General features: G+C 48.7%; 2 protein-coding genes across 2 annotated transcripts in view; one reads left to right on the top strand and one right to left on the bottom strand.

Annotated features, from left to right (window-relative positions):
- Window positions 1-11770: 11770 nt before the first annotated feature.
- On the top strand, window positions 11771-66257 carry LOC140723609 (NACHT, LRR and PYD domains-containing protein 3-like). Its single transcript, XM_073038176.1, has 16 exons — window positions 11771-11984; window positions 13075-13236; window positions 22807-22899; window positions 23625-23779; window positions 24700-24871; window positions 24971-25021; window positions 28445-30212; window positions 51274-51360; window positions 56018-56188; window positions 56344-56514; window positions 56670-56837; window positions 57752-57805; window positions 59390-59585; window positions 59797-59898; window positions 61556-61768; window positions 66096-66257. The coding sequence occupies exons 1-16, from the start codon at window positions 11771-11773 to the stop codon at window positions 66255-66257; spliced, it is 3939 nt and encodes a 1312-aa protein (XP_072894277.1).
- Window positions 66258-69735: 3478 nt separating this feature from the next.
- The window catches only part of LOC140723603 (uncharacterized), a 5440-nt gene continuing 4777 nt past the window's right edge, over window positions 69736-70398 (bottom strand). The window contains exon 2 of the mRNA XM_073038170.1: window positions 69736-70398. This exon is cut by the window's right edge and continues 2068 nt beyond it. The gene's annotated coding sequence lies outside the window, so the exon portion shown is untranslated.

The raw sequence follows: 70398 nt of genomic DNA, 5'->3' as shown, positions 1-70398 counted from the left end.
CTCCCCAGTTCTTGCCCCATCCCCACCCCTCACCTCTTTTCTCTGACTATTTCCCGTCCACTCTCAGTCCAGAGGGAGGGTCTCGGCCTGAAGTGTTGACGGTCCATTTCCCTCCACAGATGCTGCCCGACGCACTGAGTTCCTCGGGCAGTTTGTTCTTTGGTCTGTGTAACCCGTGTTAGTATGGCGAGCGGGATTTTACACCATATTCCAGGTACAATCTCAACAAAACCCAAATAATTGTTACGGTATTTATCATACTTAAACAGTAGAAAGCTTGCAAAGGCTGGAAATCCAAGGCAACACACAGAGAATGCTGGAGGAACTCAGCACAACAAGCAGTATCTATGGAGAAGAGTAAATAGTCCACATTTTGGACCACGAGCCTTTTTCATTACTGAGGGATGGGGGGTGGAGAAGTGATCGGAATATAAAGGTCGGGGAAGGGAAAATGGCGAACTGGAAGCTGATAGGTGAAGTCAAGTCATGAGCGGGTCAAGGGCAGGAGATGAAAGAATTGGAGCATTGTCAATAGGACAAAGGGAAAGAGGAGACCCGGGGGGAAGTAATAGACTGGTGAGCAGAATTGAAAGTTCAGAGTGGGGAATAGAGAAGGGGGTGGGGGGGATTTGTTTAGTGGAAGGAGAACTCAATATCCATTCAATCAGGTTGGAGGGTACCCGGATGGAATATAAGGTGTTGCTCCTCTACCCTCTGGGTGGTCTCATCTTGGCACACGAGGAGGCCATTGATCGAGACGTCGGAATGGGAATCAGAATTGAAATGTTTGGCCACTGCGAAGTCCCCCTTGTGGCAGATGATAAGTAGATGCTCAACATAACGGTCTCCCAATTGATGGCGGGTCTCACCAATGTAAAGCAGGCCGCATCGGGAGCACCGGACACAATAGATGACCTCAGTAGATTCGCAGTGAAGTGTTGCCTCACCTGGAAGGACTGTTTTGTGTCTCTGAATGGAGGTGAGGGAGGTGAGGGAGGTACGGTTAGGTGTAGCACTTAGGCCGTATGCAGGGATAAGTATCTAGATAGATAGATAGATAGATAGATAGATACTTTATTCATCCCCGTGGGGAAATTCAACTTTTTTTTCCAATGTCCCATACACTTGTTGTAGCAAAACTAATTACATACAATACTTAACTCAGTAAAAAATATGATATGCATCTAAATCACTATCTCAAAAAGCATTAATAATAGCTTTTAAAAAGTTCTTAAGTCCTGGCGGTAGAATTGTAAAGCCTAATGGCATTGTGGAGTATTGACCTCTTCATCCTGTCTGAGGAGCATTGCATCGACAGTAACCTGTCGCTGAAACTGCTTCTCTGTCTCTGGATGGTGCTATGTAGAGGATGTTCAGAGTTATCCATAATTGACCGTAGCCTACTCAGCGCCCTTCGCTCAGCTACCGATGTTAAACTCTCCAGTACTTTGCCCACGACAGAGCCCGCCTTCCTTACCAGCTTATTAAGACGTGAGGCGTCCCTCTTCTTAATGCTTCCTCCCCAACACGCCACCACAAAGAAGAGGGCGCTCTCCACAACTGACCTATAGAACATCTTCAGCATCTCACTACAGACATTGAATGACGCCAACCTTCTTAAGAAGTACAGTCGACTCTGTGCCTTCCTGCACAAGGCATCTGTGTTGGCAGTCCAGTCTAGCTTCTCGTCTAACTGTACTCCCAGATACTTGTAGGTCTTAACCTGCTCCACACATTCTCCATTAATGATCACTGGCTCCATATGAGGCCTAGATCTCCTAAAGTCCACCACCATCTCCTTGGTCTTGGTGATATTGAGACGCAGGTAGTTTGAGTTGCACCATATCACAAAGTCCTGTATCAGTTTCCTATACTCCTCCATCTGGAGGAAAATTAGTGAGGAGGAATGAATGAACAAGGGGATTGTGGATGGAGTGATCCCTGTTGACCCCTGTTTCTGACATCCTAAAAAGATTTGCATAAATGCAATCCCTACATTCACTAGTTATCTCTTTATTGCAACATAAACATCATACAGTGAATGCTCCAGGCATCCGGGTCTCCACACCGGCTCCTGAGACAACTGAGGGGCGGTGACCAGAGAGCGATAAATATGTTCAACACTCTGGAGCTCTGCTGGGCTGTTACCCTGGTGATGGAGGAAGTGGCTCAGCAGAACTAACTGCAAATAGGAAATAAGGAACAACCTCACATACTTTGAGTTTCATTGTGACAAAGATGAATGCTGAGCTCTCAGCCATTTTGTAATTGGGAAACTACAATTCTAATGGCTGTTTTAAACCTGTCTCGAGGTGCCTCCATTAAATCTGTTAGTAGTTTAATCTCTACAGAACTTACAGCAGTGCCGAAGCTGTTACAAACTCAAAACACATTGTTGGATTCGAAATGTCTGTTCTAAATGTGAAATATAGGATATTTACAAAGGGCCTCACACAATGCATTGTGGTGATAACCATTAAGGGTCCTTATTCATTCAATTAAGTAGTTAAAATGCCATTATATTCTTGTGCCTGCAATTAACCTATAACTACGATCAACACTAGGCATTCATACAGGTGATATTCAGATCCTGTTACTGGACAGAAGTATGGAAGATAATGTCCCTATATACAACTGAATACATTGAGAGTGTGATCTTAGATCCTAGACTCCTCTCCTGTTTAAAACATCTTGTCCTATCACTATATCCAGCACTCAGGATTTCATTGACATTTCTGTTCCCAGAGTCACCACCCCTCCGTTGAGAACAGGCCCAGAGACACAAAATGCCCGTCATACATAAAACTTTTCATTCCATAATCACCCTTGTGAAATTTGTAAACAACAACTGTAATGAGCACATTTCCACGAATTGGTGGCAGGATAATTTATTGAGAGAAACTGTGCTTTCCTTACTGCCCTGTGAACGGTCACAAGATATCTCCCGATGTTCAGTGTGCCAATCTATGCATGGAGCCGAAAGAGATGGGAGAGATTTTCAACAAATTCTGTGTGCCTGTGTTTCCTTGGGAGACAGGAAGAGACAGTGGAAATGACGAAAGCCGGCCAGATCATGGATTGTGTACGGATTACACAACAGGTGCTTACTGTCTTGAGGTAAATTAGGATGGATAAATCCCCATGAATAGGGTAGAGGCTGCAGGAGCCCTGCCGGACACGGATGTTGCTGGTATTTAAGGAGTAGAGTTACAGGGGTCGGTTGAACAGGTTAGAAATTGATTCCCTGAAACACAGGAGAATGAGGGGAGATACTAGCAGGGGTTCCCAAATTTTTTGTTTGTCATGGATCCCTACCATTAACTGGAGGGTTTGTGGGCCCAAGGTTGGGAACCCCGGCTAGAGGTAAAGACAACTATGATGGTAGAAATAGGGTGAATGCAGGTAGGGTTTTGCCCCTCATGTTCAGTGTGGTCATGGGTTTGGGGCAAAAAGTGAAATATTAAACGGGAATCGGAGTAGGAACAATCTCACTCAGAGGGTGACATGAATCCGGATGCAGGTTTCAAATGCAAATAGGAGAAGTTTGTATGGGTGCATGGATGAGGGCGGTGTTCAGGGATATGGTCTGGGTGCATGTGGATGGGATCAGGCAGAGGAAGGCACAGTCTAGATGGGCCGAAAGCCCTGTTTCGGTGCTGTGAAATGGCGAATTTAAATTGAATGTCCGACACGTCTATTTACCAGGAGACTAAATCATTCCAACTTAATGTTCGAAAATCCTGCAAGCCCAAGGAACACTCTACAGATAAAGAATATCAGTGGAGAGGAACAAAGTTAATGCTCCAACCCCCTATGTCGGAATGGTTTCAAACGTTTTCTGATTTGATTTCAAATCAAATCAACTTGAATGTTTCTTTAATTTCCAGCTGCTCACAGACAGACGACAGTGAGTGGGGATTTCCAAACACGGAGAGAATACTGAACCCAGGGTAGATAAACAAGAATGCAAACACTGAACAGTTCGTTCCAGACACTCACTCGTTCTGTGTCTTGAGATTACCCCTCAGGTCTCTCTGGTCTCTCTGCTCCACTGTATCTGTGCCCTTTGGGTTTGGACTCCCCAACCCCGAGAAACAATCCTTGATATATATTGACTGGACATCAAAGGCAATACAGACTACGTTAGAAAAAAAAGCTTTGACTGTACCAGTGATACCACCTCCCCGGCCCCCCGTGCTTCGAGGAACCCAAGACAAACCAGCCACGAAAGCTACCCGCTCCTACGTTTGAATAGATTGCAATAGGTACACTTAATATCAAAGAAGTGTATAAAATATACATCCTGAAATTATCTTTCTTTGCAAACATCCATGAAAACAAAGGATTGCCCTGAAGAATGAATGACAGTTAAATGTTAGAACCCCAAATCCCACCCCCAAGCTCCCCCTCCCACGCATAAGCAGCAGCAAAGCAACAACCACTTCCCCCCGAGCAAAAAAAACATCGGCAACCCCCATCGAACAATCAAGCGCGCAGCAAAGCATCAGTAAAGACACAGACTTGCAGAACCCCAAAGACTACTCGTTCACCTAATAATTCGAAATACCACAGTGTGTGTGTGTCTCTCTCTCACCCTCGCTCTCACACTCTCTTCCCCTCTCTCCGCCTCTCTCTCTTTCTCTCTCTCCCTCTCTCTCTCTCGCACCCTGTCTCTCATAATTTCACAGGTGAGCAGCCACTCTCTGTAACAACAATGAACAGACTCTGCCGAGATCCAACCCCTGTGAGGCTGCCAGGGCAGAAACGTCCCAGGCCGAGTGCTCCGGCAGTGTGGGCACCAGCTCACTGATGACATCACGGCCATCGTCAGCACTTCACTTAAGCAGGCTTCACATCGGCCAGCATCGTCCCTGCACCAAAGAACTCTACAGATTCAGAATAAAACGACTACTGTCGGGTGGAACTGCCACCAATCATCACAAAGAGCGTGAAACGGCCGGTAATGACATAAATCAATAACTCCAATCCTGCCGCACTGGTTACTCACCAATATTCTTACTGACAGAACCGCTCTGTGACAAATTCCAACTCTACCATCTAAATAAACCACTGTGTAACTGGGTGTTGGACTACTGAACCATCCGGCTTCAGAAAGTCAGGATGTAGAACCGCTCCTCACTCCCAGTCATCCTCAACACGGGCTGTGTGCTGATCCCATTGCTGTACACTCTGTTCACACATGACGCACGGCCAAACACCCGGGGAATCACATTGTCAAGTTCGCCAAAGACACGACAGTTGTGGGGTCCATCACATATCAATGAGATGACATAGAGAGAGAAGTGCTCAAGGCCGGGTACACCCCAACCCACAAACTCACCCCACCACACCCTCATTACCACGAGTTTAACATTTCCTGGCACCCACCATATGTACAGATACTCCTGTGCCTAACGTCACTTTATGGACATATCACCAATGTTTTAAGCTATGACATGTTTTTATATAATTCTGATATTTATCTCTGCGATTTTTGTTCCTGCATGAGATCCACAGCAACAATGATTTATGTTCCCCTTTACAACAGTTCACTGGATTGACATTAAACAATGCTGTGTATTGAACCTTGGGGAAAATACCACGACCACCCACATTATCTGTACACCCTCCTGTTATAAACTCCGATAATGTTACCGCCATTCTCCTGTGGAATAAAGATCCAGCTCGGCCAACCACTCCATATAACTCGGCCCTCTAATCCAGGCAGCATCTTAAACAAACTCTTCTGCGCCCTGATAATGGCTTTCCTACGATAGTATGAAAAGAAAACACATATTTAATTTTCGGTATAGTCTTATCAACAATTTATATAACTACAATATAATGTCCATAATCGAGAACTCAATGCCTAACTGATGAAGGCCAGCATGATTAAAGCCTTCTTTTCCACCCTCTATACTTGCCCGTCCACTTTCAGTGAACTGTACACCTGTACTCCCAGATCTCTCTGATCCACAACACTCCATGACCTCCCATTCACTATACCAGTCCCACCCTGGTTTGACTGCCAAAAGTCACAATCTCTCACTTGTCCAAGTTGAAACCATTTGCCATTTCTCAGCCCATCTCTATAACTGACCCAAGGGCCCCTTGAAATTATTTGTAACCTGTTGCAATATGAAAAACAAACTTGCTAACGGTGCCAGGTATTCATGTCAAATCAATGGCATGAATAATGAAATACAGAGGTCCCAATACTGACACGCACATCCCACCCGTCACAGGCATCCATTCGCTAAATCCAATTTCAGTCATCTCCCTCTGCTTCCTGTCATTGAACCCGGTGTGAATCCACCTCGCAAGCTCCCCGTGAATCTCACGTGACCGAACCTTCCAGATGAGCTGCCACGCAGGATCTTGTTAGAGGCTTTACCAAAGTCCGCTTAGACAAAATCTCTGCCCTACGTCATCTATCTCCATCGTTACCTTTTCGGACATCTCCAGAATATTTGTGAGGTATGATGTCCCAAAATATCTGAGAGGTATGATGTCCCAAAATATTTGAGAGGTATAATGTCCCACTGGGAATTGCGGACGATGATTTCCCCATAACCAATGTCTAACCACCCGAGACCTCAGCTTCACTGCAGATTGAGGAAATTCCAACCCGAGCTGTAGAATTACCAGCCTGGATCGAAGTCCATATACAGTAGGTTGCATGTTCTTAGAGACTCCATCCCTACATTATAACCCAGTCACAGATGCTTTGTTGCTGGCCATTTGACGTTGTGTTCCTGCCATTTTCGGTTCACAAACTAAGGTCAGAGGGGACCCTCAGGATCTTCTGCCTGCGTTGTTGTTCAGGCTGGTTACCAGGCTGTAGATTGTGAGAGGATACGGATACACTTCGGCTTGTCTGCAGCAGCTAAACTATCTCTGATCACTGTCTTCTTGCACTGTGGGATCTTGCCCAGCACAGTTGGCTGCGATGTTTCCCTCAGGTTAGCAGAAACACAATGTAAAATTATAAAACAGAAAATTCTGGGAACTCAGTACATCAGAGTACATCCGTGAAGGAGAAATGGTGGAAGACCCAGTTTCAGAACTGGGACTCTCCGAGATACTGCCGATCTGCTGAATGTTTCCAGCATTCTCTCTTTTTACTTTAAATTTCCTGCAGTAGCAGTTTGTCTTATTTTTAATGCAAAGATATTAACTGATTGGAGGGTTGCGGATGTTGTTCCTTTATTCAATAAAGGCAGTAGAGATCGCCCAGGAAATTATACACCAACGAGCCTTGCTTCAGAGTTTGGTAAATTGATCGGGAAGATCCTGAGAGGCAGGATTTATGGACATTTGGAGAGGCATAATATGATAAGGAATAGTCCGCATGGGTTAGTCAAAGGCAGGTCGTGCCTTACGAGCCTGATTGAATTTTTTGAGGATGTGACTAAACGCATTGATGAAGGAAGAGTAGCAGATGTAATGTATATGCATTTCAGCAAGGCATTTGATAAGGTACACCATGCAAGGCTTATTAAGAAAGTAAGGAGGCACGAGGTCCGAGGGGTCATTGCTTTCTGGATCCAGAACTGGCTTGCCAATAGAAGGCAAAGTGTTGTTGTAGACGGGTCATATTCTGCATGGAGGTCAGTGACCAGTGCTGTGCCTCAAGGATCTGTTCTGGCACCATTTCTCTTCGTAATGTTTATAAATGACCTGGATGAGGAAGTGAAGGGATGGGTTAGTAAATCTGATGATGACACAAAGGTCGGGGGTGTTGTGGATAGTGTGGAGGGCTGTCAGAGGTTACAGCGGGACATTGATAGGATTCAAAACTGGGCTGAGAAGTGGCAGACGGAGGTCAACCCAGCTAAGTGTGAAGTGGTTCATTTGGTAGATCAAATATGACGGCAGAATATAGAATTAATTGCGACTCATGGCAGTGTGGAGGATCAGAGGGATCTTGGGATCCGAGTCCATAGGACACTCAAAGCTGCTGCGCAGGTTGACTCTGTGGTTCAGAAGGCATGTGGTGTGTTGAACTTCATCAATCGTGGGATTGAGTTCAAGACCCAAGAGGTAATGTTACAGCTATACAGCATCCAGGTCAGACCCCACTTGGAGTACTGTGCTGAGTTCTGGTCACCTCACTACAGAAAGGATGTGGAAAACATAGAAAGGGTGCAAAAGAGATTTACAAGGATTTTTCTGGATTGGGAGCAACCCTTATGGGAATAGGTTGGGTGAACTTGTTCTTTTCTTCTTGAAATGGAGGATGAGAGGTGACCTGATAGAGGTGTATTAGATGATGAGAGGCATTGATCCTGTGGATTGTCAGCGGCTTTTTCCCAGGGCACAGTTTTCAAATGCATGTAAGCAGGTACAGAGGCGATGTCAGGGCTAAGTTTCTTTTACGCAGACGGTGGTGAGTGCGAGGAATGGGCTGCCGGCAGCGGTGGTGGAGGCGGATACAGTATGGTCTTTTAAGAGACTTTTGGATAGGTATGTGAAGCTTAGAAGAAAAGAGGGCTGGTAACCCTAGGAAATCTCTAAAGTATGTTCATGTTTGGGACAGCACTGTTGACCGAAGGGTCTGTGCATTGTGCTGTAGGTTCTCTATGTTTCTATGCTTCTGTGTTCTCAGTTCATTCCATACAGCCAATGCTCACAGCATCCTTTCCTCACACTATCATGCTGCTGTATTTACTCCCGAGGCCACTCTCCCTACCCTGAGAGGCAGTGAACACAGAGCGATAAAAAATGTGCAACTGTTCTTGCAGCTCTAGTGGGCTGTTACCCTGGAAACAGAGGAAGTGGCTCACCAAAAATAACCGAAAAGGGAAATAACAAATTCAACATCGTATGCTGTGAGTTCAATTATGATAAAGTTTAACACTGCAGCCATTTTGATATGAAGAATCTAAAATTGTGAAGTCTGCTTTTGACGTGCAACTTTTAATTAATCGTCTACTAGCTCTGGCTAACAAAAATGATCAATACTTAGCGATCACTAATATATTAACCACTGCCGTGAATATACCCAGTGACAGCCTCAATAACCATCTGTTGCAACAAACTCCACAAATCGACAAATAAAGGGGAACATAAATCATTGTTGCTGTGGATCTCATGCAGGAACAAAAATCGCAGAGATAAATATCAGAATTATATAAAAACATGTCATAGCTTAAAACATTGGTGATACGTCCATAAAGTGACGTTAGGCACAGGAGTATCTGTACATATGGTGGGTGCCAGGAAATGTTAAACTCAGGGTAATGAGGGTGTGGTGGGGTGAGTTTGTGGGTTGGGGTGTACCCGGCCTTGAGCCCTTCTCTCTATATGTCATCTCATTGATATGTGATGGACCCCACAATTGTCGTGTCTTTGGCGAACTTGACAATGTGATTCCCCGGGTGTTCGGCCGTGCGGTCATGTGTGAACAGAGTGTACAGCAATGGGCTCAGCACACAGCCTGTGTTCAGGATGATTGGGAGTGAGGAGCAATTCTACATCCTGACTTTCTGAAACCGGTTGTTTCAGTAGTCCAACACCCAGTTGCACAGGGGTTTATTTAGATGGTACTGCAAATCTGTGTTTTTATTGATGCATTGCATCACGTTTGAGTGTTCGGTGGGGGTTCCAGATGTTTTTTGTTTGCAGGTGCGGGGGGGGATGTTGCTTTGCTGCTGCTTACGCATGGGAGAGGAGCTTGGGGTGGGATTTTTTGGGTTCTAACATTTAACTGTCATTCATTCTTTAGGGCACTCCTCTGTTTTCATGGATTTTTGCGAAGAAAAATAATTTCAGGATATATATCCTATACATTTCCCTGATACTAAATGTACCTATTACAATCGATTCAAACGTAGGATGGGGTAGCTTTCGTGGCTGGATTGTGCTGGGTGCCTCGAAGTATTGTTTAGAGTGCGTTACGTACCTAACGTAGTCTGTAATGCCGTTGATGCCCAGTCAAATATACGAAGGCTTGTTCCCCAGGGTTGGGGAGTCCGAAGCCAGAGGACACAGATACAATGGAGCGGAGAGATCAGAGAGACCTGCGATTTAATCTCAATACACAGAGTGAGTGAGTATCTTGAACGAGCTGTTCAGTGTTTGCATCGTTGGTTATCCACCTTGGGATCAGTATTCCCACCGTGTTTGGAAATTCCCGCTGCTGTCGCCTGTCTGTCAGCAGCTGGAAATTAAAGGAACGATCATATTGTTAGAGACCAGAAATCAGGTCAGAAATTGCTTGAAGCCATTCCGACACAGGGGGTTGGAGCTGAAGCATTAACTTTGTTCCTCTCCACAGATATTCTTTATCTCCAGAGTGTTTCTTGTATTTGCAGCGTTTTAGGACTTACGTTGAAATGATTTAGTCTCCTAGGAAATAGACTTATGTAGGACGTTCAATTTAAATTCGCTCTCTTACAGCACAGAAAAAGGGCTTTCAGCCCATCTAGTCTGTGCCTTCCTCTGCCTGGACCCATCCACTTGCACCCAGACCATATCCCTCAATACCTCCCTCATCCATGTAACCATACAAACTTCTCCTATATACCACATTTGACACCGGCATCCGCATTCGTGTCACCCTCTGAGTGAGATAGTTCCTAGTCCGATTCCCCTTAAATATTCCACTTTTTGCCCCAAACCCCATGAGCACACCGAACATTTGGGGCGAAACCTATTCACGCTATTTCTACCAACATAGTTTTGTTTACCTCTAGCAGAGGTTCCCAACCTGAGGTCCACAGTCCCGCCAGTCTGGTAGGGGTCCACGGTCTTAAAAAGTTTGGGAACTCCTGCTAGCTTCTCTCCTCATTCTCCTGTGCTTCGGGGAATCAGCTTCTCACCTTTTCAACCTACCCCTGTAACTCTACTCCTTAAATACCAGCATCATCCGTGTCCGGCAGGTCTCCTGCAGCCTCTACCCTGTTCCGGGGATTTATCCATCCTAATTCACCTCAAGACAGCATGCACCTGTTGTGTAATCCGTACACAATCCATGATCTGGCCGGCTTTCGTCATTTCCACAGTCCCTTCCTGTCTCCCAAGGAAACACAGGCACAGAGAATTTGTTGAAAATCTCTCCCATCTCTTTCGGCTCCATGCATAGATATCTTGTGAAAGATAACAGGGCAGTAAGGAAAACACAGTTTCTCTCCATAAATTATCCTGCCACCAACTTGTCTATTATTCGTGGAAATGTGATCATTAGAATTATTGGTTACAAATTTCACAAGAATTATTCTGGAATGAAAAGTTTTACGTTTGAGGGAAAGTTGGTGTTTCTGGACCTTTTCTCAATGGAGGGGTGGTGACTTGGGAACAGAAATGTCAATGAAATTCTGAGGACTGGATAGAGTGACAGGGACAAGATATTTCCAGCAGTAGGAGAGTCTACGATCAGAGATCACAATCTCAATCTATTTATTTATATCTGGGGACCTTCTCTTCCATTCTTCTGTCCAGTAGCAGGATCTGAATATCACCTGTATCAATGCCGGGGTTGATCGTAGTTATAGGTTATTCGCAGGCACAAGAATATAATGGAATTTTTAACTACTTAATTGAACAAAGAAAGACACTTAATGGTTATCACCACAGTCTGATGTCCTTTGTAAGTATCCTATAGTTGACATTTGAAACAGACAGGCCGCATCCAACAATGTGCTTTCATTTTGGAACAGCTTCTGCGCCTCTGGAATTTCTGTAGAGATGAAACTACTAACAGATTTACTGGAGGCACCTCGAGACAGAATTAAACCAGCCATTAGAATTTTACCTTCCCCGTTACAAAATGGCTGAGAGCTCAGTATTCATCTTTGTCATAATGAAACTCAGGGAGTATGAGATCGAGTCTGTTAGTTCCTATTTTCAGTTAGTTCTGCTCAACCACTTCCTCCATCAGCAGGGTCACAGCCCGCCAGAGCTACAGAGTGTTGAACATTTTTATCGCTCTCTGGTCACTACCGCTCAGTGGCCTCAGGAGCCGGTGTGGAGGCCCGGATGCCGTGAGCAGTCACTGTATGGAATATATGATGTTTATGTTGTAATAGATAGATAACTAATGAATGTAGGGATGGGATTTATGCAAATCTGTTTAGGACGTCACAAACAGGGTTCAACGGGGATTACTCCCTCCACAATCCCCTTGTTCATTCATCCCTGCTCACTGATCCTCCTCCACATACTTATCCCTGCATAAGGCCTAAGTGCTACACCTACCCGTACCCATCCTCTCTCATCTCCATTCAGAGGCCAAAACAGTCCTTCCAGGTGAGGTAACACCTGGGCAGCATCAGTGGAGGGAAATGGACCGTCAACATTTCGGGCCGAGAACCTCCCGCTGGACTGAGAGTACATGGGAAATTATCATAGAAAAGAGGTGAGGGGTGGGTACGGGGCAAGAGGTGGGGAGTGAGAGGTGGGTCCAAATGAGGTGGGAGGTGGGAAGGTGGAAATAGTGACAGGTGTGGAATGAGAGTAGTCGGGGCAAGACGGGGTTGCGGAAGATGGTATTTAATTCCATGGAGGATTATCTAAGTGGTTAGAGAGTATTTATTTTAGAAATTCACCAGACTGATTCCTGGAGGACGATGAAGATCAATGATCATCTTCTCATAAAACAGAGGCCGGCAGATGTGTGGAGACCGAAGGGATCGAGGAAATGGTGATCAGGCAGGAAGATGTGGCTGAGATAGGAGAGCAGCCGTTATCTTGTAGATGGTTAGAGGGGCCGAATGGCCAGCTCTTGCTGTTTCTCACTTGATGTTTCAGTGTTCCAGTGAAGTCCTGTAGGAATGTTAATAGGAATTTGTGTTTGTAAATATAGAACTGATTTGCATGAAAACAGCACAATTCCAGTTTCGGACTGAATTGTCTATGGGACCGGGATGAGAATCGAACCGGTAACTCTGAGAACCAGAAGGTGGAGCTGCGGGGACGGCGAAGCAACTGAGGGAAAAACTATAAATGTAGCTAGTGTAAATATGAAATGACGTGTAAAATCCGGCAGGTAGGTCGGGCAGCGTGTGAGACCGCTTCAGGTGGCAGAACCTCCTTCATCACGTGATCAACTTCTCGCTCCCATTTCAAACGCAGATCTGAAACATCTGCGGGTGTTTGCTTCCGAAGCCCTGCCCCCGCCCTCACAGTCCCCGGATGGGTGGTGGTTTTCTTTCCTTTCTGTGTTGAAGCAGAACGCTGGCGGGGAGCCGTGGGTCGGATCACTGTCTGCGGGGCAAATTGATCAAGTTTCCATCGGTAAGCATTGAGGCCAGACCTGAGAGGGAACGGGACCGACAGCATCTGGGGGGAGACCTGATGTTGTTCAGTGAGTCCCGTTAACTTCCCCGATCGGGCGGCCGCGTCCCGCTTCCTGGACACAACCTGCAGGTGGTGGCCCGGGTTGTGGGACCTTCACACCGAACCGCCGGAGAGATGAGCCGCCGCTCAGCCTCTGTTGCTCGGGTCCCAGGAGCGGGATGAGGTGGTGATGCCCGGACTAAATCCATCCACTCAGTTGTACCTGGGGAACGTTACCTCCATCACCCGGCCCGGTAGCCGATCCAAACTTCACCTGGATCGATGCCTGGGGTCGATAATGGTTTTAAAGCACACTGGAAGCGGCCGTTCGGCCCGTTGTTTTCTTGCAGACTCGAGGGTTAAACAGAGTAATCGCACCCTCGGGACACTCCTCCACGTGCATGAGTAGTTCCATCTTTTCCGGTTCAGACGGGACAGTGAGATCCAGATCTCTCACGTCCTCTCGGGGGATTGGGAAGTTTATTTCCATCTTCTTTCCATTACCACAACTTGCCGAAATGCTGACAGTGTTTCCCGATATCTGGCCCTATTAATGCGAGAATTAGGTCTTTTTCATTTATCTGGGTTTCTCTGAATTGTGTACACTCCCTCCGGAATTTCCAAAGGAGTAACCCAGGCTGTCTGATATTCCCACACGATTGAAATGGAGAATCTGTTTTTTTTACATGAACCGAGGTACAGTGAAAGTCCTGTCTTTTACATCATCCACATAGGTCAAGCATTACAACAGTACATCGAGGTGATATAAGGTAAAACAATAACAGAGTGTAACAGATCATTATGGTCACAGAGAAAGTACAGTACAGGTAGATATATGGTGCAAAGTCACATCTAGTTAGACTGTGAGGTCAGCAGTCCATCTCATCACACTGGGGAACATTCAGTTCGCTTCTAACAGCAGAACGGAAACTGCCCTTGAGCCTGGTGTTACATTTCTGTTTTATTTTAATTCTCGACCCAATCGAAGACTGAGAAGTGAAGGGGATTTTCCATTATGTTGGCTGCTTTACTGAGGCAGCAGGGCATATAGACAGAGTCGATGGAGGGGAGTTTGGCTTCTATGATGTGCTCAGCTGTGTCCACTGTTCTCTGTTGTTTCATTCATTTAAACGAAGTGCAATGGCCGTATGAAGATGAGAAACATCGGGATGGGATACTTTCTGTGGAGCATTGCTAAAGCTTGTAGAGTGGAAAAGGACATATATCACAATTTTTATTGTTTGTTCTGGCTTTGTTATATTGGAATCTGTTATCTAGCAGTGTGTACTATTATTTCAGTATCTGTGTATTGCTTGATTTCATCTCCCTCCCGGTTTTATCTGTTTATTCCCTGCCCATCTTGTTCAACATCTGTCCAGCTTGCGTCCCATCACTTTAATGATATATATCAGCAATCTCGCTACTAAACATTGTCTCAATTGTGAAGTTTTGTCTTGCACCTATTCCAGGATTGTTTTTTTTTTAATTAGCTAGAAATACCAGAGATTAAATTGAATACAACAGGCGGCAGGGTAAAAGCAGCCATTACAATTTTTGTTTCACCGTTACAAAATGGCTGCAGTGTTAATCTTTGTCATGATGAAACACACAGCATCTGATGCTGAGTTTGTTATTTCCCTTTTCGGTTAAATTTAGTGAGCCACTTCCTCCGTTTCCAGGGTAACAAGCCACCAGAGCTGCAAGGATTGTTGCAGATCTTTATCGCTCCGTGATCACGGCCTCTCAGTGACGCTCCCCCTCAAATTCCCCTTAAATATTTAAATTTTCGGCCCAAATCCATGCCTTCACCAATCCCGATGGGCAATAGCCTACATACATTCACCCTATTTATACCATTATAGGTTTTGTATGCTCTAGGAGGGGTTCCCAACTTGGGGTCCGCAGGCCCCACCGTTCAGCATAGCAGAAAATGGTTCGGAACCCCTGCGAGCATCTCTCCTGATTCTCCTGTGCTTCAGGTTATCAATTTCTAATCTGTTCAAACTGCCGCTGTAACTCAGTTCCTTAAATGACAGCAACATCCGTGTCTGCCAGGCCTCCTGCACCAGCCTGCCACAGGGTCCGAGGGAGACCTTGTCAGGCCCTGGGGATTTATCCATCCTAATTCTCCTCAAGGCGGCAAACTCCTGTGGTGTAATCCGTACACAATCCGTGACCTGACTGGCTTTCGTCATTTCTATAGTCTCTATCTGTCTCCCAAGTAAACACAGGCACAGAGATGTCATTGAAGATCTCTCCCATCTCTTACGGCTTCATGCGTAGATGAGCACGCTGATCTTCAGATGTTATTTTGTAACTGTTTTCGGGGCGGGGAGGAAATAACAGGTTTTCCCAATAATTTATCCTACTACCACATTGTCTGCTATTCATGAGAATGTGCTCATTACAGTTGTTGTTTACAAAGTTCACAAGAGTGATTCTGGAATGAAAGGCTATATGTATGAGGAATACACGAGGAAATCTGCAGATGCTGAAAATTCAAACAACACACACAAAATGCTGGTGGAACACAGCAGGCCAGGCAGCATCTATAGGGAGAAGCGCTGTCGACGTTTCGGGCCGAGACCCTTCGTCAGGACTATCTGAAAGGAAAGATAGTAAGAGATTTGAAAGTAGTGGGGGGAGGGGGAATGTTAGGAGAAGACCGGAGGGGTGGGGTGAAACTGAGAGCCAGAAAGGTGATTGGCAAAAGGGATACAGAGTTGGAGAAGGGAAAGGATCATGGGACGGGAGGCTTCAGGAGAAAGAAAGGAGTGGGGGGGGGGAGCACCAGAAGGAGATGGGGAACAGGCAGAGTATGGGCAGAGAGAGAAAGAAAAAAGGGAGGGGGGAAATCTATATATCAGGGATGGGGTAAGAAGGGGAGGAGGGGCATTAACGGAAATTAGATAAGTCTCTGCTCTTATTATCGATGGAGGGATGGTGACTCTGGGAACAGCAAGCTCAGTGAAATCCCATGTTCTGGATAGAGTCGATGGGGACAAGATGATTTCAACAGTAGGGGAGTCTGGAACCTGAGGTCACAATCTCAATCCATTTAATTGTATCTGAGGAACTTCCCTTTCATCATTCTGTCCAGTAGCAGGATCTGAAGTCCACCTGTATCAATGCCGGGGGTTGATCGCAGTTAGAAGATATTTGCAGACACAGGAATGTGACGAAAGTTTTAACCACTTAATTAAACAAAGAAGGAAACTTCATGGTTATCACTACATGAAACGTGAAATTTAAAAAAAAAACACGAAATGCTGGCAGAACTCAGCAGGCCAGACAGCATCTATGGGAGGAGGTAGTGACGACGTTTCGGGCCGAAACCCTTCATCAGGAGTGAAGTAACATGAGATGGTCGAGGGGGGAATAAGAAGTGGGGGGAGGGGTGAAGTAGAGAGCTGGGAAATGATAGGCTGGAGGGAAATGGTCTAGGGGGAATGTGGAGAATTATGGGAAATAAAAGAGAAAGAAAGGTAGGGCTGGGGGAGAGATGTTTCTCTTTGGTTCTCTTTCTCTCTCTTTCCCCCTCACTATAATCTCTCCCCCCAGCCCTGCCTTTCTTTCGCTTTTATTTCCCATAATTCTCCACCATTCCCCTATCCAATTTCCCTCCAGCCTATCACTTCCCAGCTTTCTACTTTATCCCTCCCCCCACTTCTTATCCCCCCTCGACCATCCCATGTTACTTCACTCCTGATGAAGGGTTTCGTCCCGAAACGTCGTCACTACCTCCTCCCACAGATGCTGTCTGGCCTGCTGAGTTCTGCCAGCATTTTGTTTTTTTAAATTTATCTCCAGCATCTGCAGATTCACTCGTATTGCCTTTGAATGCATTGTGTGATGCCCTTTGTAAATATCCCACAGTTGACATTTGGAACAGATAGGCCACATCCAACAACGTGTTTGATTTTGGATCAGCTTCTGCTCTGCTGTAAGTTCTGTAGAGATGGAACTACCAATATATTTACTGCATGCACCTCGAGACAGATTTAAAACAGCCACTGGATTTTTAGCTTCCCTATTACAAAATGGCTGAGAGCTCAGTATTCATCTTTGTCATAATGAAACTCAGAGCATGTGAGGTTCAGTTCCTTATTTCCTTTTCCAGTTAGTTCTGCTTCCTACATCACCAGGGTAACAGACCACCAGAGCTCCAAGGAGTGTTGAACATTTAGGCTTTGTTGAGATTGTACCTGGAATATGGTGTAAAATCCCGATCCCCATACTAACACGGGTTATACAGACCAAAGAACAAACTGCCGGAGGAACTCAGTGGGTCGGGCAGCATCTGTGGAGGGAAATGGACCGTCAACATTTCCGGCTGACCTCATCCCTCTGGACTGAGAGTGGACGGGAAATAGTCAGAGAAAAGAGGTGAGGGGTGGGGATGGTGCAAGAGCTGGGGAGTGAGAGGCGGATCCAGGTCAGGGGGGAGGTGGAAGGTGAAAATAGTAACAGGGGGTGGAACATGAGTGTTTTGGGCAACAAGGGGCAGCAGAAGATGAAATTTAATTCTATAGAGTATTAACAAAGAGCTGAGAGGGTATCTATTTTAGAGATTCACCTGCCTGTTCACTGGAGGGAAACAGAGATCAGCAGAATGAAGGAATTGAGTAGAAACATGTGGCTGAGAAGGAGAGCAGCCATCATCATAAACTCTGCAGATGCTGGGGTCAGAGCAACACGTACAACACGCTGGAGGAACTCAGCAAGTCGGGCAGCATCCGTGCAAACGAACTGTCAATGATTCAGGCCGAGACCCTTCGTCAGGACTGAAGAGGGAGGGAGCAGGGAGCCCTATAAAGAAAGTTGGGGAGGGTGGGAAGGAGCCGGTAGTCGGATCACTGTCCGTGGGGCAAATTGATCAAGTTCCCATTGGTGAGTACTGAGGCCGGTCACTGGGGTGAACGCGACTGACAATTTCCCATCGCTGGGTATTGAGGCCGATGCCGAGAGGGGAAACCTCATGTTGTTCAGTGAGTCCCATTAGCTTCCTCGAACTGGAGGCCCAGTCCCGCTTCCTGGACACATCCTAACCGGGTCGAGGGACCTTCACACCGAATAGTCTGAGATGAGCTGCCGCTCAGTCCCTGTTGCTCGGGTCCCAGGGGTGGGATGAGGTGGTGTTGCCGGGACTAAAGCCATTTGTTCAGCTGTAGCTGGGAAACTTTACCTCCGTCACCCGGCCAGGTATCGGATCCAAACTTCACCTGGATCGATAATTGTTTTACATATATCCATCACACTGGAAGCGGCCGTTCGGCCCGTTGTGTTCTTGCAGACTCGAGGGTTCAACAGAGTAATCGCACCCTCGGGAGACTCCTCCACGTGTATGAGTAGTTTCATCTTCCCCGTTCAGTCAGGACAGTGAGATCCAGATCTCTCACGTCCTCTCGGGGGACTGGGAAGTTTATTTCCATCTTCTTTCCATTACTACGACTGGCCGAAATGCTGACAGTGTTTCTCGATATCTGGCCCTATTAATGCGAGAATTAAGTCTTGTTCATTTATCTGGGTTTCTCGGAAATGTGTACACTCCCTCCAGAATTTCCAAAGGAGCAACACAGGCTGTCTAATATTCCCACACGATTGAAATGGGGAATCTTTATTTTGTTTTCCATGTACAGAGGTAGAGTGAAAATCGTGTCTCCGGTATTGTCCACACAGATCAATACATTGCAGCAGTACATTGAGGAAAAACAAATCATTCTGGTTACAGAGAAAGTGCAGTGCAGGTAGATATGTGGTGCAAGGTCACATCGATTTAGACTGTGAGGTCAGGAGTCCACTCATCACGCTGTTCGCTTCTAACAGCAGAATGGACACCGTCCTTGAGCCCGGTGGCATGTTTCTGTTTTGCTTTATCTTCGCCCCGATGGGAGGCGAAGTTCTCCGCTATTTCATTCAGTTAAAGGAAGAGCAGTAGCCGTATGAAGACGTGGAGTATCGGGATGGGATACTTTCTGCGAAGCATTGATACAGCTTGTAGAGTAGAAAAGGGCATATACCAAAGTTCGTATTGTTTGTTCTAGCTTTGTTATATTTGAATCTGTTATCAAGTAGTGTGCACTATGATTTCGGTATCTGTTTATTGCTAGAGGACCATCAGAGAAGGCACTTTATTCTTTCTCCCACCTAGTCAATCTGCTCATTCCCTGCCCATCTTGTTCAACTTCTGTCCAGTCCGTATGCCACCACCTCAATGATATATATCAACCATCTTGTTCAATCTCTGTCCAGTCTGTATCCCATCATCTCAATGATATATATCAAACATCTTGTTCAACCTCTGTCCAGTCTGTATCACCCCACCTCAATGATATATATCAACATCTTGTTCAACCTCTGTCCAGCCTGTATCCCACCACCTCAATGATATATATCAACCATCCTGTTCAACCTCTGTCCAGTCTGTATCCCATCACCCCAGTGATATATATCAATCATATGGTTCAACCTCTTTTCAGAATGTATCCCATTGCCGCAATGACATATTTCAGCAATCTTTCTTCTAAACTTTGTCTTCATTGTGAAGTTTTGTTTTGCACCTTTTCCAGGATTGTTTCTTTTTAATAACTAGGAATACCAGTGGTTTAATGAACACAGCACGTGGCAGGGAAAAAACAGCCATTTCAATTTTAGTTTCCCCATTACAAAATGGCTGCAGTGTTAATCTTTGTTGTCATGTAATTCATAGCATTTGATGTTGAGTTTGTTATTTCCTTTTTCGGTTAAATTTGGTGAGCCATTTCCTCCGTTTCCAGGGTAACGGCCCGCCACAGCTGCAAGAAGAGATGCACATTTTATCGCTCTCTGGTCACCGCCTCTCAGCGTAGAGATAGTGGCCTCAGGGGCAAATGTAACAGAATGATAGCGGGAGGAAAGGATGCTGTGAGCATTGACTGTATGGGATGTGTTACACCAGGGTCTGAATGAACTCAGAACTAACAAACTGGTCGGGATGGGCTGGCATTTATATTTTAGCGTGTTGCTGATGTTTTGTAATCAGTTACCATCTGTGCATTAAAATGAAGAGGTGGGATAAAACTACAGTTGCAGGAAATTTAAAGTAAGAAAACGAAAATACTGGAAACTCCCAGCAGATCGACAGCATCTTGGACAGTCCCATTTCAGATATTGGGTCTTCCACCATTACTCCTTTCAGAGGTGCAGTCTGATGTACTGAGCATTTTATAAAGTAGCATTTTCTACTTTAGAATTTTACATTTTGTTCCTGTTACACTGATGGGAAACATGGCAGCCAGCTGTGCTGGGCAAGATCCCACACAGCAATGACATTGTGATCAGAGACAAGCTGAAGTGTATCCGCATCCTCTCACGACCCCGGCAGAGGGTCATTAGGTTCCAGTTCCGCCTTAGTCTGTGACTCAGAAATGGCAGGAACAGCACGGGAAATCACCGGCACAAAGCATCTTTGTATGGGTGATAATACTGGGCCGGTGACTCTGAGGATATGGAACTGGCAGTATACGGGCTTCAGTCCAGGTTGGTAATTCTACAGCTGGGATGGGAATTTCCTCAGTCTGCAGTGAAGCTGAAGTCTCGGGCGGATGGACATTGCTTATAGGGAAATTGCTGTCTGCACCGCCCAGTGAGACGTCATGTCTGTCAAGTATTCCGGAGATTTTTGAAGAGCTAACTATGAGGATAGATGAAATAGGGCAGTAAATATGTTCATCTGAACTTTGGTAAAATCTGTAACAAGATCATGAATGGCAGCTGATCAGGAAGGTTTGGTCAGGTGGGATTTACGGGGAGATAGTGAGGTGGATTCTCACCGGGTTCAATGACAGGAAGAAGAGGGTCATGAGTGAAGATGGATTAGCGAATGGAGGCCTTTGACAAGTGGGACGTGCGTATCAGTGTCGATACCTCGTTAATACGTTATTCATGCTATTGATTTGTATATGAAATATTAACATACTCTCTGTCTTGTTGAATAATTCCAGCAGATTTGTTTTATTTATGTTAAAGATGTTTTGCCAACTTGTTGTTTTGTATGTATGGCGAGTCTACATTGTGGTTAACAAGGTGCGATGTAACAATCTGGTAATAGCCAGTAAATGTTCAAAGAAATCTTGACATGGCACAGTCAGCAAGTTTGATGCTAAATTCGGGAGTCTGGTTGATATTGCAACAGGTTACAATGAATTTCAGAGACATCTTGGATAGTTATGGAAATGGTCTGAGAAATGGCAAATGGTTTTCAACTTGAACAAGTAAGAGTTGGGTCATTTGGACAGTCAGACCAGGGTGGGACTGGTGTAGTGAATGGAAAGGCACACAGTGTTTTGGAACAGATTGAGAAACAAAAAAAAATCATTAAGACGCAACACAGACTACAATGCAGATAGAGAACAGATACATGGCTCCTACACGCAGGCTCAGCTCTGATACAGGGTCTTCCACCTGAAATATTAACATACTCTCTGTCTTGTTGAATAACTCCAGCAGTTTTGTTTTATTTATGTTAAAGATGTTTTGCCAACTTGCTGTTTTCTATGTATGACAAGTCTACATTGTGGTTAACAAGGTGCGATGTAACAATCTGGTAATAGCCAGTAAATGTTCAAAGAAATCTTGACCGGGGTTTAGGTGATAATAATGATCTTAAAATCATGCCAGAGAAAATGTCGTGGTTATGGAAAAGATGTCAGGATGCTATGGGTGAGATTGCATTGTACAGAATGTGAGAGTGTTTCTATATAAACTCCAACCATGTATTGCCATAGTGTCAATGCCAGGGGATGTTAAAGTGAAAGGAGACGGTGAGAATCAGGTGTAATCAGAGTAATCTGTGACGAAAGGAGTAGCTGTCTCATTGGTCAGCAGAAATGTTTCAACCCACACTGCTGTAACTGTTGTCCACAGCGCCACCAGTGGTAGGAGGGCCAAAGCAGTGGGCGCTGTCTGCTCAGCCTGCCTTTCCTTTTCATTGACACATCACTCCCGGTCCAGGACAGAAGATTGGTTCCTAAAAGGGAATTGTCTGCAATATAGCGAGTAGACACCTCGGAAAGTCCCGGCATGCTGTACAATCCATGGAGAGCGCGGAAATGGATGGGCGCAGGTGGACAAGAGGACATGATTTGAGAATTAGGGGGCAAAAGTTTAAGGGTAACACGAGGGGGAATTTCTTTACTCAGAGAGTGGTAGCTGTGTTGAACGAGCTTCCAGTAGAAGTGGTACAGGTAGGTTCGGTATTGTCAGTTAAAGTAAAATTGGATAGGTATATGGACAGGAAAGGAATGGAGGGTCTGAGTGCGGGCCGGTGGGACTAGGTGAGAGTAAGTGTTGGCACAGACTAGAAGGGCCGAGATGGCCTGTTTCCATGCTGTAATTGTTATATGGTTATATGGATCATGTCGTGTCAAGGTTTCAGTGGACAGGCCCAAGATCTTTGGAAGTGTCTGCCTCAGTTTAAAAACAAAACAGTGTTCTCCTTTAAACCACCATTAACGTTTGACCCTTCTGTTAAATTTTGTTTTGTTACAGAGCGGCAAAAGCTGATCACACGTGTCCTCAGAATGGCTCAAGGAGCGGGCAAGGGAGGAGTTCCAGTGACGTCAGCATCGGGAAAGGACACAGGTATGTTGGTGAAGTATTTTAATTTATAAATATTGCCTAGACTTTGTGTCTCTGGGTTTAATTCAATATTAGCAATTCACAATATTAGTGAGTTACTCCAGAAAACATTCTGCAGATGCTGGAAGTTTTGGGCAACACAAAGGCACACAAAATATTGGCATAACTCAGCAGATCAGGCAACAACCATGGAGGGGGATAAGCATTTGATGTTTTGGATCAGGACCACAAAGAATAGAAAGTAATGTGACAATATCTAGAATTTCTGTCCCCTCATTTCCAGTCCGATGAAGGGCCTTGGCCTGAAACACTGATTGTTTATTCTCCTCCGTAGATGCTGCCTGACCTGCTGAGTACCTCCAGCATTTTGTGAGAATTCCCAGAGATTGGCTGAGGAAGGAGTTGACCAGGCAGGCAGACAGTAACTCAGAGCAAAGCGGTGGTGATGGGCAATAGGAAGAGAGTGATGCTGATGGGTTACTGTATTCTCAGCAATAAGCAGAGTCCTTTCCAAACAGAGAGGTATATTCGCAGAGACACGAAAGAGAAACCTTCAACAGATGGACCTATACCCATTCCCAAATCAAACCCACCCCCAGCCCAAGCCCGTTCCTTCCAACCCACATATATATTTTGGACTGTATTTGGTGATCTTTAGGTTCCAGAGTGAAGATTGCTGCCCAATATGGAGTCAATAATTTATTTATTTTCCCCATTGTGCTTCACAGTGATCACCGAGCTCCTGGCAAGCTGGAACGATTTCCAGCTGCTGCAGTTGACGGACTTCTACCGGGACAGGCTGGAGCAGGCGATGGAAGGAGGGGTGCACAGAGTGAGCCTGGCGTTAACGGCCGAGAATCAGTTCAGCGGAGAGGAACATCGGGTGAGTGGGAGGGAGAATGGGTTTGAATTTTCACACATCACAGGACTGATGGGTGTCGAACTCTAACTCATCGGATATTAAGTAACATAAAAGAAAAACTGGGAAATAAATACTGTACATACAATCACAAACATGTGACTCTGAACCAGTGATAGAAAGGGGTGAAAAGACCCCGCGGACTGGTGTGTGGCAGCTCAATGTTCAGAGTGAGTTGAGCAGGTAACAGTTGTGTGGGCTTACAGTATTAAATGGAAATATTACAGGAGGTTTCGGTTTGGGAAGACCGTGCAGTGTGACAGCAGGATGTCAATGAGAATGGGGACATCATCTGTGGGTGTCACAGGAGCTCCAGTGTGTTCTGTTCTGGGTGGAGATCATTCTGTTACAACCTGTAACTGCAAACAGTGTGGATCGGGGAATACTGCCGTGTTGTAATGTGTAATCACTGAATAAACCTCCACTGGGAAAGGCAAAGTAAAGGCAGCAGGTATCCGCCGGTAATCCGCTGTCATGTTGGACACTGACGGACTGAGGAGATGAATCACATCATCTTTTCTGCAACTTCTCTGAGACTGCTCACTCTGTTATAAAAACCCTCCTGACTTCTTTCTTCATCTGTGATCGTTATTTTCTGATTTCTGTTTTACACTCTCAAATCCGGTGAGGAATTATTTATGGATTTGGAGCCACGTCAATGAAGCGGTCACAGACCAGCCAGGATCTCATTGACTGGTGGACCAGGTTCACGGTGACTGTCCCTCCGTATGCTCTGCACTCAGAATATACAGTCCATGTCCAGACAGGATCAGCACCCGTCCGGGTGACTGCTCAGTGTGATCCCGTTACAGAGCACATCATTTACTTCTCATTCTCTGTGTGAATCTGTCAGTCCCCAATATGTTCACTGTTACTCTTCACAGAAAATCTCTGATCTCGCTGATAAGGGGGAGCGGGCGGACAGTTCTAAACTCCTCCTGAGCCTGGTGATGGAGAAAGGATCCCGCGCCCGGAGGGTGATGTGGGAAACCTTTGTGAAAATGCGGAATTGTGTCCCAAAGTTTGACAAAATACTGAAAGAAATACAGGAACATGGTGAGATAGTATCACAGATGAATTTCATTTTGGATTTAAACATTACACACTTTATGATTTTATACATTTCAATTCCTCAAATTGTTTAAATCTGAACAGGTTGTGTTCCGGTCCATCTACCCGTACCGGAGATTCCCAGTATGCTGAAAGGTAAGTGAAGAAACCGCTGTTTCTATCGATGGCTGATCCTATGCAGGGTCATATCGTTGTGCCACCAGTAAAATGTTGGCACCGTGACATGGGAAATGTTTGCTGGAGGAGCGTTTTCAAAGGACGTTATGCAGAACAATGCCGAGATTTGGGGAGTTTGCTGAAAGGGATCCTTCCACGGGGGTCAGAATGGCCAGGCAGCATCCTGGTAAACCTCTTCTGCTCCCTCTCTAAAGACTCAACATCCCTCCGTTAGTGGGGTGATCGGAACGGTACGCATTGGCCCAGATGAGGCTGAAGCAGAGTTCATCAAGTTGAAACTTGACCTCTGTTTCCACCAACGGTTGTGATTTGCGTCGGGCCCTTAAGTTGTTCAGCCATGAGGAACTGACCAGGTGAATATTGGCACTGTGACAGAGAACACACTGAGAGACAGCGAAACATGTTTACTAGAGGACGAGTTTTCACAGGACATTTTGAGGAAAGAGGCAGAGAGCTGGCGAGTTTGAGGAAAGTGGTCACACCGCTCTGGGGCCTGCAACTACAGATCCCCACCGGAGTCTGAGCGGAGAAGGGGCGATCCGGAGAATGGAAAAAGAACTGATATTTCTTCACACCAAAAAGTCAAAACCTTCTCTTGCCAGCCACTGCTCCCTCCTGAACAGCCTCATCCTGAACCATTTTCTAAACTCCCCCAGTTCCTGCAGATTATCTTTACTTAGAGTTGGGCGTCCACTGAAGTTCCAGTCAGAGAATAGTAATAATAGCATCACTTTAATTAGAAAAGCAGGTAACATCCCAACTGGTCTGTTCAACCACAGAGCAGCAGATGAACCCCGCTGTGTTCACAACTGCACTCCCTAGTGCAAACACTGCTACAGTGTCAGAGAGGGTGAGACTGGGGGACATATTCCTCAGCTCAGTCCACAGAAGCTGAAATTCCTGTCTGCCGGTGTTGTGTGATGGGCACTGTGGAAGGGTGAGCGATGGGAATTAGGACATGGAAACCGAGGGTTGTGGGATCACGGCAAGGAAGGTGGAAAGGACTGAAAATATCTATAAATAATATTGCAATTAGTTAAACTGTGACCGTCTGGATGGGAAGGTCACTACATCCATAAGCCCATCATGTCTGTGAAAATGGAGCCCGGGCAGTGCATGGACGCAAGAGATTGTAAGGCTTCATCATCGCAGACTGAGTTGGATCAATCAACTGCACATTTAACAGAGGAGAGAGTGTAGGAAAAACAAATATCACAAAGCATATTAATATTGCATCAGCCCATGTTTTATCTGATTATTTGAAGCTCTTAAGAGAAATATAAGGAATCTCGGCCAGATCCCTGGTTCAGTCTTGCTCGTTTACAAGAACATATCCCAAAGATGATATTTAAATATGGGACCAGAGATAGACAAAACAGGAAGTTTACAAATTACTCACATGTCTGTCACCTCTGTTAATGCTGTTCCGGTCTACATCCGGTTAATGAAACTCCTCACTTCCCCAGCACCATGGATTTGGTAAATCACTACAAGCTTGTTCACAATATTACACATTTGTTTGCCGAGGGAACAGACATGACAGTGAAATTCCCACACCCATTTCTGAATATGAAACAGACACATTCCCTGATTGTTGAAGAACATCATTTCTACCATTGTCACATTCTGTAAAGTGAATATGTCCACAATCAGTGTTTTCCTACACTCCCTATCACAGCTGAATACATTGACTGGAGACCCGACACATACATGACATTGTCCAGAAACACCGTGAGACCCCACGCACCCCTAGCAAGGACCAACAACACTGTGAGTCCCTACACACCCGACAGGTTCCGGAAAAACTTGTGAGACCCCACATACTTCTGATAGGGCCCTGACACACTCTGACACCGAACACACCCTTGACAGTGCCGTGACACATTATGAGACCCCACACACCCCTGACATGGTCCTAACAAACTGTGAGACCCCACACACCCCTGACAGGGTCCTGACATACTGTGAGACCCCACACTCCCCTGACAGGGTCCTGACCCACTGAGAGTCCCCACACACCCCTGACAGGGTCCTGACACACTGTGAGACCCCACACACCCCTGACAGGGTCCTGACCCACTGAGAGTCCCCACACACCCCTGACAGGGTCCTGACACACTGTGAGACCCCACACACCCCTGACATGGTCCTAACAAACTGTGAGACCCCACACACCCCTGACAGGGTCCTGACATACTGTGAGACCACACACACCCCTGACAGGGTCCTGACCCACTGTGAGACCCCACACACCCCTGACAGGGTCCTGACACACTGTGAGACCCCACACTCCCCTGACAGGGTCCTGACCCACTGAGAGACCCCACACACCCCTGACAGGGTCCTGACACACTGTGAGACCCCACACACCCCTGACAGGGTCCTGACACACTGTGAGTCCCCACACACCCCTGACAGGGTCCGGACACACTGTGAGACCCCACACACCCCTGACAGGGTTCTGACACACTGTGAGACCCCACACACCCCTGGCAGGGTCCTGACACACTGTGAGTCCCCACACACCCCTGACAGGGTCTTGACACACTGTGAGACCCCACACACCCCTGGCAGGGTCCTGACACACTGTCATACCCCACACACCACTGACAGGGTCCTGACAGACTGTGAGACCCCACACACCCCTGACAGGGTCCCGAAACACTGTGAGACCCCACACACCCCTGACAGGGTCCTGTCACACTGTGAGACCCCACACACCCCTGACAGGGTCCGGACACACTGTGAGACCCTACACACACCTGGCACAGTCCTGACACTGTCATACTCCACACACCGCTGACAGGGTCCTGACAGACTGTGAGATCCCCATACATCCCAGGCAGAGGCCAGACACTTTGCGAGACGCCACACACCCATGACAGGTTTCGAACACAGTTTGAGATCTCACGACCCCACCCACGCACCCATAGTGCAAGTGCTGGTCAACAAAGCTGCTTCTTAGTATTTTGAATCAGTGACGGTGGGAGGGGAAGGGAAGCTCTGATTCCCCGATCTGTTCCTTTGACAGAATGCCCACTACCCTCTTCTCTATCTCCATACGTCACATCAACACTGGGGATTAAAAGTTTCTTCCACAGGAACAATGATATCTGTGACAGTAGTGGGAGATTGTCCGGTACGGGACAGACGGGGGTCAGTAAACTACCAGGGAAATACTCACCTTCACACCACAGTTAATGTGGAAATGTGATGATCTGGTGTTTGTCCAGCCAGGGGTCAGTTAATGTAATTTACTGTATGAAAATCCATTGATGAATCCAATTAATGCAGTTGCTTTGAGCTAACTCGTGTGTGCTTAAATATTTATTTCTGAGGTGAGGCATCTAACTGTTTGACCACTGTCTGTTCCCATGGAAGATGTTCAACAGAAACACAAGGGGACTCTGCGGACACAAACTGAAACATTGAGCGTGAACACGATCCTGATGAGGGAGAAGGTGAAGGTTTTCCAGCTGGTTGATCGATACGCTGAGCTCACGGTCATTTCTACTGTTCGAGATCGGAGACTGGTGGAACATGAGCTGCTGGCAAGAGGCAGAGCCCACGAGGAGTGGAGAGAGAAACATCTCTGTGGAGAGCTGGAAAAAATCCGGAATGATCAGTTGTTCCAGAGCAGTTACTCAAATAGTTTTTGGGACAAAATGAAAAGATTCTTCGCACGATCAACTTCGGGGTGTTCGGCAGCAGTGGCCGGAGTCCCGGGAATCGGGAAAACAACAATGGTACAAAAGATTGTTTATGACTGGGCCACGGGGAAAATATACCAACAGTTCCAGTTTGTTTTCAGTTTCAAATTCCGGGATTTAAACTTCATTAACTGCAGAATAAACCTGACGGAACTGATTCTGAATCAGTATCCTTACTTTGGGAATTTACTTAGAATGGTCTGGAAGAACCCAGAGGGATTGCTGTTTATATTCGATGGTTTGGATGAATTCAAGCACACAATCGATTTTGCTGACAGTCGGAGAGACACAGAACCCAAGCACCAGTGCCCAGATCCCGAGTGGTGGTGTGAAGTATCTGACATTGTGTACAGTTTAATCCAGGGCAAGCTGCTCCCAGGGTGTTCAGTGCTGGTGACCACCCGCCCCACTGCATTACATTTATTGGAAAAGGCGAAGATCGGTGTCTGGGCTGAAATCCTGGGATTTGTTGGTGAGGAACGGAAGGAATATTTCATCAGGTATTTTGAAGATCAGATGGTGGCGGAAGCTGTTTTCAAACATGTGAAGGAGAACGAGATCCTGTACACCATGAGCTACAACCCCTCCTACTGCTGGATCCTCGCTCTGGCACTGGGCCCCTTTTTCACACAAAGAGTCAGGGACCCACAGCGAGTTCCCAAGACCATCACCCAACTGTACTCCTACTATATTTACAACATCCTGAAAAACCACGGCCGTGAGATTGAGAACCCCCGTGATGTGTTACTCAGGGTTGGTCAGATGGCCTTCAGAGGAGTGTCCGAGAGGAAGATTGTGTTTACAGATGGAGACCTGATCAACTACAATCTGCAGCCTTCCCAGTTCCTGTCCGGGTTCCTGATGGAGCTTTTGGAGAGAGAGGATTCTGCCCGGAGCGTGGTGTACACATTCCCACACCTCACCATCCAAGAGTTTGTAGCTGCAGTCGCACAATTCCTGAATCCACATCCTGGGGATATCCTGATATTCCTCACTGAAGTCCACAACATGAGAGATGGGCGATTTGAGGTATTTCTCCGTTTTGTTGCTGGACTCTCCAACCCAATGACAGCTCGGGGCCTGGAGGAGTTTCTGGGTCCATTTCCTCATCAAACAACCTGCCGGGTGATTGACTGGGTGAAGAACGAGGTTCAACGTCAGAGTGGAAACACAAAGAGTGAAGCTGGTAAAAGGAGCCTCCTGAACACATTGCACTACCTGTTTGAGTCTCAGAATCGTGGACTGGCTCAGGCCGCACTGGGATCTGTGGAAACACTTTCATTCAGTGGAATGACACTGACCCCGATTGACTGCGCGGTCCTGTCTCATGCCATCGGACTCTGTGATACAATAAAACACCTCGACCTGCAGGACTGCCACATTCAGTATGAAGAAATCCAGCGGCTGGGACCCGGGCTGCACAAGTGCCAGGAGTTGAGGTAACTTGATTTATCTCTCACTCTGAACTGTGAAACTGTTCCATTGTGTTGTTTCAATGGAAAGGAATTTCGGTAAATTTGTAGTAAATCAGATTGTGATGAATTGTGACAAATGACCAGGGGATTGGTCAGTAATTCCCCAATGATGGGAGGGTTCTGTGGTTCCTTGTGAAGGGATGTTGGAGACTTCATCAGATCAGTGAACAACGACCATTGGTTTAATGGTAGTAAATCACAGGAATGGCTGTGTTTCCTGCTGCCTGTGACACGTCCATTGACAATGTTCCTTCTCACTGTTACTGACACCCAGACCGACACTGACTGCAGCAGGTGTGTCAGAGATTCACACCCCCTTCCCGGTGAGGGACAAGAGACCGTCAGCAGACTGTCCCAGTGAGAAGGAAAGAAATACCATTGTGAGATTGTCCTCCCACTGCCCTTCCCCGTGTGTGACTTTGCTCACTTCCAGATACGCAAAGAGCGAGGGCGCATCTCCTCTGGGTCTCTGTTCAGACCCAACACACACATGCAAAAAAATTCTGCATCCTCTCATCTTATAGCATTATCGTTTACCCTTGGAATCCTCCTGTGGGACATCTCATCCCAATCTCCCTTCCATTCTTTGGAATCTCGCCCCCATCCCCATTCCTCCTGTGGGCTCTCTATTTCTCTTTCCTCATCCTCCTGTGGGATGTCTTTTCCACACAACCCCCCTTCCTGTGAGATCTCTCTTCCCTATCCCCTTTCCCCTTGTGGGATCTCTCCTCCCCATCCCTCTTCCTCCTGTGAGGTCTCTCTTCCCCATCTCCCTTTCACCTATGAGATCGCTCTTCCCCTTCCCCCATCCTTCTATGGATTTCTCTTCCCCATCCCTTCCTGCTGTTGGAAATCTCTTCCCCATACCCTTTCCTCCTGTGGGATCTCTCTCCCCCATCGACTTCTTCCTGTCGGTCTCTCTTTGGCATGCCCCATTGTCCTGTTGAATTTCTCTTCCCCAACCCACTTCCTCCTGTGAGATTTCTCTTCCCAATCCCACACCCTCCTGTGGGAACTCTCTTCAACATCTCTACTCCTCCTGGCCGATCTCTCAACCCCTTCCCACCATCCTGTTTAATCTATCTATATCCCCCTTCCGCCTGTGGGATCTCTCTTCCCCATCCCTCTTCCTCCTGTGGGAACTCTCTTCCCCATCCCCCTTCCTCCTGTGGGTGCTCTCTTCCCCATCCCCTTCCTCCTGTGGGATCTATCTTCCCCATCCTCTTCCTCCTTTGGGATCTCTCTTCCCCAAACCCCTTCTTCTTGTGGGATCTCTCTTCCCCATCCCTTTTCCTCCTGTGAGATCTGTCTTCCCCATCTCCCTTTCATCCTGTGGGATTTCTCTTCCCCATCCCCCTTCCTCCTGTGGGATCTCTCCTCCCCATCCCTCTTCCTCCTGTGAGATCTCTCTTCCACATCTCCCTTTCATCTATGAGATCGCTCTTCCCCATCCCCCTTCCTTCTATGGATTTCTCTTCCCCATCCCTTCCTGCTGTTGGAATTCTCTTCCCCATACCCTTTCCTCCTGTGGGATCTCTCTCCCCCATCGACTTCATCCTGTCGGATCTCTCTTTGGCATGCCCCATTGTCCAGTGGGTTCTCTCTTCCCCATCCCCCTTCCTCCTGTGGGATTTATCTTCCTCATCCCCCTTCCTCCTGTGGGATCTCGCTTCCGCATCCCCTTCCTCCTTTGGGATCTCTCTTCCCCATCCCCATTTCGCCTGATGGAACTCTCCTCCCCATAGAATCATAAAATCATAGAACACTACAGCACAGAAAACAAGCCATTCGGTCCTTCTAGTCTGTACCAAAACCTTATTCCGCTAGTCCCATTGACCTGCTCCCAGTCCATAACCCTCCAGTCCTCTCCCATCCATGTATCTATCCAATTTATTCTTAGCTTAAGAGTGAGTCCACATTTTCCACATCAGATGGCAGCTCATTCCACACTCTCACCATCCTCTCAGTGAAGAAGTTCCTCCTAATGCTCCCCCTAAACCTTTCCCCTTTCACGCTGAAGCCATGTCTTCTCATATTTATCTCTCCTAATCTATGTGGAAAGAGCCTATTCGCATTTACCCTGTCTATACCCTCATAATTTTGTAAACCTCTATCAAATCTCTCCTCATTCCTCTATGCTCGAAGGAATAAAGTCCTAACCTGTTCAATCTTTCCTTGTAACTCAACTCCTGAAGACCTGGCAACATCCTAGTAAATCTCCTCTGCACTTTTTCAAACTTACTGATATCCTTCCTATAGTTAGGTGATCAGAACTGCACACAATACTCCAAATTTGGCCTCACCAATATCTTACACAACATCACCATAACATCCCAACTCCTATACTCAGTACTCTGATTTATGAATGCCAGGATGCCAAAAGCCTTCTTTACAACCCTGTCTACCTGTGACGCCACTTTCAGGGACTTATGTATCTGAACCCCCAGATCCCTCTGTTCCTCCGCACTCTTCAGTGCCCTACCGTTTATCGTGTATGTCGTACCTTGATTTGTCCTTCCAAAATGGAACACCTCACACTTGTCTGCATTAAATTCCATCTGCCATTTTCTGGCCCATGTTGCCAGTTGGTCCAGATCCCTCTGCAAGCTTTGAAAGCCTTCCTCGCTGTCCACAACGCCTCCATCTTAGTGTCATCAGCAAACCTGCTGATCCAATTTATCACACTATCATCAAGATCATTGATATAGACCACAAACAGCAATGGTCCCAGCACAGATCCCTGAGGCACACCACGAGTCACAGGCCTCCAGTCTGAGAAGCAATTATCCACTACCACTCTCTGTCTTCTCACACACAGCCAATTCGAATCCAGTTTACAACCTCTCCATGGATACCTAGTGTCTGGACCTTTCGAACTAACCTCTTACGTGGGACCTTGTCAAAGCCCTTACAAAAGTCGATCTACACAACATCCACAGCCTTTCCTTCATATGCATTCTTGGTAACCTCCTCGAAAAACACTACAGGATTCATTAAACACGATCCACCACACATAAAGCCATGCTGACAATCTTTAATCAGCCCTTGGTTGTCCAAATCCTTGTATATCCGATCTCTCAGAACACCTTCCGATAATTTACCTACTACTGATGTCAGGCTCACTGGCCTGTAATTACCTGGTGTACTTTTGGAGCCTTTTTCAAACAACGGAACTACATGAGCTACCCTCCAATCCTCCAGCACCGCACCCGTGGCTGAGGACATTTTAAATATTTCTGCCAGGGCTCCTGCAATTTCTACACTAGTCTCTCTCGAGGTCAGAGAAAATATCATGTCAGGCCCAGAGATTTATCTACCTTTATTCACTGTAAGGCAGCAAGCATCTCGTCCTCTTCAATCTCTATATGTTCCATAACACTACTGTTTGTTTGCCTTAATTCCATATCCGCTATGCCAGTTTCCTGAGTAAACACTGACGCAAAAAACTGTTTAAGATCTCCCCCATCTCGTGAGGCTCCACACATAGACGACCACTCTGATCTTCTAGGGGAACAATTTTGTCCTTTACTATCCTTTTACTCTCAATATACTTGTAGAAACCCTTTGGGTTTACCTTCACATTATCTGCCAAAGCAACCTCATGTCTTCTTTTTGCCTTCCTGATTTCCTTCTTTAGTATTCGCTTACATTTTCTATACTCTTCAAGTACCTCATTTGTTCCTTGTTACCTATACCTACTAAACACCTACTTAACCAGATCACCAATATCCCTTGAAAACCAAGGTTCCCTATGCCTGTTAACTTTGCCTTTAATCCTGGCAGGAACATGCAAACTCTGCACTCTCAAAATTTCACCCTTGAAGGTGTTCCACTTACTAAACACATCCTTGCCAGAAAACAACTTAACCCAATCCACACTTCCCATATCCTCTCTCATTTCCACAAAATTGGCCCTTCTCCAATTCAGAACCTTAACTGGTGGACCAGTCCTATCCTTATCCATAATTATCTTGAAACTAATGACATTATGGTCACTGGACCCAAAATGTTTGCTTATATATACTTCTGTCACCTGACCTGTCTGGTTCCCTAATAGGGGATCAGGTACTGCACCCTCTCTCATTGGTACCTCAATATATTGATTTAGAAAACTTTCCTGAACACATTTGACAAACTCCACGCCATCTAACCCTTTCTCAGAGTGGGCGTCCCGGTCAATATGTGGAAAGTTAAAATCCCCTACGATGACAACTTTCTGTTTCTTACATTGGTCTGCTAACTCTCTACAGATTTGCTCCTCCAATTCTCTCTGCCTATTGGGCGGTCTATAATACAACCCTATTCGTGTGGTCGCACCGTTCCCGTTCCTCAGCTCCACCCATATGGCCTCTATAGACGAGCCCTCTGGGCAGTCCCGTCCACGCACAGCTGTGATATTCTCCCTGACTGGTAATGCCACTTCTCCCCCTTTCATCCCTCCCCCCTATCACGTCTGAAACAACGGAAACCCGGAACATGAAGCTGCCAGTCCTGCCCCTCCTGCAAACCAAGTCTTACTAATAGCAATAATGTCGATATCATTATCGTGCCAATCCACGCCCTAAACTCATCTGCCTTACCTACAATACTCCTTCCATCAACATTGATGCACATGAGAACATTTCTATCACGTACAAACCATTCATATCTGTCTATACAAGCAGTCCTCGCATGACCCTTATCCTCCTCTACATCACTATCTGCTCTAACACTCTGGTTCCCCTGCCCCTGCAAACTACTTTAAAACCCCCGGAGCAGAACTTGCTAACCTACCGGCAAGGATATTAGTCCCCCTCCAGTTCAGGTGCAAACTGTCCAATTCGTACTGGTCACACTTCCCCTGGAAGAAAGCCCAATTGTCCAGAAACATGAACACCTCCCTCATGCACCATCCCCTCAGCCACGTATTTAGCTGCATTATTTCTAGCCTCACTAGCCCGTGGCAGGGGCAGCAATCCTCCTGTGGGATCTCACTTTCCCATCCCACTTTCATCCTCTGGGCTCTCTGTTCCCACTCCCCCTTCCTTCCAACTGTTGGATCTCTCCAAAGCATCCCCCTTCCTCCTGTGGCATCTCTCATCCCGATCCCCCTTCCTCCTGTGGGATCTCTCACTCCCATCCCCCTTCCTTCTGTGGGATCTCCCTTCCCCTTTCCTTCCTCTTGTGGGATCCCTCTTCCCCATCCCCCTTCCTTCTGTGGGATCTCCCTTCCCCATTCCGTCCTGCTGTGGGAACTCTCATCCCCATCCCCCTTCCTGCCGTGGGATCTCTCTTCTCCATACACCTTCCTCCTGTGGGATCTCTCTCCCCCATCGACTTCTTCCTGTCGGATCTCTCTTCTCCATCCCCCTTCCTTCTGTGGGATCTCCCTTCCCCATTCCGTCCTGCTGTGGGATCTCTCATCCCCATCCACCTTCCCCCTGTGGGATCTCTCTCCCCCATCGACTTCTTCCTGTCGGATCTCTCTTTGGCATGCCCCATTGTCCTGTGGAATTTCACTTCCCCAACCCCTTCCTCCTGTGAGATTTCTCTTCCCAATCCCACATCCTCCTGTGGTAACTCTCTTCCACATCCCTCCTCCTCCTGGCCAATCTCTCAACCCCTTCCCGCTTCATCCTGTTTTATCTCTCTCTATATCCCCTTCCTCCTGTGGGATCTCTCTTCCCCATCCCCCTTCCTGCTGTGAGATCTCTCGACCCATCCCCCTTCCTCCTGTGGGATCTCTCTTCCCCATCCCCCTTCCTGCTGTGAGATCTCTCTTCCCCATCCCCCTTCCTGCTGTGAGATCTCTCGACCCATCTCCCTTCCTCCTGTGGGCTCTCTGTTCCCTATACACCTTCCTCCTGTGGGATCTCTCATCACCAGCTCCCTTCCTCCTGATGAATCTCTCTTCCCCATCCCCATTCCTACAGTGGAATCTCTCTTCTCCACCCCCCATGCTCCTGTGGGATCTCTCTTCCACATCCCCTTTCACTCTCTGGGGCCTCTGTTCCCATCCCACTTCCATCTGTTGGATCTGTCTTCCCCAACTCCCTTCCTCCTGTGGGATTTAAACTCCCCACCCCTTTCTTCCTGTGGGATCTCTCTTCAATATCACATTTCCTACAGTGGGATCACTCTTCCCCATCCATCTGACCCCCGTGGGGGCTCTGTTTCCATCCCTCCACTTCTTATGGGATCTTGCTTCGCCATTTCCCTTCCTCCTGTACATCTCTCTTCCCCATTCCCCATCCTCTTGTGGGATCTCTCTTCCCCATCCCCCTTCGTTCTGTGGGATCTCTCTTCCCAATCCCCTACATCGGATGGGATCTCGCTTCCCCGTTCCCCTTCCGCCCGTGGCATTTACTTTCCCCTATGGGATCCCCTCTTCCTCCTATGGGATCTCTCCTACTCATCCCCCAACCTCCTGTATGATCTCGCTTCCCCACCCACTTCCTCCTGTCCCATCTATCGTCCCCATGCCTGATCATCCTATGGGATCTGTATTCCCCATTCCCATTCCTTCTGTGGGATCTATTGTCACCACCCCCCTTCCAACCGAGGGATTGCTCTTCCCCATCCCACTTCCTCCTGTGGGTCATCATAATGCACCCTCTTCCTGTGGGATCTGTCTTGTCCCTCCACAAGTATCTCTCTTCCCCATCCCACATCCTCCTGCCAGATCTCTCTTCCCCATTCTCCTTCCAACTGTGGGATATCTCCTCCCCACCATCTTTCTTCCTAGGGATATATCTTCCCCAATCCCCTTACTTCTGTGGGATCTCTATTCCCCATCCCCTTCCACCTGTGCACTCTCTGCTCCCCATCAACATCCTGCTGTGGGATCTCTCTTCCCCATCCCCCATCCACTTGTGGGATCTTCCTTCCTCATCCCCCTTCCTCCTGTGGGATCTCTTTTCCCCATCCCCCTTCCTCCTCTGGGATCTCTTTTCCCCATCCCCCATCCTCCTGTGGGATCACTCTTCCCCATCCCCCTTCCTCCTGAGGGATCTCTCTTCCCCATCCCGCTTCCTCCTGTGGGATCTCTCTTCCCCAACCCCCTTCCTCCTCTGGGAACTCTCTTCCCCATCCCCCTTCCTCCTGTGGGATCTCTCTTCCCCATCCCCCTTCCCCCTGCGAGTTCTCTCTACCCCATCCCCCTTCCCCCTGCGAGTTCTCTCTTCCCCTTCCCACATCCTCCTGTGGGATCTCTCTACCCCCTTCCTCCTGTTGGGTCTCTCTTCCTCATCCCCCTTCCGCCGGTGGGGTCTCTCTTCCCCATCCCCCTTCCTCCTGAGGGATCTCTCTTCCCCATCCCGCTTCCTCCTGTGGGATCTCTCTTCCCCAGCCCCCTTCCTCCTCTGGGAACTCTCTTCCCCATCCCCCTTCCTCCTGTGGGATCTCTCTTCCCCATCCCCCTTCCTCCTGTGGGATCCCTCTTCCCCATCCCCCTTCCTCCTGTGGGATCTCTCTCCCCCATCCCCTTACTCCTGTGGGATCTCTTTCCCCCATCCCGCTTCCTCCTGTGGGATCTCTCTTCCCCAACCCCCTTCCTCCTCTGGGAACTCTCTTCCCCATCCCCCTTCCTCCTGTGGGATCTCTCTTCCCCATCCCCCTTCCTCCTGTGGGATCTCTCTTCCCCAACCCCCTTCCTCCTCTGGGAACTCTCTTCCCCATCCCCCTTCCTCCTGTGGGATCTCTCTTCCCCATCCCCCTTCCTCCTGTGGGGTCTCTCTTCCCCATCCCCCTTCCTCCTGTGGGATCTCTCTTCCCCATCCCCCTTCCTCCTGTGGGATCTCTCTTCCCCAACCCCCTTCCTCCTCTGGGAACTCTCTTCCCCATCCCCCTTCCTCCTGTGGGATCCCTCTTCCCCATCCCCCTTCCTCCTGTGGGATCTCTCTTCCCCATCCCCCTTCCTCCTGTGGGATCCCTCTTCCCCATCCCCCTTCCTCCTGTGGGATCTCTCTCCCCCATCCCCTTACTCCTGTAGGGCCTTGTTTCGAATACCTGCCACTTCCTGCCGGATCTCTCTTTGGCATGCCCCATTGTCCTGTGGAATTTCACTTCCCCAACCCCCTTCCTGTTGTGAGATTTCTCTTCCCAATCCCACATCCTCCTGTGGGAACTCTCTTCCACATCCCTCCTCCTCCTGTGGGATCTCTCTACCCCATCCCCCTTCCCCCTGCGAGTTCTCTCTACCCCATCCCCCTTCACCCTGGAAGTTCTCTCTTCCCCTTCCCACATCCTCCTGTGGGATCTCTCTACCCCCTTCCTCCTGTTGGGTCTCTCTTCCTCATCCCCCTTCCGCTGGTGGGGTCTCTCTTCCCCATCCCCCTTCCTCCTGTGGGATCTCTCTACTCCATCCCCCTTCCCCCTGCGAGTTCTCTCTTCCCCTTCCCACATCCTCCTGTGGGATCTCTCTACCCCCTTCCTCCTGTTGGGTCTCTCTTCCTCATCCCCCTTCCGCCGGTGGGGTCTCTCTTCCCCATCCCCCTTCCTCCTGAGGGATCTCTCTTCCCCATCCCGCTTCCTCCTGTGGGATCTCTCTTCCCCAACCCCCTTCCTCCTCTGGGAACTCTCTTCCCCATCCCCCTTCCTCCTGTGGGATCTCTCTTCCCCATCCCCCTTCCTCCTGTGGGATCCCTCTTCCCCATCCCCCTTCCTCCTGTGGGATCTCTCTCCCCCATCCCCTTACTCCTGTGGGATCTCTTTCCCCCATCCCGCTTCCTCCTGTGGGATCTCTCTTCCCCAACCCCCTTCCTCCTCTGGGAACTCTCTTCCCCATCCCCCTTCCTCCTGTGGGATCTCTCTTCCCCATCCCCCTTCCTCCTGTGGGATCTCTCTTCCCCAACCCCCTTCCTCCTCTGGGAACTCTCTTCCCCATCCCCCTTCCTCCTGTGGGATCTCTCTTCCCCATCCCCCTTCCTCCTGTGGGATCTCTCTTCCCCATCCCTCTTCCTCCTGTGGGATCCCTCTTCCCCATCCCCCTTCCTCCTGTGGGATCTCTCTCCCCCATCCCCTTACTCCTGTAGGGCCTTGTTTCGAATACCTGCCACTTCCTGCCGGATCTCTCTTTGGCATGCCCCATTGTCCTGTGGAATTTCTCTTACCCAACCCCCTTCCTATTGTGAGATTTCTCTTCCCAATCCTACATCCACCTGTGGGAACTCTCTTCCCCGTCCCCCTTCCTCCTGTGGGATCTCTCTACCCCATCCCCCTTCCCCCTGCGAGTTCTCTCTACCCCATCCCCCTTCACCCTGGAAGTTCTCTCTTCCCCTTCCCACATCCTCCTGTGGGATCTCTCTACCCCCTTCCTCCTGTTGGGTCTCTCTTCCTCATCCCCCTTCCGCTGGTGGGGTCTCTCTTCCCCATCCCCCTTCCTCCGGTGGGATCTCACTTCCCCATCCCCCTTCCTCTTGTGGGATCTCTCTTCCCCATCCCCCTTCCTCCTGTGCGATTTCTCTCCCCCATCCCCCTTCCTCTTGTGGGATCTCTCTTCCCCATTCCCCTTCCTCCTGTGGGATCTCTCTCCCCCATCCCCCTTCCTCCTGTGGGATCTCTCTTCCCCATCCCCCTTCCTCCGGTGGGGTCTCTCACCCCCATCCCCCATCCTCCTGTGGGATCTCACTTCCCCATCCCCCTTCCTCCGGTGGGATCTCTCTTCCCCATCCCCCTTCCCCCGGTGGGATCGCTTTTCCCCATCCCCCTTCCTCCTGTCTGGTCTCTCTTCCCCATCCCCCTTCCTCCTGTGGGATCTCTCTTCCCCATCCCACTTCCTCCTGTGGGGTCTCTCTTCCTCATCCCCCTTCCACTGGTGAGATCTCTCTTCCCCATCCCCCTTCCTCCTGTGAGATCTCTCTTCCCCATCCCCCTTACTCCTGTGGGGTCTCTCTTCCTAATCCCATTTCCTCCGGTGGGGTCTCTCTTCCCCATCCCCCTTCCTCCTGTGGGATCTATCTTCCCCATCCCCCTTCCTCCGGTGGGATCGCTTTTCCCCATCCCCCTTCCTCCTGTGGGGTCTCTCTTCCCCATCCCACTTCCTCTGGTGGGATCGCTCTTCCCCACCCCCCTGCCTCCTCTGGGATCTCTACTCCCCATCCCCCTTCTCCTAGTGGGATCTCTCTTCCCCACTCCTCTTCCTCCTGTGGTTCCTCTGTTCCATGTCCCCACTTCCTGAGGTATCTCTCCTACTCATCCGAGTTTCCTCCTGTATGATCTCTCTTCCACGTCCCCTCCCCCTTCCTATCAGATCTCTCTTCCCCATGATCCTTCCTCCTGTGGGATTTATCTTCCCCACTCCCTTTCTTCCTGTGGGATCTCTTTTCCCCATCCCACTTCCTGTATGTAATGTCTCTTCCCTGTCAGATTTATCTTCCCCACCAGCTTTCTTCCTCTGGGTCCTCTCTTTCCCATCCTCTTCCATCTGTTGGACATCTCTTCCACATTCCACTTCCTCCTCTGGGCTTTCTTCCGCAACAACTTCCTGCTGTTGGATCTCCCTTCCCCATCACCTTCCTCCTGTGGGATCTCTATTCCCCTTCCCCTATCCTCCAGTGGGATCTCTCTTCCCCATCCACCTTCCTCCTGTGGGATCTCTATTCCCCTTCCCCCATCCTCCAGTGGGATCTCTCTTCCCCAATCCACCTTCCTCCTATGGGATCTCTCTACCCCATCCCCCTTCCCCCTGCGAGTTCTCTCTTCCCCATCCCCCTTCCTCCGGTGAGATCCCTCTTCCCCATCCCCCTTCCTCCGGTGTGATCGCTTTTCCCCATCCCCCTTCCTCCTGTGGGGTCTCCCTTCCCCATCCTTCTGTCGGATCTCTCTTCCCCATCCCCCTTCCTCCAGTGGGATCGCTTTTCCCCATCCCCCTTCCTCCTGTGAGATCTCTATTCCCCTTCCCCTATCCTCCAGTGGGATCTCTCTTCCCCATCCACCTTCCTCCTGTGGGGTCTCCCTTCCCCATCCTCCTGTGGGAACTCTCTTCCCCGTCCCCCTTCCTCCTGTGGGATCTCTCTACCCCATCCCCCTTCCCCCTGCGAGATCTCTCTACCCCATCCCCCTTCACCCTGCGAGTTCTCTCTTCCCCTTTCCACATCCTCCTGTGGGATCTCTCTACCCCCTTCCTCCTGTTGGGTCTCTCTTCCTCATCCCCCTTCCGCCGGTGGGGTCTCTCTTCCCCATCCCCCTTCCTCCGGTGGGATCTCACTTCCCCATCCCCCTTCCTCCGGTGGGATCTCTCTTCCCCATCCCACTTCCTCCTGTGGGATCTCTCTCCCCCATCCCCCTTCCTCTTGCGGGATCTCTCTTCCCCATCCCCCTTCCTCCTGTGGGATCTCTCTCCCCCATCCCCCTTCCTCCTGTGGGATCTCTCTTCCCCATCCCCCTTCCTCCGGTGGGGTCTCTCTCCCCCATCCCCCTTCCTCCTGTGGGATCTCACTTCCCCATCCCCCTTCCTCCGGTGGGATCTCTCTTCCCCATCCCCCTTCCCCCGGTGGGATCGCTTTTCCCCATCCCCCTTCCTCCTGTCTGGTCTCTCTTCCCCATCCCCCTTCCTCCTGTGAGATCTCTCTTCCCCATCCCCCTTCCTCCTGTGAGATCTCTCTTCCCCATCCCCCTTTCTCCTGTGGGGTCTCTCTTCCTAATCCCCCTTCCTCCGGTGGGGTCTCTCTTCCCCATCCCCCTTCCTCCTGTGGGATCTCTCTTCCCCATCCCCCTTCCTGCTGTGAGATCTCTCGATCCATCCCCCTTCCTCCTGTGGGAACTCCCTTCCCCATCCCCCTTCCTGCTGTGAGATCTCTCTACCCATCTCCCTTCCTCCTGTGGGCTCTCTGTTCCCTATACACCTTCCTCCTGTGGGCTCTCTGTTCCCTATACACCTTCCTCCTGTGGGATCTCTCATCACCAGCTCCCTTCCTCCTGATGAATCTCTCTTCCCCATCCCCATTCCTACAGTGGAATCTCTCTTCTCCACCCCCCATGCTCCTGTGGGATCTCTCTTCCACATCCCATTTCACCCTCTGGGGCCTCTGTTCCCATCCCACTTCCATCTGTTGGATCTGTCTTCCCCAACTCCCTTCCTCCTGTGTGATTTAAACTCCCCACCCCTTTCTTCCTGTGGGATCTCTCTTCAATATCACATTTCCTACAGTGGGATCACTCTTCCCCATCCATCTGACCCCCGTGGGGGCTCTGTTTCCATCCCTCCACTTCTTACGGGATCTTGCTTCGCCATTTCCCTTCCTCCTGTACATCTCTCTTCCCCATTCCCCATCCTCTTGTGGGATCTCTCTTCCCAATCCCCTACATCGGATGGGATCTCGCTTCCCCGTCCCCCTTCCTCCCGTGGCATTTACTTTCCCCTATGGGATCCCCTCTTCCTCCTATGGGATCTCTCCTACTCATCCCCCAACCTCCTGTATGATCTCGCTTCCCCACCCACTTCCTCCTGTCCCATCTCTCGTCCCCATGCCTGATCATCCTATGGGATCTGTATTCCCCATTCCCATTCCTTCTGTGGGATCTATTGTCACCACCCCCTTCCTTCTGAGGGATTGCTCTTCCCCATTCCACTTCCTCCTGTGGGTCATCATAACGCCCCCTCTTCCTGTGGGATCTGTCTTGTCCCTCCACAAGTATCTCTCTTCCCCATCCCACATCCTCCTGCCAGATCTCTCTTCCCCATTCTCCTTCCAACTGTGGGATATCTCCTCCCCACCATCTTTCTTCCTAGGGATATATCTTCCCCAATCCCCTTACTTCTGTGGGATCTCTACTCCCCATCCCCTTCCACCTCTGCACTCTCTGCTCCCCATCAACATCCTGCTGTGGGATCTCTCTTCCCCATCCCCCATCCACCTGTGGGATCTTCCTTCCTCATCCCCCTTCCTCCTGTGGGATCTCTTTTCCCCATCCCCCTTCCTCCTCTGGGATCTCTTTTCCCCATGCCCCTTCCTCCTGCGGGATCTCCATTCCCCATCCCCTTACTCCTGTGGTATCTCTTTTCCCCATCCCCTTACTCCTGTAGGGCCTTGTTTCGAATACCTGCCACTTCCTGCCGGATCTCTCTTTGGCATGCCCCATTGTCCTGTGGAATTTCTCTTACCCAACCCCCTTCCTGTTGTGAGATTTCTCTTCCCAATCCTACATCCTCCTGTGGGAACTCTTTTCCCCGTCCCCCTTCCTCCTGTGGGATCTCTCTACCCCATCCCCCTTCCCCCTGCAAGTTCTCTCTACCCCATCCCCCTTCACCCTGGAAGTTCTCTCTTCCCCTTCCCACATCCTCCTGTGGGATCTCTCTACCCCCTTCCTCCTGTTGGGTCTCTCTTCCCCATCCCCCTTCCCCCGGTGGGATCTCTCTTCCCCATCCCCCTTCCTCCTGTGGGATCTCTCTCCCCCATCCCCCTTCCTCTTGTGGGATCTCTCTTCCCCATCCCACTTCCTCCTGTGGGATCTCTCTCCCCCATCCCCCTTCCTCCTGTGGGATCTCTCTTCCCCATCCCCCTTCCTCCGGTGGGGTCTCTCACCCCCATCCCCCTTCCTCCTGTGGGATCTCTCTTCCCCATCCACCTTCCTCCTGTGGGATCTCTATTCCCCTTCCCCCATCCTCCAGTGGGATCTCTCTTCCCCATCCACCTTCCTCCTATGGGATCTCTCTACCCCATCCCCCTTCCCCCTGCGAGTTCTCTCTTCCCCTTCCCACATCCTCCTGTGGGATATCCCTTCCCCATCTCCCTCCTGCGAGTTCTCTCTTCCCCATCCCCCTTCCTCCGGTGGGATCGCTTTTCTCCTTCCTCTTTCCTCCTGTGGGATCTCTCTTCCCCTTCCCACATCCTCCTGTGGGGTCTCTCTTCCCCATCTCGCTTCCTCCTGTGGGAGCTCTTTTCCCATTCGCCCTTACGCCTGAGTGAACTCTCCTCCCCACAGCCCTTCATAGAATCATAAAACACCAGCGCACAGAAAACAAGCCATCTGGCCCTTATGCTCTGTGCTGAAACTTTATTCCGCTTGTCCCAGTGACCTGTACCCAGTCCATAACCCTCCAGACCGCCCCCATCCATGTATCTATCCAATTTATTCTTAAAGCTTAAGAGTGAGTCCACATTTTCCACATCGGATGGCAGCTCGTTCCACACTCTCACCACTCTCTCAGTGAAGAATTTCCCCCGAAACCTTTCCCCTTTCACCCTGAAGCCAAGTCCTCCTGTAATTTATCTCTCCTAATGTATGTGGAAAGAGCCTATTCTCATTTACCCTGTCTATACCCCTCAGAGTTTTGTCAACCTCTTTGAAATCCCCCCACATTCTTCTGCGCTCCAAGGAATAAAGTCGTAATCTGTTCAATCTTTCCCTGTAACTCAACTCCTGAAGACCTGGCAACATCCTAGTAAATCTCCTCTGCATTCTTTCAACCATACTGATATCCTTCCTATAATTCAGTGACCAGAACTGCACACAATACTCCAAATTTGACCTCACCAATGCCCTTTACAACCTCACCATAATATTCCAACTCCTATACTCAGTACTTTGACTTATGAATGCCAGGATGCCAAAAGCCTTCTTTACAACCCTGTCTACCTGTGACGCCACTTTCAGGGAATTATGTATCTGAACTCCCAGATCCCTTTGTTCCTCCACACTCCTCAGTGCCCTACCATTTACTGTGTATGTCCTACCTTGATTTGTCCTTCCAAAATGCAACACCTCACACTTGTCTGCATTAAAGTGGTGACTAGTGGTGTGCCTCAGGGATCTGTACTGGGTCCAATGTTGTTTGTCATATACATTAATGATCTGGATGATGGAATGGTAAATTGGATTAGTAAGTATGCAGATAGTACTAAGATAGGTGACGTTGTGGATAATGAAGGTTTTCAAAGCTTGTTGTTCAAAGATTTAGGCCAGTTAGAAGAGTGGGCTGAAAGATGGCAGATGGTGTTTAATGTTGATATGTGTGAGGTGATACATTTTGGTAGGAATAATCCAAAAAGGACATACATGGTAAATGGTAGGGCATTGAGGAATGCAGCAGAACAGAGTGATCTAAGAATAATGGTGCATAGTTCCCTGAAGGTGGAATCTCATGTGGATAGGGTGGTGAAGAAAGCTTTTGGTATACTGGCCATTATAAATCAGAGCATTGAGTATAGGAGTTGGGATGTAATGTTAAAATTGTACAAGGCATTGTTAAGGCCAAATTTAGAGTATTGTGTACAGTTCTGGTGACCGAATTATAGGAAAGATGTCAACAAAATAGAGAGAGTACTAAGTAAATTTACTAGAATACTACCTGGGTTTCAGCACCTAATGAACAAGTTAGGTCTTTATTCTTTGGAGCGTAGAAGGTTGAGGGGGGACTTGATAGAGGTATTTAAAATTATGAGGGGGATAGATAGAGTTGACATGGATAGTCTTTTTTCCATTCAGAGTAGGGGAGATTCGAACAAGAGGGAATAAGTTGAGAGTGAAAGGACAAAAGTTTAGGGGTATCACAAGGAAGATCTTCTTTACTCAGAGAGTTGTAGCTGTGTGGAACGAGCTTCCAGTAGAAGTGGTAGAGGCGGGTTCAATTTTGTCATTTAAAAAAAAATGGATAGTAATATGGACAGGAAAGGAATGGAATGGGGGGTTATGGGCTGAGTGCAGGTAGGTGGGACTAGGTGAGAGAAAGCATTCGGCACAGACTAGAAAGGCCAAGATGGCCTGTTTCCGTGCTGTAATTGTTATATGGTTATATGTCATATGTTCTAAATTCCTTCTGTCATTTTCTGGCCCATTTTTCCAGTTGGTCCAGATCCCTCTGCAAGCTTTCAAAGCCTTCCTCACTGTCCACAACGCCTCCATCTTAGTGTCATCAGCAAACCTGCTGATCCAATTTATCACATTATCATCTAGATCATTGATATAGACAACAAACAATGGTCCCAGCACAGATCCCTGAGACCCACCACTAGTCACAGGCCTTCAGTCTGAGAAGCAATCATCCACTACCACTCTCTGTCTTCTCCGACTCAGCCAATTTCGAATCCAGTTTACAACCTCTCCATGGATACCTAGTGTCTGAACCTTCTGAACTGACCTTTTATGTGTGGGACCTTGTCAAAGGCCTTACTAAAGTTCATGCAGACAACATCCACAGCCTTTCCTTCATATGCATTCTTGGTAACCTCCTCGAAAAACACTACAAGATTCATTAAACTTGATCTACCACATACAAAGCCATGTTGACTATCTTTAATCAGCCCTTGGTTGTCCAAATCCTTGTATATCCGATCTCTCAGAACACCTCCTGATAATTTACCTACTACTGATGTCAGGCTTACTGGCCTGTAATTACCTGGTGTACTTTTGGAGCCTTTTTCAAACAACGGAACAACATGAGCTACCCTCCAATCTTCTGGCACCGCACCCGTGGCTGAGGACATTTTAAATATTTCTGCCAGTGCCCCTGCAATTTCTACACTAGTCTCTCTCAAGGTCCGAGGAGATATCATGTCAGGCCCGGGGGATTTATCTACCTGTATTCACTGTAAGGCAGCAAGCAGCTCGTCCTCTTTAATCTCTATATGTTCCATGACACTACTGTTTGTTTGCCTTAATTCCATATCCGCTATGCCAGTTTCCTGAGTAAACACTGACGCAAAAAAAACGGTTTAAGATCTCCCCCATCTCATGAGGCTCCACACATAGACGACCACTCTGATCTTCAAGGGGACCAATTTTGTCCTTTACTATCCTTTTACTCTCAATATACTTGTAGAAACCCTTCTGGTTTACCTTCACATTATCTGCCAAAGCAACCTCATGTCTTCTTTTTGCCTTCCTGATTTCCTTCTTTAGTATTCCCTTACATTTTCTATACTCTTCAAGTACCTCATTTGTTCCTTGTTGCCTATACCTGCTAAACACCTACTTAACCAGATCACCAATATCCCTTGAAAACCAAGGTTCCCTATGCCTGTGAACTTTGACTTTAATCCTGGTAGGAACATGCAAACTCTGCACTCTCAAAATTTCACCCTTGAAGGCCTTCCACTTACTGAACACATCCTTGCCAGAAAACAACTTATCCCAATCCACTTTTCCCAGATCCTCTCTCATTTCCACAAAATTGGCCCTTCTCCAATTCAGAACCTTAACTGGTGGACCAGTCCTATCCTTATCCATAATTATCTTGAAACTAATGACATTAAGGTCACTGGACCCAAAATGTTTGCTTACATATACTTCTGTCACCTGACCTGTCTGGTTCCCTAATAGGGGATCAGGTACTACACCCTCTCTCGTTGGTACCTCAATATATTGATTTAGAAAACTTTCCTGAACACATTTGACAAACTCCACGCTATCTAACCCTTTCTCAGAGTGGGAGTCCCCGTCAATATGTGGAAAGTTAAAATCCCCTACGATTACAACTTTCTGTTTCTTACATCGGTCTGCTAACTCTCTACAGGTTTACTCCTCCAATTCTCTCTGCCTATTGGGTGGTCTATAATACAACCCTATTCGTGTGCTCACATTTTCCCCGTTCCTCACTCTCCACCCATATGGCCTCTATAGACAAGCCCTCCAGGCTGTCCCGTCTACGCACAGCTGTGAGATTCTCCCTGACTAGTAATGCCACTCCTTCTCCTTTCATCCCTACCCCCATCAGGTCTGAAACAACAGAACCCCGGAACATGAAGCTGGCACTTTTAAGGAATATAAAAGTGTATACATCTCTGGATCCTGACAGGATATTCCCTAGGACCATGAGGGAGGTTAGTGTAGAAATAGCAGGGGTTCTGACAGAAATATTTCAAATGTTATTAGAAACGGAGATGGTGCCGAAGGATTGGCGTATTGCTCATGTGGTTCCATTGTTTAAAAAGGGTTCCCAGGGTAAACCTAGCAGTTATAGGCCTGTCAGTTTGACGTCAGTGGTGGGTAAATTAATGGAAGGTATTCTTAGAGATGGTATATATAATTATCTGGATAGACAGGGTCTGATTAGGAACAGTCATCATGGATTTGTGCATGGAAGGTCATGTTTGACAAACCTTATTGAATTTTTTGCAGAGGTTACAAGTAAAGTTGACGAGGGTAAAGCAGTGGATGTTGTCTATATGGACTTCATTAAGGCCCTTGACAAGGTTCCGCACAGAAGGTTAATTAGGAAGATTTGATCGTTAGGTATTAATACTGAAGCAGTAAAATGGATTCAACAGTGTCTGGATGAGAGATGCCAGAGAGTAGTGGTGGATAACTGTCAGGTTGGAGGCCGGTGACTAGTGGTGGGCCTCAGGGATCTGTACTGGGTCTAATGTTGTTTGTCATATACATTAATGATCTGGATGATGGGGTGGTAAATTGGATTGGTAAGTATGCAGATGATACTAAGGTAGGTGGCGTTGTGGATAATGAAGTAGGTTTTAAAAGTTTGAGAGAGATTTAGAACAGTTAGAGGAGTGGGCTGAACAATGGCAGATGGAGTTTAATGCTGATAAGTGTGAGGTACTGCATTTTAGTAGGAATAATCCAAATAGGACATACATGGTAAATTGTAGGGCTTTGAAGAATGCAGTAGAACAGGGTGATCTAGGAATAATGGTGCATAGTTCCCTGAAGGTGGAATCTCATGTGGATAGGGTGGTGAAGAAAGCTTTTGGTATGTTGGCCTTTATAAATCAGAGCATTGAGTATAGGAGTTGGGATGTAATGTTAAAATTGTACAAGGCATTGGTAAGGCCAAATTTGGAGTATTGTGTACAGTTCTGGTCACCGAATTATAGGAAAGATGTCAATAAAATAGAGAGAGTACAGAGAAGATTTACTAGAATGTTACCTGGGTTTCAGCACCTAAGTTACACAGAAAGATTGAACAAGTTAGGTCTTTATTCTTTGGAGCATAGAAGGTTGAGGGGGGACGATAGAGGTATTTAAACTTATGAGGGGGATAGATAGAGTTGACGTGGATAGGCTTTTTCCATTGAGAATAGTGGAGATTCAAACAAGAGGACATCAGTTGAGAGTTAGGGGGCAAACGTTTAAGGGGAATATGGCGGGTAATTTCTTTACTCAGAGAGTGGTCGCTGTGTGGAACGAGCTTCCAGTAGAAGTGGTAGAGGCAGGTTCGGTATTGTCATTTAAAGTAAAATTGGATAGGTATATGGACAGGAAAGGAATGGAGGGTTATGGGCTGAGTACGGGTCAGTGGGACTAGGTGAGTGTAAGCATTCAGCACGGACTAGAAGGGCCGAAATGGCCTGTTTCCGTGCTGTAATTGTTATATGTTTATATAGTTATTAGTCCTGCCCCTCCTGCAACCAAGTCTTACTAATAGCAATGATGTCGATATCATCATGTGCCAATCCACGACCTAAACTCATCTGCCTTACCTACAATACTCCTCGTATGGAAATAGATGTACCTGAGAACATTTCTATCACGTACAAACATTTGATATCTGTCTATACAAGCAGTCCTCACATGACCCGTATCCTCCTCCACATCACTATCAGCTCTAACACACTGCACCCTCCACTTACAATCTGGTTTAAAACCCCCTGAGCAGAACTTGCCTAACCTACCGGCAAGGATATTAGTCCCCTCCAGTTCAGGTGCAAACTGTCCAATTCGAACTGGTCGCACCTCTCCTGGAAGAAAGCCCAATTGTCCAGAAACATGAACCCCACCCTCATGCACCATCCCCTCAGCCACGTATTTAGCTGCATTATCTTCCTATTTCTAGCCTCACTAGCACGAGGCATGGGTAGCAATCTACCTGTGAGATCTCCCTTCCCCTTCGACCTTCCTCCTGTGCAATGTCCCTTCCCCGTCCCCCTTCCTCCTGTGGGATGTCCCTTCCCTGTCCCCCTTCCTCCTGTGGGATCTCTCTTCCCCATCCCCCTTCCTCCTGTGGGATCTCACTTCCCCATCCCCCTTCCTCCTGTGGGATCTCTCTTCCCCGTCCCCCTTCCTCCTGTGGGATCTCACTTCCCCATCCCCCCCTCCTCCTGTGGGATCTCTCTTCCCCGTCCCCCTTCCACCTGTGGGATCTCACTTCCCCATCCCCCTTCCTCCTGTGGGATCTCTCTTCCCCGTCCCCCTTCCTCCTGTGGGATCTCTCTTCCCCATCCCCCTTCCTCCTGTGGGATCTCACTTCCCCATCCCCCTTCCTCCTGTGGGATCTCTCTTCCCCGTCCCCCTTCCTCTTGTGGGATCTCACTTCCCCATCCCCCCTCCTCCTGTGGGATCTCTCTTCCCTGTCCCCCTTCCACCTGTGGGATCTCCCTTCCCCATCCCCCTTCCTCTTGTGGGATCTCTATTCCCCATCTACCTTTCTTCTGTGCGGCTTCTGTTGTCATACCCCACCCTTCTTGTGGGTCTCCCTTCCACATCTTCCTTCCTCTTCAGGGATCTATCACTTCCCCTTCCCCCTTCCACCTGTGGGATCTCTCTACCACATCCCCCCTCCTGTGGGATCTCTCTTCCCCATCCCCCTTCCTCCTGTGGGATCTCTCTTCCCCATCCCCCTTCCTACTTTCAGATCTCTCGTCCATCCGAACTCCTGTGGGATCTCTCTTCCCCATCTCCCTTCCTCCTATGGGATCCCTCTCCCCCATTCCCCTTCCTCCTGCGGGATCTCTCTCCCCCATCCCCCTTCCTCATGTGGGATCTCTATTCACCATCACCCTTTCTCGTGTGGGGCCTCTGTTCCCATCCCCCACTCTTCTTGTGGGATCTCTCTTCCCCATCCCTTTAGCTCGGGTGGGTCTATTTCACTGTGTCCCATTGACATTACTGCTTTTCTGTCGGGAACGTTTTGTTTAGCCATCGGGGAATGGGACAGAATATGTGGAGTTTACAGAGTCACACCGACAGACGAAATTACCGACATTCGGTGAATACACTGGAGCTGGTCAGTGAGGGACATTGATAGTGATGGGAACTCCGATCAGTGATTTACTGAAGGGTTTAATGTTTCCTGAAATATCCAAGTGAGAGAAATTCCCCCAGACCCACGGTTTGAATCACTTTGTTCATCAATCTGTCTCTTTGTGTTTAGACTTGGGCGGAATGACCTGGGAGATTCAGGAGTGAAACTGGTGTCTGCGGCTCTGAGGAACCCGGAGTGTAAAATACAGAAACTGGGGTAAGTACCAGACTGTGGGAGATTGTGTTTACAGTCACTGGGTGTCTGACACTGAACATTAATGTGATCAGTAGAAACAATGAAACATAGAAAATCTACAGCACAATACAGGCCCTTCGGCCCACAAAGCTGTGCCGAACGTTTCTACTTTAGAATTACTTCGGTTTTACCCATAGCCCTCCATGTTTCTAAGCTCCATGTAGCCTTCCTGGAGTTAAAAGATCCGATCGTTTCCGTCTCCACCACCGCCGCCAGCAGCCCATTCCACGCACTCACCACTCTCTGTGTAAAAAAACTTACCCCTGACAACTCCTCTGTACCTACTTCCAAGCACCTTAAAACTATGCCCTCTCATGTTAGCCAGTTCAGCCCTGGGGAAAAGCCTCTGACTATCTACATGATCAATGCCTCTCATTATCATGTACATCTCTACCAAATCACCTCTCATCCTCCGTCACTCCAAGAGAAAAGGCCAAGTTCACTCAACCTATTCTCATAAGGCATGCACCACAATCCAGGCAACATCCTTGTAAATCTCCTCTGCACCCTTTCTATGGTTTCCACGTCCTTCCTATAGTGAGGCGACCAGAATTGAGCACAGTATTCCAAGTAGGGTCTGACCAGGGTCCTGTATAGCTGCATATATAACCATATAACAATTACAGCACGGAAACAGGCCATCTTGGCCCTTCTAGTCCGTGCCGAACGCTTACTCTCACCTAGTCCCACTGACCGGCACTCAGCCCATAACCCTCCATTCCTTTCCTGTCCATATACCTATCCAATTTTACTTTAAATGACAATACCCAACCTGCCTCTACCACTTCTACTGGAAGCTCGCTCCACACAGCTACCACTCTCTGAGTAAAGAAATTCCCCCTCATGTTACCCTTAAACTTTTGCCCCCTAACTCTCAAATCATGTCCTTTTGTTTGAATCTCCCCTACTCTCAATGGAAAAAGTCTATCCACGTCAACTCGATCTATCCCCCCTCATAATCTCTCAACTGTTAAACATTACCTCTCGATTCTTAAACTCAATCCCACGACTGATGAAGGCCAATACACTGTACGCCCTTGTAACTACAGAGTCAACCTGCATAGCATCTTTGAGTGTCCTATGTACTTGGACCCCAAGATCCCTCTGATCCTCCACACTGCTAAGAGTCTTACCATTAATACTATATTCTGCCATCATATTTGACCTACCAAAGTAAACTACTTCACACTTATTTGGGTTGAACTCCATCTGCCACTTCTCAGCCCAGTTTTGCATCCTATCAATGTCCCATTGTAAACTCTGACAGCTTTCCACAGTATTCACAACACCCCCAAGCTTTGTGTCATCATCATATTTACTAACCCTACCCTCCACTTCCTCATCCAGGTCATTTATAAAAATCACAAAGACTTGGGGTCCCAGAACAGATCCCTGAGGCACTCCACTGGTCACCGGCCTCCATGCAGAATATGACCCGTCTACAACCACTCTTTGCCTTCTGTGGGCAAGCCAGTTCTGGATCCACAAAGCAATGTCCCCTTGGATCCCATGCCTCCTTACTTTCTCAATAAGTCTTGCATGGTGTACCTTATCAAATGCCTTGCTGAAATCAATATACACTGTATCTTCTTCCTTCCTTCATCAATGTGTTTAGTCACATCCTCAACAAAATCATTCAGACTCGTAAGGCACAACCTGCCTTTGACAAAGCCATGCTGACTATTCCTAATCATATTTTGCCTCTCCAGATGTTCATAAATCCTACCTCTCAGGATCTTCTCCATCAACTTACCAACCACTGAAGTAAGACCCACTGGTCTATAATTTCCTGGGCTAACCCTACTCCCTTTCTTGAATAAGTGAACGAGATTCGCAACCCTCCAATCCTCCGGAACCTCTCATGTCCTCATTGATGATGCAAAGATCATCGCCAGAGGCTCAGCAATCTCTTCCCTTGCTTCCAACAGTCGCCTGGTGTACACCTTTTCCGGTCGCGGTGACTTATCCAACTTGATGCTTTCCAAAAGCTCCACCACATATTTCTTAATATCTACATTCTCAAGCTTTTCAGTCCACTGCAAGTCATCCCTACAATTGCCTGGATCCTTTTCCGTCATGAATACTGAAGCAAATGGTTCATTAAATATCTCCGGTATTTCCTCCGGTTCAATACGCTCTTTTCCGTTGTCACACTTGATTGGTCCTATTCTGTCACATCTTATCCTCTTGCTCTTCACATACTTGCAGAATGCTTTAGGGTTTTCCTTAATCCTGTCCGCCAAGGCCTTCTCATGGCCCCTTCCAGCTCTCCTGATTTCATTCTTAAGCTCCTTCCTGCTAGCCTTATAATCTTCCAGATTCATATCACTACCTCGTTTTTGAACCTTTTGTAAGCTCTTCTTTTCTTCTTGACTAGATTTACAACAGCCTTTGTACATCACAGATCTTGTCCCCTACCATCCTTTCCATGTCTCATTGGAACGCACCTTCTCAGAACCCCGTGTAAATATCCCTTGAATATTTTCTACATTGCTTCGGTACTATTCTCTGACAACATCTGTTTCCAATTCATGCTTACAAGTTCCAACCTGATAGCCCCATAGTTCCCCTTACTCCAATTAAAGGTTTCCCTAACTTAACTGACCCATACCTCTCTAAAGGTGTGGTAAAAGAGACAAAATTGTGATCACTATCTCCAAAATGCTCTCCCACTGAGAGACCTGACACCTGACCAGGTTCATTTCCCAATAGCAGATCAAGTACAACCTCTCCTCTTGTAGGCTTATCTACATATTGTGTCAGAAAACCTTCCTGAACACACCTAACAAACTCCGCTCCATCTAAACCCCTCACTCTAGGGAGATACCAATCAATATTTGGGAAATTAAAATCTCACACCTCAACAACCCTGTTATTAAAACTCCTTTCCAGAATCTGTCTCCCTATCTGCTCCTCGATGTCCCTGTTACTGTTGGGTGGTCTATACAAAACACCCAGTAGTGTTATTGACCCCTTCCTGTTCCAAACTTCCACCCACAGAGACGCCGTAGACAACCCCTCCACGACATCCTCCTTTTCTGTAGCCATGACACTATCTCTGATCAACAATGCCACGTCCCCACCTCTTTTGCCTCACTCACTGTCCTTTCTGAAACAATTAAATCCTGGCACTCGAAGTAACCATTCCTGCCCCTGCACCATCCTAGTCTCTGTAATGGCCACCACATCATATCTCCGAGAGCTGATCCACGCTCTAAGCTCATCCATTTTATTCATCATACTCCTTGCATTAAAATAGACACATCTCAAACCATCGGACTGAGTGCCTCCCTTCTCCATCACCTGCGTATCTTCCCTTTCACACTGTCTCCAAATTCTCTCTATTTGTGAGCCAACCTCCCTCTCCTCCATCACATCAATTTGGTTCCCTCCCCCCAGCAATTCTAGTTTAAACTCTCCCCAGTAGCCTTAGCAAACCTTCCTGCCAGGATATTGGTCCCCGGGATTCAAGTGCAACCCATCCTTTTTGTACAGGTCACACCTGCTCCAAAAGAGGTCCCAATGATCCAGAAATCTGAATCCCTGCCTCCTGCTCCAGTCCCTCAGTCAATGCGTTTATCCTCCACCTCATCCTAATCTTATTCTCACTGTCACGTGGCACAGGCAGTAATTCCGAGATCACTACCTCTGAGGTCCTGCTTCTCAACTTCCTTCCTAACTCCCTGTAGTCTACTTTCAGGACCTCTTCCCTTTTCCTACCTATGTCACTGGTACCAATATGTACCACGACCTCTGGCTGTTCTCTCTCTCACCGCAGGATATCTTGGACGTGATCAGAAACATCCCAGACCCTGGCACCTATGAGGCAAACTACCATCCGAGTTTCCTTCCTGCCACCACAGAATCATCTGTCTGACCCCCTGACTATAGTCCCCTATCTCTGCTGCCTTTCTCTTCCTTTCCCTGCCCTCCTGAGCCACAGGGCCAGACTCTGTGCCAGAGGCACTGACACTGATGCTCCCCAACCCGTAGGTCAGCCCCCTCCGGCAGTACTCGAACAGGAGTATTTATTGTCAAGGGTACAGCCACAGGGGTACTCTCTAGTACCTGCTTCTTGCCCTTCCCTCTCCTGACTGTGACCCACTTCTTCAGTCTCCCGTGGCCCCGGTGTGACCACCTGCCTGTAACTCCTCTCTATCACCTCCTCGCTCTCCCTGACCAGATGAAGGTCATCGAGCTGCATCTCCAGTTCCCTAACTCGGTCCCTAAGAAGCTGCAGCTCGACACACCGGGTGCAGATGTTGCCGTCCAGGAGGCTGGGAGTCTCCAGGATCTCCCACATCTGACACCGAGCACAGAAAACCAGCCTCACACACATACTCTCTGTCTGTATTGTAAACAGATAACCTACCTCGCCTCGACCCTTTATTGCCGAAGCCCCGTTGAGCCAAAGCCTTCCTACTCTATGTCTCCCGCTCCTCTGACGCTCGCTCTGTAAATCTGTCTTCATTTTAAACTCTTCTCGCTGTTCTCTCTGGCCGACTTGCGCAGTCGTGCTGAAGAAAAAAATCAGTAATTGTGTTACTGATAAACACTGGGGATTTGTACCGTCTCCTGTCTCTCTGTGTCCTTCACCCTCACTCTCTCTCATCTCCAGGCTGTACCGTGTCGGTCTCACAGATTCTGGTGCCGAGGATCTCGGCTCCGCTCTCAGTACAAACCCATCACTGACGGATCTGAACCTGAGTTATAATAAACTGGGAGATTCAGGAGTGAAACTGGTGTCTGCGGCTCTGAGGAACCCGGAGTGTAAAATACAGAAACTGTGGTAAGTACCAGACTGTGGGAGATTGTGTTTACAGTCACTGGGTGTCTGACACTGAACATTAATGTGATCAGTAATTGTGTTACTGATAAACACTGGGGATTTGTAGCGTCTCCTGTCTCTCTGTGTCCTTCACCCTCACTCTCTCTCATCTCCAGGCTGAACAAAGTCGGTCTCACAGATTCTGGTGCCGAGGATCTCGCCTCCGCTCTCAGTACAAACCCATCACTGACGGAGCTGGAGCTGAGTGATAATAAACTGGGAGATTCAGGAGTGAAACTGGTGTCTGCGGCTCTGAGGAACCCGGAGTGTAAAATACAGAAACTGTGGTAAGTACCAGACTGTGGGAGATTGTGTTTACAGTCACTGGGTGTCTGACACTGAACATTAATGTGATCAGTAATTGTGTTACTGATAAACACTGGGGATTTGTACCGTCTCCTGTCTCTCTGTGTCCTTCACCCTCACTCTCTCTCATCTCCAGGCTGGACAATGTCGGTCTCACAGATTCTGGTGCCGAGGATCTCGTCTCCGCTCTCAGTACAAAACCATCACTGACGGATCTGAACCTGGCATCAAACTCGCTGACTGACCGATCTGTCCCCGCTCTCCGCCGCCTCATACTGACCCTCCCGAGTCTGAAGCTGATCCAGTGAGTGTTTGTGTTAATGTTCAATGTGATAAAATATCAGCGGATCCGCGGGTTTTCTGGTGATATTTGTCTGTGAGTGTTGTTGAAACATTAACCCCGGTCCCCTGTTACTGACACTGTTGTGTAATCTGTTTATTTCATCTTTATTCTCCCATCTGTTTCAGGCTGTGGGGGAATCGGTTCAGTCGGACCGGGGAGAAGGAACTGAGATCTCTGCGGGGAGTCAGACCCGGACTGAGAGTGGTGACCGTGTGAACATCTGAATGTGTGAACATCCCCGCCCGCGGGACGGGGACATTTGGCCGACTCCCCGCCCTCCCCTTTAACTCCCGCCCTTACCTTTAACGGCCGCGCGCCGGGGCTGATTCCCAACGGTTTTAACGGAACCGGCTCGGGCCCCGCGCTGTGTGCGTCGCTCACAGCGGTCCTGCAGTGACGTGTTTCCGCCTGCTGTCCGGCGGGGCAGCTTCCGCCGGATGTGAGTGTTCGAGACTCCCCACGTGAGACCCCGGGGAATTACCCAGACAGGAAGAGCCCGGGGGTCCGGGGCTCAGTCTGGGACACCGGTATCCCGGGGTGGGATTATCCCGGGAGAGAGTCCTTTTGCTCCCTTTGCTGAGGACGGTGCATTCGGCAGCGTGGCCGATATAATGATGTTAAATGGACAAATCCCCCGGCAGTGACCCTGGATCTGCAGCGATCCCGGACACGGCCCTGAAGTGTGATTTTATAATCATCGGTTCCCCGATGCAGAGTGACGGTGAGAAACGGGACTGATTATTCAACCGGTCACTCGTTGTCGCCGGTCAGTTAATTGTGTGTGACTGTGAGTGAGTCGATTTACATTTGTCATGATGATATCAATAAACCGCTGTAACTTAGTGTCTTGGTGTCTGACTTTGGTCTCATTATAGGAGAATCAGTGACATGGGGTTACTGCTGCCCCCAGCACCCGATGAACTGAAATGGTAGGGCATTGAGGAATGCAGTAGAACAGAGTGATCTCGGAATAATGGTGCATAGTTCCCTGAAGGTGGAATCTCATGTGAATAGGGTGGTGAAGAAACCTTTTGGTATGCTGGCCTTTATAAATCAGAGCATTGAGTATAGGAGTTGGGATGTAATGTTAAAATTGTACAAGGCATTGGTAAGGCCAAATTTGGAGTATTGTGTACAGTTCTGGTCACCGAATTATAGGAAAGATGTCAACAAAATAGAGAGAGTAGAGAGAAGATTTACTAGAATGTTACCTGGGTTTCAGCACCTAAGTTACAGAGAAAGGTTGAACAAGTTAGGTCTTTATTCTTTGGAGCGTAGAAGGTTGAGGGCGGACTTAATAGAGGTATTTAAAATTATGAGGGGGATAAATAGAGTTAACATGGATGGGCTTTTTCCATTGAAAATAGGGGAGATTCAAACAAGAGGACATGAGTTGAGAGTTAGGGGGCAAAAGTTTAGGGGTAACACGAGGGGGAACTTCTTAATTCAGAGAATGGTAGCTGTGTGGAACGAGCTTCCAGTAGAAGTGGTAGAGGCAGGTTTGATTTTGTCATTTAAAAAAAAATTGGATAGGTATATGGATAGGAAATAAATGGAGGGTTATGGGGTGAGTGCAGGACGGTGACACATGGTAGAGAGTGACAGTTTAGCACGGACGAGAAGGGCCAAGATGGCCTGTCACATCAGACACTCCCGGGGTCAGACACAGACTGAATGTCCCTCCACACCGTCCCATCACACACTCCCGGGGTCAGACACAGAGTGAATCTCCCTCCACACCGTCACGTCACACACACTCCCGGGGTCAGACACAGAGTGAATCTCCCTCCACACCGTCACGTCACACACTTCCGGGGTCAGACACAGAGTGAATCTCCCTCCACATCACCCTATCACACATTCCCGGGGTCAGACACCGAGTGAATCTCCCTCCACACCGTCCCATCACACACTCCCGGGGTCAGACACAGAGTGAATCTCCCTCCGCACCGTCCCATCACACACTCCCGGGGTCAGACACAGAGTGAATCTCCCTCCACACCGTCCCATCACACACTCCCGGGGTCAGACACAGAGTGAATCTCCCTCCGCACCGTCCCATCACACTCTCCCGGGGTCAGACACAGAGAGGAGCTGTTCTGATTGCGCTGGGAGAAATTGGGGAAAAACTGCTTTATGAAGGTCGTGATTTACTTGGAAATTGGTTTGAAACGTCTCTTGAACATCTAAGTGAGTGGCTGGTTTAGTGTGGGAGCTTCGTTTGGAGTTTTTCTGCCAGTTTGGACGGGGTTCGTTGACGGCTGCGAACTGCGTATCACCCTGCTGTGGCCGCTGGCAACTCGCCGGGAAGCCGGGTCGCTCCAAAAACCGGAGACAAACGTCGTTGTTCCCTCACTGACATCGGGACAACCTCCTTCCATCTCTATCGTCGGGATTCTCGTTCGGTGTAGGAGCCGAAACATCGTTTGAGACGTCTCGACCTCTCACGGCCTGGAAGTTCTGCAGGACTAATGGAGCCTTTCCTGGCGTTGGAATTTCTGGCACTGAGCCAGCAAGGTACTGTCGAGTACAAACGTTTCCCGCCAGTTACTCAACTCGGTCCTGGACTTTATAAGCAGCACCACCACCGTATCATTCTCGATTCGGACACAGAAGCAACATGCCGGACCAGTCTACAGGGAGTCGCAGGCCTTCGGGGAGTTATGCAAAGGCGGCTGCCTCTCCAGCCTCGGACAACGCCCTGTTTCGGTCGGTGAAAGTTGAACACGGGGTGCAATGTATTTTGCGAACTGGAACTACCCTGGAAAAGTGCGCGGAGGCTATGGAGGACTTGTTGGGGAGAGATGGTGTTTTGGCCACTGAGAAAGAGTTCGGGAAGGCAGTGTTTTATCTGAGGAATTATGAGTTGGTGCATCGGGCCCTCAGTAGGGGGATCACGGTGGAAAACATCTTTTTACAGATGGAGCTAGTGACAGCTCCCACACAACGCATCGTCCTCAGTCAGGTGAAGCCTTTCATCCCCAACGAGGACCTGCTTCCCGCATTAGCACGCTTGGGGCAAGTACGGTCAGAAATAACTGCCATCAGGCACAAATTCAGGAGACTCCATACCGTAATCTCTTTCCGGAGACAGGTATTCATGCAGCTGGAAAAGGAGGACGAAGTTGAGGGCCGGTTTACTGTCCGGTACGAGGGGGTAGATTATCAGGAGTATTGGAGCTCTGAGCGCCCACGGTGCCATACGTGCGGAGAGGGGGGCACTTTCGGAGGGACTGTCCTAGCACCCAAAACCCAGGGAGTCCACTTCGGGAACTAGTGCCCCAGATACCTCTGCCCCGATCCCATTCCTGCTCCTACACCTGTGCCGGCCCCTGCTCCTGCCCCTGACCCTGTCTCTACCCCGTCCCTATTCCTACATCTGTTCCAGTCTCTGCTCCTGCCCCTGACCCTGTCTCTAACCCTGTCCCTGTTCCTACGTCTGTTCCAGTCTCTGCTCCTGCCCCTGACCCTGTCTCTAACCCTGTCCCTGTTCCTACGTCTGTTCCAGTCTCTGCTCCTGCCCCTGACCCTGTCTCTAACCCTGTCCCTGTTCCTACGTCTGTTCCAGTCTCTGCTCCTACCCCTGACCCTGTCTCTAACCCTGTCCCTGTTCCTACGTCTGTTCCAGTCTCTGCTCCTGCCCCTGACCCTGTCTCTAACCCTGTCCCTGTTCCTACGTCTGTTCCAGTCTCTGCTCCTACCCCTGACCCTGTCTCTAACCCTGTCCCTGTTCCTACGTCTGTTCCAGTCTCTGCTCCTACCCCTGACCCTGTCTCTAACCCTGTCCCTGTTCCTACGCCTGTTCCAGTCTCTGCTCCTACCTCTGACCCTGTCTCTAACCCTGTCCCTGTCTCTAACCCTGTCCCTGTTCCTACGTCTGTTCCAGTCTCTGCTCCTACCCCTGACCCTGTCTCTACCCCTGTCCCTGTTCCTACGCCTGTTCCAGTCTCTGCTCCTACCCCTGACCCTGTCTCTAACCCTGTCCCTATTCCTACGTCTGTTCCAGTCTCTGCTCCTACCCCTGACCCTGTCTCTAACCCTGTCCCTGTTCCTACGTCTGTTCCAGTCTCTGCTCCTGCCCCTGACCCTGTCTCTACCCCTGTCCCTGTTCCTACGCCCGTTCCAGTCTCTGCTCCTACCCCTGACCCTGTCTCTAACCCTGTCCCTGTTCCTACGTCTGTTCCAGTCTCTGCTCCTGCCCCTGACCCTGTCTCTAACGCTGTCCCTGTTCCTACGCCTGTTCCAGTCTCTGCTCCTGCCCCTGCCCCTGTCTCTACCCCTGTCCCTATTCCTACGTCTGTTCCAGTCCCTGCTCCTGACCCTGTCTCTACCCCAGTCCCTGTTCCTACGTCTGTTCCAGTCCCTGCTCCTGCCCCTGACCCTGTCTCTACCCCTGTCCCTATTCCTACGTCTGTTCCAGTCTCTGCTCCTGCCCCTGACCCTGTCTCTACCCCTGTCCCTATTCCTACGTTTGTTCCAGTCCCTGCTCCTGCCCCTGACCCTGTCTCTACCCCTGTCCCTATTCCTACGTCTGTTCCAGTCTCTGCTCCTGCCCCTGTCTCTACCCCTGTCCCTATTCCTACGTCTGTTCCAGTCTCTGCTCCTGCCCTGACCCTGTCTCTAGCCCTGTCCCTATTCCTACGTCTGTTCCAGTCCTTGCTCCTACCCCTGTGGTTCAGGCGGGTGTTCCTGAGGCAACGTGCAGGGAGTTTCAGGCGAGGGACGGGGTGGAGCCTGTGCGGGGAAGGAAAGTGAGGAAGAAATCCAAACACATGAAGAAGTCGGCCCCCGAGACCGCAGAGCTCACGTCCATTTGCCATGAAGTGGAGCGGGAGGCTCGGGAATGTGCACAGTCGGGCGGGGTGATGGAAGCGGAGAGTAACGCTCCATCGGTGAATCCCGCATCTGTGTGATCCTCCGGCTTGAAGAGGAGAAGGGAATGTTCCCCCAAGAGGGCAGGGAATGTAGATGCGGGGGAGTCCCAGAAAGGGGTGTGAATCCGGGTGAAGTTGTGTCTCACCCTGAATCCCCAGATGTAGCCACCAGTCCTGTGGTAGGTTGTGTGATTGTGCAGCAAGCTAGTGTTAGGCCTGCTTGCACAACTAAAACAGACCTGGAGCCCTCCACCCAGGACTTAGCAGTAAGCGCCTCCCTGGAGGCAAGTGTATTAAACAGTGTGAGCGGAGAGGAGACCAAGCTCTCTCACTGTCAGCATCAGGCTGCCGGTGAATCCATTGGACCAGAGCTGCTGGGGTCCCCTTCATGCCTGTCTCCTGGGGAGGGTGATATAACCTGCATGCCGACCCCATCAACTAACGACCTGCAGGGAGTCCCTGGGGATTTTCCCTATGGATAAGACTGATGCGACGGTGGAGCGGGAAGGTATGAGGGAGGTACCCGCTGTGCAGTCTGGGTTTCAGGGGCAGCCACCTTATACACCACATGAGGAGGAAGATGGGGGATCTGTCTGCAGTGAGGGGTTGGAGGGAGACTCTATTGATAGTGAGACAATGGACATCCTCACCCCTCCTGAGAAATTCCCATTGATACCTGTGGAGAAGATCAGAGAGTTCACTCACTCCTCTGAGGGTGCAAGGCATCGGCCTAAACTAGCCTCGCTTCACTGGCCTAGCATGCCGAGGCTGGTGAAGTCCCTGCGAGTCATCCTCGGACGGAAGGGGAAGGGGAAGAGGAATGCTGTGTCGGGGAATGACAGACGGCAGCTGAAATCCTTCCTGGATGACCTGGTGAGGGACATCAGGGTGAAAAGCAGTTTCTCTCCTTCGGGAGACGGTGGGTCACAGGGTGACGTTGGTACCACCCGGGCCCTGTCCAGTCTCTGGCTCGGAGTCCTAGTCCAGGCACCGAGTACCAAGTTCCTTATCCTGGTCCCGCTTTCCTTGTCTGACTCCTGGCCCTGGCCCTGAATCCCAGTCTCGTCCGGGGCCTGTGTGTCAATGTCCAGCGCCGTTTCTTCCCTTGCTTTCCTGACAAACCGAGCCCTGTTCCTAGCACCTCAGTGTCTGTGTGTTGCATTTGGGTCCACTACCTGCACCCCCCTTATGACACCCAGAAGTTTCATTTACAGGTCGTTTCTATGTAAATAAGGCAAGTGCAATGTTAGTGTTTATTTCAAGGGGAATCGAATATAACTGCAAGGAGATAATGTTGAGACTTTCTAAGACACTAGTCGGGCTACATTTGGAGTATTGTCTACAGTTTTGGACCCCATATCGCAGAAAGGATGAGTTGTCACTGGAGAGAGTCCAGAGGAGTTTCACGAGGATGATTCCGGGAATGAAGGGGTTAACATATGATGAGCGTTTGCCGGGTCTGGGCTTGTACTCGCCGCAATTCAGAGGAGTGTGTGGGGATCTCATTGAAAGATACCGAATGTTGACAGGACGAGATGGTATGGAGATGATTCCTCTGGCGTGGTTACCCAGAACATCCTGTCCGCCCCCTCTCACACCATCTTCATCCTTTCAATAAAATCCCTCCTCTCCCTCCCTCCCCGGGGAACCGGCATCAAACCGACGGACCGAGCGGTCTCCTCCTACCTCTCGGCGATACATCAGACTCCGGCCGCAGAAGACGCTTCACAAACGCCCCAACTTCCCTCGGAGGGAAATGGAAATAAATCAGAAAGCGGACATTTACTTTGAGGTTTTCTCCGCTCTGATGAGGCGGTCGGCGCTTGAGCGGGAGACGGACTCAGCGGGGTAACGCCCACTCGGCTTGTCCGCCTCCGCGACTGGTTGTAACCAGTGATTGACATCGGTCCGCACCAATGGGAATAGCGCAGCTCCTGAGCCCGCTCTTGACAGCGGTGGGGGAGGGGCTGTTCACGTGATTATTAGCCCAGCCGTTCAACCGATAAAGCTCGAGCACAGCAGCGCGTGGGATACCGCGCACGTGAGTGCAGATCCCGGTGTGGGGAGCCCATTTGTGACGTCAGGCGCGTGGGGGGAGGAGCTGTGTGACGTCACCTGTGGGCGAGCGCTGGCATTTAAAAGCACCTTAATGGACTTTTCAGTGGGACAACAACATTAATCACGGGTTTCATCGCTGAATCCAGTGTTGTGGGATGTAAAGTCCCCTGTTATGTGTCCGGCTGTGCCGTGTTGTTGGTGGAGTGGGCAGCGTGGTGTTTGTCTCGATTCGGGTCACAACACCAGAATTGCCAGCGGGGTCCACACACAGTGTATTAGTCAACAGAAAACCTCTCGTCCCTGCAGTCTTTGTCTCCTGGTAAACTCATCACCCTGACAGTGTGGACCATAGATACCCCTTCCTCTCAGAGTCAGGGAATCACTCAGACACCTGATCGCTGAGAGGAATTATATTTATTGGTCATTAAAGTTCGCCCAGATTCGTTTGGACGGATTTGATGTGGAGTTCGGGGTGTTACAGTGAAAGGACTTCCCGGTGTCCAAACATTTTCATTCCGATTCCCATTCCCGTTCCGACGTGTCAGCCCATCTTGGGTCAAGATGAGGCCACCCTCAGGGTGCAGGATCAGTACCTGATATTCCGTCTGTGTACCCCCACCCCCAACCTGACAGCATGAATATCGATTTCTCCTTCCGGTGAACAAATCTCCCTCTCACCCCTCCCTCCCACTCCCTCTCTTCCTTTCTGACTTTTCACGTCCACTCTCCTGCTTATCACTTCTCTCTGGGTCCACTGCCCCATCCCTTTCTCCTATTCTCCATTCTCCTCTCCTAGTAGACTCTATTTTCTTCTGATCTTGAGCTTTCCCACCTCCCTGGTTTCACATGTCACCTTCCAGCGAGACATTTCCTCGCCCGCCCCGATTTTATTCAGATATTTCTCCCATTCCATCTCAGTCCTGAAGGGGGGTTCAACTGGAAACGTCGATTGTTGACTCTTTTCGATAGATGCTGCCCGGCCTGCTGAGTTCCGTCAGCATTTTATTTGTGTTGCTCTGAATTTCCAGCATCTGCAGACTTTGTCGTGTTTGTGATTTACCACAAAAATACAACTGCAGATGCTGTGGATCAAAGAATACGTACACGAAGCCCAGTAATAGAGTTAGGGGAGGGGGAAGGTCTAGAGGTGCCAGGTTGCTCCTCCAACCTGAGTTTGGTCTCATCCTGGCAGTAGAGGAGGCCATGTATGGGCATTGGGGGATCGCTTCTTCGAGAAGCTCCGCTCCGTCAGTCCTAACAGGCAGGACCTCCCGGTTGCCACCCACTTCAACCTGTCCTCTCATTCCCATCTAGATATGTCCATACAGGGCCTCCTCTACTGCCATGATGAGGCCAAACTCAGGTTGGAGGAGCAACACCTCATCTACTGCCAGGGTAGCCTCCAGCCTGGTGGTATGAACATTGAATTCTCCAACTTCCGGTAATTCCCTCCCCCTCGCCCTATCCCAGGTCCCTCTCTGCCTCTCTCCCTTTTCAACTTTCTGCTCCTTTATCTCTACAGTTCTTTCATGCTTATCCCCACTCCCCCTTTATCTTTCCTCTGATTGGTTCTCCACCTGGCGTCTCTGGCCCTTCCTCCTCCCCTATCTCTATTACTGAGCTTCAGCCCTCTCTTCCCCCCCCCCCCATTCCTGATGAAGGGTCTCGTCCCGAAACGTTGGCTACTCTTTTCTCACGGATGCTGAGTTCTTCCAGCGTTGTGTACGTATTATTTGTGATTTACCTCTCCGTTGCCCCTCCCGCCTCCGGCCACTGGTGGCGCTGTGCAGACCTCTGTCCACCGGTGTTGCTTCGGAGTACCTCCTGCTAAACGCAGGCGCGGCGTTTCTCCTATTCGGGCAGCGGTGAGTAAGGGGCTGATCCCGGGGTTGTGTAAATCGGGGCCGACTGCAGAGGGAAAGGCCTGGGATCGAGCTCGGCCGGACGGCTGGAAGCTCCGGGCTCTCTGGTCCCGCAGCCCCGGTTTTAGCTTTGCGCCCGAACCCTGTGGGATCGGTAAGTTGTGGTTCCCCGAGCCGGAAGGATGCTTGGAACGAAGGGGATCTGTCTGTGTGTGTGGATAGAGCTGATAGGTGGATGTATAGGTGTGGGGTGAGTGGTCGGATGAGGGATGTGGGAGCAGAGTGGTGATCGGACGTTCCGTAACCCGGGGAAGAGAGGTCCCGGGACAAAATAAGTTGTTAACTAGGGAGAATCTGGGCAATTGGATGAGCCAGTTGGCGTGTCCTTTCAGAAAGCAGCAATTCTCTTTTCATATTAATTACAGTGTAATCCTGCTGTTAACATTGTGTTTGTTACAAAGCCCCAGAGTCTGGGAGCCCATGGGCTGCGACTACAGATTGGGAAGTGGGGGGCGGGGGCGGGGGTGGAGGTCAGTGACCTTTGCATCAGAGGAGGACACGGGGTTGCACAGATGGTTCGGATCTAGTGGGACATCCGGTGTTTACAAAGGGAGAGAGAGTTTTAACCAGCGAAGCATGGTCAGAGGTGGAGGGGTACAGGAGCTGCCTGACAGATCGTTCTACAGTAATTGTAATTTTTATAATCTCACAGATGGTGACTGAGGAAGAAGCTTGTTGAGGGAGGATACCCGGAGGTGAGCAGGTCAGACACGGGATCAGGAGAGTGACAGTGATGTGATTTCCTGTGTCACGGGTACAGACAGTCGTCTCAAGTGAGGAGTTTGTGTGGAGATGCAGCTTCCCTGGAGGTGGAGGAAAGAGGACACAACAACAGGTGGAACCAGCTGTGGGAAGACATGGTTTGTCAGGTCTGACGACGAGCTGAATGTACTGTAACCTTCAGACTGAATCAGAAAACCATTCTGAGGGTATTTGAAATGTCAGAAGCAGGGGAGATGTGATCCCATGTCTCCATCAGACCCTCAGTGAGATGGTTCCAGTTATAACGTGCAGGGATGAAAGCACGGTGTTCGGGTTCTGATTTAATCACTGATTCTGACACAGTGAGAGGGTTAGTTTTGCTGTAAAGCAGCAACATTAATGGAAGAAGACACAGAAACTTCATCAATTGCCAGTTGTTTAGCAAAAGTGATCAATTTGTATATTACCTTGACAGAAATAGCTATTTCCAGTGGTGACAAAGGGGTTCAGTCTGGTTTACTTCAGGTTGGAGAGGGGTGTGGAGTTTTGAAATCAATGCCTTGCAGTGCCAGCATCATTAATTTAGCATGTCCGGAGTGGTGGATCACACAGCACGGAAACAGGCCTTTGGCCGGCCATACCTGTTCTGACCATCCACTCACTGTCTACACTGGTCCCATTTATCAGCACTTGGATCATACCCGACTGTATCTCGGCAGTTTCAATGCTCATCCTGTTCGTAAATGTTGTGAAGGGACCTGCCTCCACCACCACCTCGGGCAGTGTGATCCAGATTTCAGCTACCCTCTGAGTGACAAATCTCTTCCTCAGATCCCTCTAAACCTCTTCATCCTCTGCTTAAATCCATGCCCTCTGATCTGTGACACCTCTGTCCCAGGATCGTGGCCGATATGGGCATCAGTGAAGCCTTTGATAAGGTTCACATGGTAAGTTGCTGTGGAAAGTCAGATCACACGGGATCCAGGGAGAGCTGGCTCACTGGATGCACAGTTGTCTTGATGGTAGGAAGCAGAGAGTGATGGTGGGAGGCTGTTTATTGGACTCGAGGCCCGGGCCTAGTGAGGTTCCCCAGGGTTACAACCATGTCTCTCATTATTTATTGATATTTAATGATATTTGCATTTGCACAGTTGAATTCGATGCTTCACTTGATCTTTCATTGATCCTGTTACTATTCTATAGATTTGCTAAGTGTTCCTGTAGGGAAAAACAATCTCAGGGTTGTATGTGGTGACATATATGTACTCTGATAATAAAATTTACTTTGAACATCAAACATTGCTACTTGTCATCTAGATCAATAATTTGATTAAGAATGTACAGGGTATGGAGAGTAGGTTTGCAGCAAGTTCAAACAATTAGTTTTTCTGAAAGATATTATGTATAAACACTCCACTCTGTTTCCCTCTCCACACTCGACCACCCCTCACATTACTGTCTTCCTTCTCTGCCTCGTCCTCCCTCTCACCCTAACATTGGACATATGTTCAGGGTGCAAGTGAGTTATTTTCGGGGAATCGGAAGGGGAATACTTCACTCTGAGGTTGGTGAGAGTGTGGAATGAGCTGCCAGTGGAAGTGGAGGATGTGGGTTTGATTTAGACACTAAAGAGGAATTTGGGTGAGGACGTGGATGGGAGGTGTATGGAGGCTCTGGTGCAGGTAGCTGAAACTAGGCAGTAACAAAAAAAACAGGTCGGCATTGACTGGAAGGGCCGAAGGGCCTGTTATATTGCTGCTGCTCTCTTTGACTCTAGTAATATAGTGATTTGTAACTTCCACATCAGTACTTTGCTGTTTATGACTGAACCCAGACATTTACCCAAACAACAATTGTAAGACTCTTGGCTGGCTACAGAAAGCATTTACAAGCTGTGTTTCTTGCCAAAGGGGTTGTTACTAAGTACCGACCATGCAGGGCACCCAAACTTTTGCTTTGGGCCCTTTTCCTTTTTTGTTATTTTGAAACTGTAAAAGATGGAAATTAAAATGTAATCTTGTTTAAAATATTAAAGAAATGTGTCATCTTTGACTTTATGCCTTTTGGAAATCAGGTCATCTTTTACTTGCTGAGCTATTCACAGTAACAGAAATTTTGACCAGGGGTGCCCAAACCTTTGCAAGCCACTGCTGGACTAAATGTGTAAATGTAGGACGGGACTACCTTGAAAAATAAATGTGCTAGGTTTTCCAAAATTGACTCCTTCCATCTGAGGCCACGAATATATCAATCACCCCTCGTATATATTTTCATCAAAAATGAAGAGGATTCAGCACTCAATGTGTGTATATGCAATCGTGATGAGAAATACAGACTAGAACACGTACATGAGAGGCCAACTCAGAAAAATGAATCACCACTCTGGAAGAAAACATTAACCAGTGGAATGAGTATGACCCTCCATGGGAGACATCCCAACGATCTGAGCAGATGAGATGGTGACAAATGAGCCCTGAATAAGGACGTTCACTCCCAATGTCATTCTTCCTCAGCCAGAGATTTGAGGGGCGAAGAACATCTCAGACAGAACTGCAGTCAGCTCGACTTCTTCAGTCTGCAGGAAATTCAAGGGAAACCTCTTCTTCCAGAGTGATGACAATTTGGAACCCATCACCACAGGGAGAATGAGAGGTGAGCAACAGGGGAGGATTTGAAAGATCTGTTGTGGAAGAGAATCAGGTCCAGCCGGCCTGAGTTGACTACTGTACACTAGGTGTGTTATAAATTCACTAAGTACCAGAGACAGTGATTAAAATAGGACTGATTTATTTGTCACAGATCTAGTCCCATTAAAGGTGAATATGCAGCAGATGAAACTCCTCCCATGCCCGGTGACCAGGGTGCAGACCTGGGTGTGGTCAGCAGCAGCAATAGTTGCAGAGTTCAACACCTACAGAGTTTAGCACTGACAGACATTCTCAAAGTTGCATTCAGCAACAGTGATGGACAAATATCCAGCATGCAGCTCATTGAAACTTTCTCCCCAGTGTGAACCCGGTAGTGTGTCACAAGTGTAACGCACTGTAAGGTTTCACTGCTGATGCAGTGGACTCTCTGCAATGTTTCACTGCTGAGGTAATGGCTTCTCTGCAGCAGCAGTGTTTAGGGTAAGACTAGAAATAACAGGGTTTTGGAGTGTGGGACTATCCAATGACAGAAGTGTTCATTCTTGTGAGTCAGGAGGAGAGATTTTCATGGTCTTTTGCTGGGGAGAGATGAGAAGAAGAGAGAGTGGGCCCTTTTTCTTTCTTTTTCATTACTTCACTAACCATCTAGTCAAAGTAAGAATTATACATCTCAGTCGTTTAATCACATATTGTGTATCGTTTGTTACTGTGGGGGTACTGATTTGTAACAGGGGACACATCACACAGCATCCACCTAAACAAGATTTCTTAAGTTTGGTCGGGCTGGGGGGTTATCACCCCCTATATTTAGCTGCTAGCCGAAGCAAGAGTTGCATAGGGTTAGATTACTGAGTGAATCGCTTCCAAAATACACAGCAGGTGAACGGTCTCTCCCCAGTGTGAACTCAGTCATGCACATTAGGTTGATTTCACAGAGAGAATCTCTTCCCAAAGTCTGAGCATCAGATCGGCCTCTCCCCAGTGTGAACTCGTTGGTGTCTCTGTAGTTGAGATGTCCGAGTGAATCCCTTCCCACACACTGAAGCCTGAATTATGCTTCACCGTACGGTCCGCATAGCTGCGTATCTGATGCGGCACCCTAGGCCATACCATACGCCGTAGCCTAAAGAACACCTTACGAAAATGTAACTGTGCGTCACAGACCGTGAGAACTGTGATCGGTCTGCTTGGTAGCAGCACATTTCCTCCGAGGTATTTCCTGTTGCTTCGAAGTTGGAAGATGGACCAAATCGAGGAGAGGTTACGTGAGGAAGTCAGAAAATATCTACATTTGTACGACTCTCCATTGGTATACTAT

Source organism: Hemitrygon akajei, unplaced genomic scaffold (genome assembly GCF_048418815.1).
Source record: "Hemitrygon akajei unplaced genomic scaffold, sHemAka1.3 Scf000120, whole genome shotgun sequence".
NCBI lineage: Eukaryota > Metazoa > Chordata > Chondrichthyes > Myliobatiformes > Dasyatidae > Hemitrygon > Hemitrygon akajei.
This window is presented reverse-complemented; position numbering and strand designations above follow the sequence as displayed.

Excerpts from the sequence above, each read along its gene's own strand:
- LOC140723609 (XM_073038176.1), top strand. The coding sequence starts at position 11,771 with ATGGCTGAGAGCTCAGTATTCATCTTTGTCATAATGAAACTCAGGGAG. Across the intron at positions 30,213-51,273 it reads CACAAGTGCCAGGAGTTGAG|ACTTGGGCGGAATGACCTGG; the intron begins GTAACTTGATTT and ends CTTTGTGTTTAG. Across the intron at positions 61,769-66,095 it reads CGGAGAGTAACGCTCCATCG|TGTAATCCTGCTGTTAACAT; the intron begins GTGAATCCCGCA and ends TATTAATTACAG.